The sequence below is a fragment of the Phyllobates terribilis genome, unplaced genomic scaffold (genome assembly GCF_046119375.1).
Source record: "Phyllobates terribilis strain yellow unplaced genomic scaffold, ASM4611937v1 Scaffold_9__5_contigs__length_417890890, whole genome shotgun sequence".
Taxonomy (NCBI): domain Eukaryota; kingdom Metazoa; phylum Chordata; class Amphibia; order Anura; family Dendrobatidae; genus Phyllobates; species Phyllobates terribilis.
The window spans coordinates 202,537,010-202,609,098 of NW_027362769.1; the positions used below are offsets into that span (position 1 = coordinate 202,537,010).

The following is a 72,089-nucleotide window of genomic DNA, read 5'->3' on the forward strand; positions in this document are numbered from 1 at the left end:
CTTTCTCTATTAGTCCATCTATACTGACCTCCATCAGGTTGCAAATTAAAAATAATTTTTATCTGCATCCAGCTCTGAAAAAATATTTGGCCTTCTAGCAGTGTGTGGGACTTTCTCTATTAGTCCATCTATACTGACCTCCATCAGGTTGCAAATTAAAAATAATTTTTTGTCTGCATCTAGCTCTGAAAAAATTTTTGGCCTTCTAGCAGTGTGTGGGACTTTCTCTATTAGTCCATCTATACTGACCTCCATCAGGTTGCAAACTGAATATATTTTTTTTCTGCATCTACCTCTGAAAAAATATTGGGCTTCTAGCTGTGTGTGGGACTTGTTCTATTAATCCATCTATACAGACCTCCATCAGGTTGCAAACTGAATATAATTTTTTTCTGCATCTACCTCTGAAAAAATATTTGGGCTTCTAGCTGTGTGTGGGACTTGTTCTATTAGTCCATCTATACTGACCTCCATCAGGTTGCAAACTGAAAATAATTTTTTGTCTGCATCTAGCTCTGAAAAAATATTTGGCCTTCTAGCAGTGTGTGGGACTTTCTCTATTAGTCCATCTATACTGACCTCCATCAGGTTGCAAATTAAAAATAATTTTTATCTGCATCTACCTCTGAAAAAATATTTGGGCTTCTAGCTGTGTGTGGGACTTGTTCTATTAGTCCATCTATACTGACCTCCATCAGGTTGCAAACTGAATATAATTTTTTTCTGCATCTACCTCTGAAAAAATATTTGGCCTTCTAGCAGTGTGTGGGACATTCTCTATTAGTCCATCTATACTGACCTCCATCAGGTTGCAAACTGAATATATTTTTTTTCTGCATCTACCTCTGAAAAAATATTTGGGCTTCTAGCTGTGTGTGGGACTTTCTCTATTAGTCCATCTATACTGACCTCCATCAGGTTGCAAATTGAATATAATTTTTTTCTGCATCTAACCCAGCCAATAGTTTTGGCCTAATACCACAGTTTGGCCACTCAGCTCTGCTCGGTTCCCATCCATTGTTTTTTTGTGCAAACAACTCCAGAGTTGTGAATTAGTTAACCACCAAAATGAGTGGAAAAAGGCCTGCTGCTGGTGGAAAGGGGAATAGGCGTGTTGGGAAGGGGAAAAAAGGTTGTGTCCGTGGGGTAGGTGTTAAAGCAACAGTAACATCTGCAGAAGAAAGACCATCTTCCAGCCAAACTAAAATGTCTACTTCTTTTAGCGGACAATGTGATAAGATCCCTTTCTTACGGCCACGCCAATCGCTACAAATTCCAGATGAGGCACAAAAACAGCAGGTGCTTCAACGGATATCAAGTGCTCCTTTAAGTGGGCTCTCCTCCACATCAACTTCAACATCACAAATACTCCAGTCCTCAAAGGTGTCACCCCAATCGCACTTGCTTCCTCACAGCTCCCAAATCTCCAGCTGCCCGTCTGAGTATGAGGTAGAACAGATGGTTGAGTCTGCAGAGCTGTTTACTCATACTATAGCCTGGGAATCAGAGGTCGACTCCAGCGCTTCTGTGAATCCAGACGAGGAAATGATCTGCACTGATGCCCAGAATCTTTATGAATCGGATCCAGGACCAGACGCAGAAGGTTCTGACCATAATGTAGACCCTCATTCCCAAACTGTAACTCCTGTTGGTGGAGACAATGAGGAAGACGATGATGAGACTCAAATACCTGATTGGAGCGACAACTTTAGTTTTTTGTCAGGGCAGGAACAGGTTGGCTCTGAGGACGACGGGTGTGATAACGCACAGGGTGATGATGATGAGGTCGGAGATCCCACTTACTGTCAACCCACAGTCAGCCAAGAGATGAGGTCAGCAGAGGAGGTGGAGGAAGATGCTAGTGACGACGAGGTCAGGTTGCGCCTTCCTGGACAGAGACGTAGTACTGGAAGCACGTCAACAACTGCATCCTCAAACACAACTCTGCCTCTCACCACAAGTCGTGGTGGCTCTTCAGGTCGCATGGGTGCTAAGCCTTGCATAGCCTGGGCATTTTTTCAGATCGATAAAGATGACCCAACTCGTGTTATCTTTAACATTTGTCAGCAAAAGCTAAGTAGAGGCCAAAAAATACATAGTTTGAGTACTTCATGCATGAACCGGCACATGGACATGAAGCATAAGTTGCAGTGGGAAGCTCAGTGTGCTACAATGCAGCCTAGCCGGCCGGGCCAACCACCGTCTGCCATATCTTGTGCATCAGCGGCCTCTTCATCCTCTGTGACTGGGGGGACAGCAGTCACACCTGTTTTGGGGCGCAGACCTGCCACCTCTTTACCCGCAACAGCCAGCGTGATTGGCAGGTCATCATTTTCTTTGGAGGTGGTAACACCAGATGGTGTTGAGCGCTGTCCGACATCGATAGCACCACCTTTGGGTCAAGGCAACCTAACATGTCCGCCTGCATCTTCCTCACAGACCGGCAGTTTGCCGGGGACACCCTTATCAACCCCGTCTAAGCACAATAGCCAGCCCTCGGTCCCTCAGATGTGGACAAGTAAAAGACCATTTCCTCCTAGCCATGAGAAAGCTAAGAGGTTGAATTTCACCATCTGCAAGCTCTTGGCTACAGAAATGCTGCCTTTCCGCCTGGTGGACACAGAGGATTTTCGAGACTTTATGTCCGTCGCAGTGCCCCAGTATCAGATGCCCAGTCGGCACTACTTCTCAAAGAAAGGTTTGCCTGCGCTCCACCAGCATGTCGCACACAACATCACCGCTTCTTTGAGAAACTCTGTGTGTGACAGGGTGCATTTCACCACAGACACTTGGACGAGTAGGCATGGACAGGGGCGTTACATGTCGCTGACTGGGCACAGGGTAACTATGGTGACAGCAGGACAAGGGGCTGCTGTCCAAGTCCTGCCGTCCCCACGAGTTGTGCGTCAATCCTCTTTATGTCAAAGTTCCTCCACTGCTTCTGCCTCCTCAACCTCCTCTCGGTCTTCCACCTGCACCCAAAGCCTGTCTGGTCATGCCACAAGCTTTCTAACTGTGCAGAAGGGATCCTGCACACCTCCTTACTATGCTGGCAGTAGGGCTCAATGTCATCAGGCGGTTTTTACTTTGAAATGTCTGGGAAATGTGAGTCACACAGCTGAGGAGTTGTGGTCAGCTCTGGAGAACCAATTTCATGAATGGTTGTCTCCACTGGACCTGAAACCAGGGAAGGCCGTGTGCGACAATGCTGCAAACCTGGGTGCGGCCCTTCGCCGGGGCAATGTCACACACGTGCCTTGTATGGCTCACGTGTTGAACCTGGTTGTCCAGCAATTTTTAGCCCACTATCCCAGACTAGATGGCCTTCTGCAGAGGGCACGGTCACTGTGTGCTCACTTCCGCCGTTCGCATCCCGCAGCTCAGCGACTTACATCTCTACAGAAGTCGTTGGGCCTGCCACTTCACCGGCTAAAATGCGATGTGCCTACCCGGTGGAATTCAACTCTGCACATGTTGCAGCGACTGTGGCAGCACCGACAAGCCCTGGTGCAATACGTTCTGACGTATAGCCTGGGCCAACGAGATCCGGAGGTGGGGCAAATCACGCTGGAGGAGTGGTCTCAGATCAGGGACCTATGCACCCTTCTGCACAGTTTTGAAATGGCGACGAAGATGTTTAGTGCTGACGATGCCATTATCAGCATGACTATTCCGGTGATTTACATGCTGGAGCACATGTTAAACAGAATTCGGAGTCAGGTGGTGGCACAAGAGGAGGTGGAGGAAGTAGAGGAGGAGGAGTTGTATGCGGAAGGGCTAACATCTGCAAGGTCCAGACGGTCGGCAGCACCAAGGCGGCAGGCATGTGAGGGTGGGGGAGATGGTTTTACCAGGGCGCATGGTAGCAGCCAAACTAGTGAGGAAGGTGCAGGAGCCCAGGAAGAAGTGGAGGACGAACTGATGGAAGACTCATCAGATGAGGGAGACCTTGATCACATTTCTGTTGTGCGAGGTTGGGGGGAGAGGACAGAGGAAGGAAGCATGATTGTTACCTCGCCACCAACACAACAGGGACTTGGTGCTCCTGGATGCGCAACACACATGAGTGCCTTCTTGCTGCACTACCTGCAACATGACCCTCGAATTGTGAGAATTAGAAATAATCCTGACTACTGGGTTGCCACACTGTTAGATCCCCGGTACAAAAGTAAATTTGCAGAAATTATTCCTGCCATAGAAAGGGATGCACGCATGCAGGAGTATCAGCAGAGACTGTTGCAGAATCTTACATGTGCTTTTCCACAAAACACCAGTGGTGCACGTAGTGAATCTCACAGTTCCAACTTGCCAACCGTGGGACCGTCAAGTGTTCAGCACTCAAACCGTAACAGAACCACAGTATCTGCTGGTAACATCAATTTTGCGGAATCATTTCACCACTTTTTTAGCCCATCCTTTGCAAGGCCACAGGAGACAAGAAGTCTGACACATAGTCAACGCCTAGAGACGATGGTACAGGAGTATCTCCAAGTAAACATTGAAGCCATGACTGTGTTACTGGACCCTTGCTCTTTTTGGGCTTCCAATCTGGATAAATGGCCGGAGCTAGCCACTTACGCCTTGGAGATCTTGTCATGCCCCGCAGCCAGCGTTCTGTCTGAACGTGTGTTCAGCGCTGCTGGTGGTGTGCTGACAGATAAGCGCACGCGGCTCTCCACTGATAATGTAGACAGACTCACGTTCATAAAGATGAACAAATCATGGATCCGAAACGACTTTTCTACCCCTGTGTCATCCTGGGGAGAGTAACAGCTTGATGATTGGTTAAAATCACCCTACCAACCTTTTTAAGCTTTCAAATTACTAATCATGTTTATCTGTATCTTGACTGGAAAATAATTTGGGCTTTGTAGCAGTGTGCAGCACTGACCTATTAGCCCATCTATACTAAGCTCCACCAGATTTAAAATTAATAATAATTTGTAGCTGCATCTAGCCCGGAAAATAATTTTGGGGCTCCGAGATGCGCAAGACACATAAGTGCCTTCTTGCTGCACTACCTGCAACATGACCCTCATATTGTCAGAATTCGAAGTAATCATGACTACTGGGTTGCCACACTCTTAGATCCCCCAAACTTTTCGATCAACCTTTTCATTTTAATAAAGACCAAAAAAATGGTCATTTTTGAAATTATAAGCATTAGCAGGTTATTAGAAACTGAAATCAAACAGTTTTCAACTCAAAACTTTATTCTAGGTGATGTTACATTTTCACATAGGATCCCTTGTTCGAAAGGAGCTTCTGAACTCTCTCGTCCATTGAATTTGTCAGGTTTTGGATGGTTTCTGCTTCAATTGTTTTGCATGAGGACAGAATACCCTCCCAGAGCTGTTGCTTAGATGTGAACTGCCTCCCGCCATCATAGACACTCCTTTTGATGATGCTCCAGAGGTTCTAAATGGGGTAGAGGTCAGGGGAGCATGGGGGTCACACCATAAGTTTGTCCCCTTTTATGCCCATATCAGCCAGAGATGCAGATGTTTTATGTGCAGCATGAGATGGTGCATTATCATGCAAAAAAATGATCTTGCTGTGAAATACATGGTTCTTCTTCTTGAACCATGGCAGGAAGTGCTGTTTGAGAAAATCCACATACATTATGGAGTTCATCTTTAGCGCCTTCAGGGATCCTAAAGGGGCCGACAATCTCTCTCCCCATGATTCCAGCCCAAAACATTACTCCACCTCCTCCTTGTTGGCGCTGTAGCCATGTTTGCGTGGGGTGTCCATCAACCAGCCATCCTCCACTCCATCCATCTGGACCATCGAGCGCTGCACGGCACTCATCCGTGAACAAAACAGTTTTGAAATCAGTCTTCATGTAATGTTTGGCCCACTGGAGCCGTTTCTGCTTGTGTGAAGTGGATAGAGGAGGTCGACAGGATGGCATATGCACAGCTGCAAACCTCTGAAGGACCCTTGTTGTTCGGGGGACGTTGGAGGCACCAGCAGCTTCAAAAACTTGTCTGCTGCTATGACAAGGCTTTTTTGCCGCTGCTCTTTTAACCTGACGTAATTGCCTGTAGGAAAGAGTCCTCAATTTGCCCTTATCAGCACGCACACGTGTGTACTGTGAATCAGCTACATACTTCTTGATTGCCAAGACACTTCATCCTGATCATCGCACAATGTTGATTGTAGTCATGCCTTGACCTAAACACTCCACAATTTGCTGCTTCTCAGCAGCCGACACATCCTTTTTCTTTCCCATTTTGGCAGAAAATGTAGGCTGCTTAATAATGTGAGACAGCCTTCTTAAGTAGTCTTGCCTTTCATTGGACACACCTGCCAAACTAATTAGCACAGGTGTCTGCAAATGCTTACAGTGATATAAAGAGCCCTGACACACATCACCATCAATGAGTTTAACTGACAAACAAACAAATTCTTCCCTTATCACTCCTAAACACTTTTTGCATAATAATTTGGAACACAGTGTACATGTGCTTTTCCATAAAACACCAGTGGTTCACGTAGTGAATCTTACAGTTCTAACTTGCCAACCGTGGTCTGTATGGAGTTGTTCAATAAAGGGCCCAAAATTAAGATAACATAGATGGGAGAGGTCTCTATGAATAGGAATTCCTAAGTATTTGATACCCTGTGAGGGCCAGGCAAAGGGAAAGTTGGACTGGATGGAATCCTATATGGATTTGGGGAGGGAGACATCGAGGGCCTCAGACTTCGCTGCATTGATTTTAAAATTTGACCATGTAACAAAGTGATCTATTTCAGCCATAACAGCATGGATGGATATATGTGATTGAGTGATATATACTAGTACATCATCAGCAAATAGAGAGCACTTGTACTCGGTGCCTCCCACCTCAATCCACCTAATATTGGGGTTATGGCGAATTGATGAGAGCAGGTGCTCCGTCACTAGGATGTATAAGAGAGGGGACAGAGGACATCCCTGCCTTGTCCCATTGGTGATTGTGAAAGGTGATGAAAATGTTCTGATGCACCCCCTGGGCCTTGGGACACCCGGAGCCGGACCCTTTTTGGTGGATGCTGGTGGTTGTAGTCTTCGTGGCGGCGACCCGGTTCCGTGGCTCAGGGTGGTCAAACCAGTGGCGGAACTATTTATGTGGTTTTGATGTTTAAATGTCCGACTACGCCACCCGTGGATTGCGGTCAGAGTGAACCGCCGCTGCAGGGCAGACCGCTGAGGCTGGTGTTGTGGGTGCAGCAGAGCGTAGCATAACTCCCCACGGGAGGAGTATAGCCTCAGGGCAGTGTATGCGGAGGATGGGGGTGATGGTGTAGGGCAGCACCAGTAATGACACGGAGTCAGTGATGCAGTCCAGGGCCTTTACTCACAGTTCTTATTATCCAGACCACGTCTGCAGGTAACGGCTGCCCACGTCGTACTGTGCTCACCAGGTGAGGGGCTCAGACAACTCCCAGATAACTTTAGAGCGCTTCACAGGACCCCCTTTGTTTGTCCTTTGTCTGGCCTTTCTTACCAACCCTTCTGTCCGGCTGCCTCGGGCCTCCTCTTGGTAAACTTGGCGCCAGTTTCCCTGACCCTATGTGCTGCCCTCCAAGCGGGTGTAGCGAGGGGCTGCGCCACATAAAATGTCACAGCCTCCGGTTTCTAGCTGAGTGTCGTTTCCTGCCTCCACTAGTTTTGGGGACCGGTCTCCCCCTTTGGCCTGACCCCTCCATGCAGGTGGATTCGGGCGTGCGGTGGCGACTCGCCCGTCCGCACCCCTGGGATCCCTTCGTTCCTCGTTCCTGGAGCCTTCTCCGCTCCTCTTCCTTCCTTCTCCCTCTTCCAGGCCTGGGCCTCTGTTACTAGGCCCGCCTCCGGAGCAGAGCTCATGCAGAGCCCCTGCTCCCTGCCACTTCTGCTCAGACTTCTCTGCACTGAACTAAGATGGTGCCCACCTTTTATACTCCCTTCTCAATGCACCCAGGAACTGCTTCCTCCCTGCTCCTGCACTACAGGGTTCCCCTTCCTCAGTGTTCCCTCCCCCCACTCCAGCCAGGGACAGGGACTGTCGTGCCCATCTCAGGGGCATATTGGTCGCCCTGCCCCACGGCAATGTGGTGTAATGCATGCAGGTGTCGGGTCCTGATCCACACTCCATCCTTACCTGAGAGTGAGATATCACACCTCTGGGTGAGGTGCAATACCTCTGTAGCAACCGAGCCCTCATGGTGCTACAGTTCCATTCATCTTCAGCCTAGGTGACGTATTGCGATACAGGGCCGTGATTTTGGCTATAAAAGGGTCCCCTAGACCCCTACCCCAAGCTTTTTAAGAGAATCATATATGACATGCCAGGAGACTCTATGGAATGCTTTCTCAGCATCCAACGAGAGTATCTAATTACAAATTTTTAACTGCATCTAGTCCAGGAAATACTTTGTGCCTAGTAGCAGTGTCTGCTAGTCAGCGGATTATCCCGGCTGTTAAGCAAGCTACACCACCTGTAGTTTGGACACTTAATTTTTGCAAAGGAAATGCTTCAGGACCACGGGATACTCAGTGAAGAGCATCAGGAGGCACCCCAAGGCATAGGGGCTGGGACTGGCAGTGGGATGCCTTGCGGTGGACAGCCGAGCTCGATCCTTATAAAAGCTTTTTAACTGCAGCAGCTTTTGTGGATGCTACTGGAGCTGGAATTACGCGGCTGCTGGCATGAGACTTGCCCTCCAATAGATCCTTGTAAATGGATTTAAAGTGTATTCATTCAAATTAGAGAGACAATTTAAATTAAAAAGCTTAGAGCTGCCTCCACCACAGGGGGGCTCGCTCGACCCACCAGCGGACAGGCACCAGTATTGGGAGAGGGGGGCTGGCCGTCAGGGTTCACCGCGGCTCTGGCACAAACCCGGCGACACGGAGGTGGCACGGGCAGGAGCGGGCTGAACGTGTCGGCTTCTCACTTTTTGGATTTTAGAAGGGCATGACATGCCTATATCTGTGTCTCCCCCTCCTTTTACTCCTCCACCTCTTTTCTTTTCTCATGACTATATGTACTTGTCACTTTTCCATGTGTTAGTTGTGACTTCTGAGCAGTTTGTCAGCTTTTGGACACCTTTGAAGGTGTTTTCTATGTGTTTCTATGTGTTTTTGTTTGCCTGCCATTGGTTTTAACGGTGTTCGAAGGTGTTCGACGAACAGTTCGACGAACAGTTCGGCGAACACACGGGTGTTCGACGAACCGAACCGAACTCGAACACTACGGGGGTGGCTCAACACTACTACAGACATCCGATATCATATACAGGATAATATACAGTACAGACCAAAAGTTTGGACACACCTTCTCATTTAAATATTTTTCTGTATTTTCCTGACTATGAAAATTGTACATTCACACTGAAGGCATCAAAACCATGAATTAACACATGTGGAATTATATACTTAACAAAAAAGTGTGAAACAACTGAAAATATGTCTTATATTCTAGGTTCTTCAAAGTAGCCACCTTTTGCTTTGATGACTGCTTTGCACACTTTTGGCATTCTCTTGATGAGCTTCAAGAGGTAGTCACCGGAAATGGTTTTCACTTCACAGGTGTGCCCTGTCAGGTTTAATAAGCGGGATTTCCTGCCTTATAAATGGGGTTGGGACCATCAGTTGTGTTGTGCAGAAGTCAGGTGAATACACAGCTGATAGTCCTACTGAACAGACTGTTAGAATTTGTATTATGGCAAGAAAAAATCAGCTAAGTAAAGAAAAATGAATGGCCATCATTACTTTAAGAAATGAAGGTCAGTCAGTCCGAAAAATTGGGCAAACTTTGAAAGTGTCCCCAAGTGCATTTGTGGCACCCCAGGGATCTGGTTTCCACAGTAACAGCAATGTTATGTCTGAGAGCAGGTGGGAGGTCTCTTGGTCAGGAATCCTATGCATGCCACACCTCCTGCCCAGTCCTGGGAGGGGAAGAACTTCCCCTATATAAACCTAGGGCTGAGGCAGGGTTAGTGAGTAGAGAAGAAGTAGAGACAGAGAAAAGAAGCAAATATAGGAACAGAACACCAGGAGCTCTGTGGGAGCAGTGTTACAAGGAGTCAGGGGCTGGCAGCTGCAGAGCTCGCCCTGACTGAGAAGATTTCTTACCGGACCCGGAGTCCGAGGCTGTGGGGACTAACTCCTACCCAGCAGCAGAAACCGACCGGCAGGGGATTGCAGGTCCCCTGGCCCAGAAACCCGAAGGCACGGTCACACGCGTGGGACCAGCACCGCCGTCGTGGAGCGGAAGCTACTAGAAGGCCCCGAGTCACCGGCCATACGGGTGAGCACCACACGGCACACTCAGGGACGTGGGCTACTTTTACCCGCCTCTAGCAAGGTAGCCAGAAGAGTACAGTTAGTTTGGGAGGCCTACAACTCCGCCTGGCCAGGGGAGATCCCATCTGCTCAAAGACTGACCAGGCCCCGATCGCTAGCCAGTACTCCGGGAGGGTCTATCTTTGTGACCAGTAAAGACCCTGAACTACACCGTACCGTCTCCGAGTGGTTTCTGCTACCCCCATCATCCACGTCGGCTGCCCTGAGGCCATACCCCTCCCGTTGGGGGTTATACTACCACGCTGCACAATCCTACCACCGGCCTCAGCGGTCTGCCCTGCAGCAGCAGCCCTAAAGCTGCATACAACGGGTGGCGTAGTCATCTAACATCACTGCTATTGCAGCGCCACTTAGACTCCCTGGGCACGGACCGGGTCACCGCCACGAGACTACAACCCTCAACAGATCCGGCTCCGGGTAAGCCCCCGCGTGCGCAACGCAGCGCGATACAGGCCCAGGGGCGCGTCACATTTGCAAAAACCATCAAGCACTACAAAGAAACTGGCTCACATGAGGACCGCCCCAGGAAAGGAAAACCAACAGTCACCTCTGCTTCTGAGGATGAGTTTATCTGAGTCACCAGCCTCAGAAATCGCAGGTTAACAGCAGCTCAGATTAGAGACCAGGTCAATGCCACACAGAGTTCTAGCAGCAGACACATCTCTTCAACAACTGTTAAGAGGAGACTTTGTGCAGCAGGCCTTCATGGTAAAATAGCTGCTAGGAAACCATTGCTAAGGACAGGCAACAAGCAGAAGAGACTTGTTTGGGCTAAAGAACACAAGGAATGGACATTAGACCAGTGGAAATCTGTGCTTTGGTCTGATGAGTCCAAATTTGAGATCTTTCGTTCCAACCACCGTGTCTTTGTGCGACGCAGAAAAGGTGAATAGATGGACTCTACATGCCTGGTTCCCATCGTGAAGCATGGAGGAGGAGGTGTGATGGTGTGGGGGTGCTTTGCTGGGGACACTGATGGGGATTTATTCAAAATTGAAGGCATACTGAACCAGGATGGCTACCACAGCATCTTGCAGCGGCATGCTATTCCATCTGGTTTGCATTTAGTTGGACCATCATTTATTTTTCAACAGGACAATGACCCCAAACACATCTCCAGGCTGTGTAAGGGCTATTTGACCAAGAAGGAGAGTGATGGGGTGCTACGCCAGATGACCTGGCCTCCACAGTCACCAGACCTGAACCCAAACGAGATGGTTTGGGGTGAGCTGGACTGCATAGTGAAGGCAAAAGGGCCAACAAGTGCTAAGCATCTCTGGGAACTCCTTCAAGATTGTTGGAAGACCATTTCCGGTGACTACCTCTTGAAGCTCATCAAGAGAATGCCAAGAGTGTGCAAAGCAGTCATCAAAGCAAAAGGTGGCTACTTTGAAGAACCTAGAATATAAGACATATTTTCAGTTGTTTCACACTTTTTTGTTAAGTATATAATTCCACATGTGTTAATTCATAGTTTTGATGCCTTCAGTGTGAATGTACGATTTTCATAGTCATGAAAATACAGAAAAATCTTTAAATGAGGAGGTGTGTCCAAACTTTTGGTCTGTACTGTATATTAATATATTAATTGTTAGTTGGGCATCACCATATGGTTGCGGTGAAGGGGGGTGAATCAGGACACTGGGGGTGCAAGTGGCTGTGTGTTACTAGCAGCCTCCTCAACAGAGGAAGAGCTGTAGCTAGCCTGGCCACACATAGCTGTGTGTGCAGACTGAGGGTGTGAAAGGGAGAGAAATGGGGCACAATGAGGAAGCTCTGTGATGCTCTGTAGGACGCAGCGTGCAGCAGCCTCAGGGGGTAACCGTTGTGGGGGGTGCGTGCTTTGACGTGGCTGGAAGGTGGAGAGTGGTAGTGAAACAGAAGGCTCTGCGCTGTTGGGCACACAGAATGCAGCAGCCGTGGATACAGTGTGAGGGTGGGTGGGCGGTGCTTTATTTAAACTTGGCGCCGTAAGAGAGGATGCCGCCTTTTTTTGCTTAAACTTGGTGCCAGAAGTGCCAGAAGTGAGGGTTCCGCCGCTCTGCGCTGCTGGACACGCAGTATGCAGCAGCCGCAGACGAGGCATAATGGTGGGTAGGCGGGGCTACATAAGAACTTTGCGCCAAAAGCACCGGGAGTGTCAGAGGCACCGCCATTAAGCTCTGGCGCGTGGGCATGTCCACCGCCGACAAACGAGCAGCTATTGTGCGCACCCGCCGGGATGAGACATCGCTGGGGCTGAGTCTTGCGGGCGGATTCGCCGTGCGGGCTGCCGGAGGGGGTCTGAGTCTGCTGAGGAGGAGGAGCGCTTGGCTCACCAAGTATGCAGGTAAGCCAGGTGTTCCCCTCCTGTCTAATCCTGTCCTGAATAGCCTGTGCAAGACTGTCACTGTCCGTCATCTTACCGGTCTCTCACCAGCAGACAACCAGTCTCCGGGACCCATGCTGTAAGGAGAGACGGAAGATAGCAAGATGACAGGCAGGAAGATTTATAGGGAAACCAGGAATGGGACTGGGACAGGAAACAAGGACAATTGGCCAGGACCCAGCAGGAGGAGGGATCATGGGAATAACAGTATTAACCCCTTCGAGCAGGGCACCTCAGTCAGAGACATCCAACTAAGGGTCGGAATGTCCTGCAAAGATTAGATACAGCAGCTCAGCAGTCAGAATCACACTTGATAGGATTAGATACACAGCTCAGCATACAGTATCATGGGTGCTTGCATACAGCGCTTCGGCCGATTGTATCACACATGCTTCGATTAGTAAGATTAGTTAAGAAGACAATATCACATGTGATTAGATACAGTGAAGGAGCAAACATCACACATGATAGGATTAGATACACAGCTCAGCAGAAAGTATCACCATAGGATTAGATACAGTAGATCAACAAACAGAATCACAAATGAAATCATAGGATACACAGCTGAGGAGACAGTATCACACATGGTATGATTAGATACACAGCTGAACAGACAGTATCACACATGATATGATTAGATACAGTGGCTCATCTAGCTTGGTTCTGCTGCCTTATCTGTACATATAACCTCCATAGACATCACTTCATATAACGATCCTGCTCCGTTATTGGTTCCAGACAGGGGCGTACATAGAAATCATGGGGCCACATAGCAGAACTTCTAATTGCCCCCCACCCCTCTGCCCCCCCCAAAAAATAAATATTTGTCGGGGTCACAGAAGAGCATATCTCACAACTTTGCAGCCTTTACAAAGTAATTTTACTCCTGCCGAAGTCCTAGATCCCTCTTTCATTGCCCCCATAAAGTATGATGCCAACAAAAGTGCCCCCCAAACACAGTATTATACCCCCCAGTGAATTTCTTAGTAGTACCCTCCACATGCACAGTATAATGACCCTGCTCTACCCCATCTCAACTCCCAAGGCAAAGTATTGTGACCCCAACACAGTATGATCCCCCTACTGTGACCCCCATACAACCCCCCATGCAGTATAATGCCCCCCACACCACTCCACACTGTATAATGGCCTGCATTTTCCCACCATACATTATCATAGCCCCCACACAGCCGTCTACCCACTATGATGGACCCCACAGAAACCTTTACACTGTATAATTGCTTTCATATAATATAATTGCCCCCACATAGCCCTTCAAATATTATAACTGCCCCCAGATATCCCTCCAAATATTATAATGGCCCCCATATAGTCTTCCATATAGTATAATGGCCCCACATATTCCTCCATATTATATAATGCACTCCCCATAGTACTCCATATAGTATAATGTACTTCCCATAGTCTTCCATTTAGTATAATGCATTACCCATAGCCGTTCATATAATATAATACACTCACTGTGGTCCTCCATACAATATAATGATCTCCCCATGGTCCTCCATAGAATAAAATGTACTTCCCATGGTCATCCATACTCTATTATGGCCACCAGTCACTGATTTGAAAAAAAACAAACACTCACCTCTCCTCATTCCACCCGATGCTCCGGGCTCCTGAGAGTGTGGTGTGAGGAAGAATTATGGGGGAGGAAGCCTCAGCTGACACTCCCTTCTCCATCATCATTGCTCACGATTACAGGTGGAGGGGGGCCGGTAAGGGTGCTGGTACTGTGACGCCCAGCTTACAGGCCCCATAGCAGTCGCGTGGTTAAAGTTGCCACCAGCCTATCGGAGGCTGGCAGCTGAAGTCAGCGCGCACGTCACGGGCAGCATATGATGTCACTGCTTTGCGACCGATGCACTGAAGTCACCTGCCGGAATCTGATAGGCCGGCGGTCATTTTAACTATTGCGGTGCAGGAAACCTGTGGCTTTCTAAACCCCAATATGTTTCAACTGAATATGCAACTTGAGGATGCACATTCAGTTGAAGCCAGTGCGGTTACTGGCAGGCCTCTTCTAAATCCTGCTCAGAGGCCCTCCGAGGATTTGGGGCCCACTGGAGAACCCTCTTGTTTCCTGCCTGGCCAGTCTGACCCTGAAAGTGATGGTGTCCTAATGATATTCCAGCAATTTTGATAGGAATAACCTTTTATTATGGATGACTGTCTATGAGCTTAAAAAAATGTTCATGGGAAATGGGAGCAAAATTCAGAATTGGCACACTTATAACCAGTCCTAGAGTGCCAGAAAGTGATCCAAAAATAGTAGCAAAGTGTCCTTATTAACAATAATAATAATAATATTTATATAGAGCCAGCATATTCCGCAGCACTTTAATGCCAACAATAGAATATTGACCCAATGCCTAACTAACAGAACCTATCAGAGACTAGTATCCCTACAATCAGTGCCAGCTGGAAAATGACCCATGAAAATCTCTCTGTGCTCCACAATTTCAGAAACCTCTTTACCAGCTGGCATTTTTGGCCTACCTTGTAAGATGTACAGATATAAAATATCGAAATATTTGTATAAACCATATTGTATTACGTTTTTGTAGCTAAAAGTTGGTCCTTTAGTCAATTTCTAAAAGGATCTTAGAATAGTAATCAGGATGCTCTTATCAATGTTTACAGTATCTTACAGTACAAAGGTTCCTGGGAGCACAAGAAATGTCCCATTGTATCACAAGCATTAGCAGGTGGTAACCAGCCAGCAAGTCTCTGTGTGAGTTGTACAGTGCTAATTATCCTTTGTAAGCATATTGTAGGCAAGGGACAGGAAGATTAGAATAGTTCTTAGATCACAAAGTGAGATACAATGTCTCCAGATTGGGGGAAGGAGTGGACAGCTGGAGTCTCAAAAAGGGTGTTACCCTAAAGGAAATACATGGAGAAGTCATCCCTAAAGAGGAGACCACAGCTAAGGAATCCCTGGGAAAGGATCGAAGGTACTTAGCTCCAGCCATGTAACTATATCAATGGTTCTCCAGGATTGGCAATAATCATTGGCTCCTGGAGTATTGTGATTATTTAGTGATTTGTTTTATCAACTTTATGCTGCACATTTGGTTTGGTTCAGATATGAAATCATTTCTTTTTATACATTTTTAGCAGTGTGCTTTCTTTACTGTCCGTCCCCCAGAATCTATGTAGGAATATTGTTGTACAATATTTTTATTGTTTCTTATTAGTGTTATCAATATTAATATTTCCTGATGTTGCTATTGTTCAGTATCATTGTCATTCGATATTGATATTGCTTGTGATAATGGCATTTCTTACACTGGACTAAAATATAAACTAAACACGTTTGGTTTTGCTCCAATTTTTCATAAGCTGACCTCAAAGAACTAAGACTTTTTCTATGGACACAAAAGGCTTTTTTCTCTCAAATATTGTTTGTAGATTTGTGTAAATCTGTGTTAGTGATAACTTCTCCCATGCAAGATAAACCATCCGCCTCACAGGTGTAGCATATAAGATGCTGATTAGAAACATGATTATTGCACAGGTGTTTCACAATAAAAGGCCACTGTAAAATGTACCATTTTACAGTATTGGGGAAGGGTACGGGGATTTCAGAAAACAAACCAGTCAGTATCTGGTGTGACCACCATTTGCCTCATGCAATACAACACATTTCCTTTGCATAGAGTTGATCGGGTTGTTGATTGTGGCCTGTAGGTCCATTTGATTGTGGCTGTGTAAGGTTGCTGGAATTTGGAAGGAACGCTGTCGTATACATCCAGAGGTTACACGTGGTTTTCGTTTGTGAGGCCGATTGGAAATACTGCGAAATTCTCTAAAACACCTTTGAAGATGGCTTATAGTAGAGAAATTATCAATCAATTCACGGGCAACAGCTCTGGTGGACATTCACAGTCAGCATGACAATTGGGCGCTCCCTCAAAACTTGTGACATCTGTGGCATTGTGCTTAGTGATAAAACTGCACATTCTAGAGTGGCCTTTTATTGTGTCCAGCCTAATGGCCCCGTCACACTGAGAGACGCTACAACGATCCCGACAACGATACGACCTAGTAGAGATCGTTGCTGCGTCGCTATGTGGTCGCTGGTGAGATGTCAAACAGTTCGATCTTACCAACGACGCTGCAACGATACGGCGACCTGTACAACGATGTCGTTGGTCGTTGTGACCCTGTCACATAGCAGCTACTCTGACGATTCACACCTCGATGAGGGATGTACTGTGTGACGTTGCAGTCATACAGGCGTGCATTTGCGTTGCCAATTCCGATTGGTGGTCGCTACTGCGTTCTGATTGGATGGCGGCCTTGTCTTATGAGGCGACATAGTAGCGCTTCCGTCCTTTGTTCCTGACCACGTGCTGGTTTACAGATCATAGTAGAGTTCTCCGGACTGCGACTCTTCTTCGATTTATCTATTCTTCAACGGTCCTTCTGACACCTATACTCTGTTCACTGTAGGTATCGTTTGGGGTCTCAAATGCGTTCCCATTGCCTTCTTAATTTATAGGACACCTACTAATTATCTGCTATCATTGCTCTGAAGGGAGGGAGGGTTTGGCTTTTATCTGTGTACATATGCTTTTGCATGGGCAGCCATTTTAGGTGGTCTCGTGTGCACACGGTAGTGTGGTTCAAACAGTATTTTTTTATTTTTTTCAAATGTTCCATGTATGTTCACTGTATGCTATTTTTTATTTCAGATGTCTTACAATAGCGAAGAATTTGTCCGTGAACTAATCGAGATGTATCGGTCCCTGCCCTGCCTTTGGCAGATTAAGTCTGCCGAGTACAGTAACCGAAATAAAAAAAGGGAGGCATATGGGAAACTAGTTGCTCTCTTTAAGAAGCATAATCCCTGCGAGAAGGTGGATGAGACTGTTGTTCGGAAAAAGATCCAGGGTCTTCGCACAGTCTTTAAAAAAGAGCTGAACAAGGTGGAGAAGTCAATGAAGTCTGGTGCCGGCACAGATGAAGTTTATGTGCCCTCGTTATGGTACTATGACTTGCTTGGCTTCACCCGTGACCAGGAGCTGCCACGCACAATAGGATCTTCGATGTGGCAGACCCTGGATCAAGACCCTGTGATCCCGACTGACACCCCTGTTGGAGATGTAAGTACCTTCTTTGCTTGCTTCCCTGTAAATAGCATTTAAACTTGGTATGTACATGCCATAGTTGAATAGAAAAAAATAACTAATGTTTTACCTGCTTAATTCTGCAGTTTACAAAAGTTATCCCTTCCAGTTCAGATAAGTACACTCCTTTACTATTTTCGCCCCACTCAGTTCTCATACCGTTGAATGACATTTCATATCCTGTACTGCTAGTGCTTCCGTTCACATTTGTTTCCAGTGCACGTTTACCCATGCTGGTCATGATATATCCAATGCCAACACATTTCTGTGGTGTGTTGCTGGATGTTGTAAAATAATTTTTGGGTTTAGCTTTAACATTAATTTTCTGTTCCCGCAGCAACATCAGCAAGATCTGTCAACCACAACAAGTGAAGACATCCTGGGTGATGAATCTAGCCTGGCGGAGGCTACTGAGGGGTCGAGTGAAGACCCTGCACCCTCAACCCACAACTCAGCTACTGTACCTCGGCGAATAATCAATTCACGTAAGAGAAAGGTCACCTTGTCGCCATCAACAGAGCTAGTCTCTTTGGCAAAGCAAATTTTAAGCCAGCAGACCAACACTGGCATGGACAGCTTTGCCAACTTCGCCGCTGATCGACTTCAGAAGCTGGATGACACACAGAGGATCCATGCCGAAAGGGTCATTTTCGAGACTTTAAGTAAAGCGGCAGCCGGTCAACTGGATGAAACGTCAACTGTACATAGTAGGATCGACCGTGATCCTTGTGCAAACCCTACATTAGACGACCTCCTGGCGTCACAGCGGACACTAACAGAAGCAGTCCAACAGCACGGAGTGATGCTGGCAAGGTTTGTGGTGGCCCAACAGCGGCGCGGCAGCCACTAACTTTTTTAGTTTTTTGTTGTTACTATATTTTTGTTTTTTGTTGTTATATTTATTTCGTTGTTATAAAAAAACATTAAAGTTTATATCCGCTGTTGTGTACTCTTTGTTACAAACAAATAACATGTTTCATCACTCACACCCATTATATGTATGCATCTGTATAGATGCACCCAGTCCATTACCCCGCCTAGTAGACCTGCTAATAACTATATGCTGAATTCAGTAAAGCAGGCTGCAAGTTTTAATCCAAAAAACATTTTTATTATGAACAAATATTTTAATAAATAAACAATTAAATTAACTATTAAATAAACAATAACTTAACAATTTAAACATTAAACTTAAACCCTAAAAGTAAAATGTCACTAAAGATCTTGATATTGGTTTTCTGCATTCAAAAATCCTTGCCTGGGCGGAGAAGATAGTTCTGCAAGGAAAGAATGAGAAAACCTGGGATATTGTGTGTGTGTGGGGGGGGGGGCAAGCGGCAGGTTTTGCTGAGGTACAATCCGTCGCACTGGTGTGCTACGCAGTGGCTCCGGCATTTGGGTCCATGACTGCCTTGCACAAGGATCACTGTCGATCCTACTATGTACAGTTGACGTTTCGTCCAGTTGACCGGCTGCCGCTTTACTTAGTCTGGAAAATGACCCTTTCGGCATGGATCCTGTGTGTGTCATCCAGCTTCTGAAGTCGATCAGTGGCGAAGTTGGCAAAGCTGTCCATGCCGGTGTTGGTCTGCTGGCTTAAAATTTGCTTTGCCAAAGAGACTAGCTCTGTTGATGGCGACAAGGTGGCCTTTCACTTACGTGAATTGATTATTCGCCGAGGTACAGTAGCTGAGTTGAGGGTTGAGGGTGCTGGGTTTTCACTCGACCCCTCAGTAGCCTCCGCCAGGCTAGATTCACCACCCAGGATGTCTTCACTTGTTGTGGTTGACAGATCTTGCTGATGTTGCTGTGGGAACAGAAAATTAATGTTAAAGCTAAACCCAAAAATTATTTTACAACATCCAGCACCACACCACAGAAATGTGTTGGCATTGGATATATCATGACCAGCATGGGTAAACGTGCACTGGAAACAAATGTGAGGGGAAGCACTAGCAGTACAGGATATGAAATGTCATTCAACGGTATGAGAACTGAGTGGGGCGAAAATAGTAATGGAGTGTACTTATCTGAACTGGAAGGGATAACTTTTGTAAATTGCAGAATTAAGCAGGTAAAACATTAGTTAATTTTTTCTATTCAACTATGGAATGTACATACCAAGTTTAAATGCTATTTACAGGGAAGCAAGCAAAGAAGGTACTTACATCTCCAACAGGGGTGTCAGTCGGGATCACAGGGTCTTGATCCAGGGTCTGCCGCATTGAAGATACTATTGTGTGCGGCAGCTCCTGGTCACGGGTGAAGCCAAGCAAGTCATAGTACCATAACGAGGGCACATAAACCTCATCTGTGCCGGCACCAGACTTCATTGACTTCTCCACTTTGTTCAGCTCTTTTTTATAGACTGTGCGAAGACCCTTTTTCCGAACAACAGTCTCATCCACCTTCTCGCAGGGATTATGCTTCTTAAAGAGAGCAACTAGTTTCCCATATGCCTCCCTTTTTTTATTTCGTTTACTGTACTCGGCTGACTTAATCTGCCAAGGGCAGGGCAGGGACCGATACATCTCGATTAGTTCACGGACAAATTCGTCGCTATTGTAAGACATCTGAAATAAAAAATAGCATACAGTGAGCATACATGGAACATCTGAAAAAAAATAAAAAAAAATACTGTTTGAACCACACTACCGTGTGCACACGAGACCCCCTAAAATGGCTGCCCATGCAAAAGCATATGTACACAGATAGAAGCCAAGCCCTCCCTCCCTCCAGAGCAATGATAGCAGATAATTAGTAGGTGTCCTATAAATTAAGAAGGCAATGGGAACGCATTTGAGACCCCAAACGATACCTACCGTGCACATAGATAGGTGTCAGAAGAACCGTTGAAGAATCGATGTGGAGCGAAGCCCAGAGAACTCTACTACAATCTGCAATCCACCACGCAGTCAGGAACAAAGGACGGAAGCGCTACTATGTTGCCTTCTGTTTAAGGCAAGGCCGCCCAATCAGAGCGCAGTAGCGACCACCAATCGGAGCTGAGGGGTGCGGAAAAGGCAACGCAAATGCACGCCTATGTGTCTCAATTCTGAGTCGCTTACTAGGTCATTGGTAAGGTGTCAAACGCACCGATGCATGCTACCCAGCGGGATTTCAACGATCAAAAAAAGGTCCAGACCTTTCCGACACGACCAGCGATTTCACAGCAGGGGCCTGGTCGCTGCTACGTGTCACACTAAGCGAGATCGCTACTAAGGTCGCTGTTGCGTCACAGAACTTTTGACTCAGCAGCGATCTCGCTTAGTGTGACGAGGGCTTAATACACACCTGTGCAATAATCATGTGTCTAATCAGCATTTTATATGCCACATCTGTAAGGTGGGTGGATTATCTCAACAAAGGAGAAGTGCTCACTAATACAGATTTACACAAATGAGATGGAAGACATTGTAAAGTTATCTTTGTTTTCACCACTGCTTTGGCTCAGGTAAGCGACATTCTATACTCTGGGAATCATTTTCAATACCTCTCATTAAAAAATGTGATCATCAGGCCCAGAGATTTTTCTACTTCCAATGGAACTCCAAAACAAGAAAAAATGAGAGTCAAAGATTCCAAGTTAAAGGGGTTGTCCACTACTTTTTATTACCCCCCCCCCCCATGTATTCCCCGGGGCCCCTAAGGGGTTTTATACTTACCTTGTGGTGCAGTTAATGCTGGGTGTGACGCGGGGGGGGTAACCCCGCCCACAATCCAGCATCCACCGCGGGGACCACGTCACTGATGTCACGCCTCACTTGACGTGACATCAGTGGCGGGTCACGTGACGCCTGTGAGCGGTCCGCGACAGCACTGTTGACGGGCAGTATCTGTAACATGAGGTAATTACAAAAACCCTTAGGGGCCCAGGGAGAATACATTGGGGGGATAATAAAAAGTAGTGAACAACTTCTTTAATACCACATGTGAAACGATGAGCTGAACCCACACAAAAGAAAATGTTCTGAAAGCCTTAGAATAAGCACATGAAGGGGAGCAGCCTGTAGGGAGTCAACATAATGAGTGATGTACTGGCAGGAGGCGGAATGCTGATTCAACATCTGATTTGCCAATAAAGCCCCTGACCCACCTGCTGGACCAGTTTTACTGCCTCATCAAGTGATGTGTAGGAAACAGTTAACAAGGATTCATCAATATCATCATGTACCGATAGCCATTTATAATATGACAAATAGTGAATCAAATAAAAATTTTCAACCTCCTTTTTGGGGACCACACCTAGCAGTGAGACCCTCAAATTATGTATTGGTAATGAGGAAAAGGGGCCCAACATTCTACCCAGGCTAACCTCTTTAATAAGTTTTTCCTAAACTAATTCCATATTATCATTTACTGAAAATGATTCGTAGGCCTCTATCACATCGCGTTCTTGCCCAGTTTCAGGAATCCCATCAGGGCTTCCAACCGAACCCCCTAAAATGGGATTCGGACGTAGGCGCCAATGGAGCCATACACTATAATGGTGTCAACAGAGTCAAAGCGTGCTCTGATGTGCATTATTTTCAGGCATATAAGCCTATTGGAGGCGGACACTCGGACGTAATCTACTACATATGAATGAACTCACAAAAAAGGATGTGTAAATGGTGATGGAACATCTAATGCCCCAGATGACTCCATGAAAATATTGTCTGATACATTCCCTAGTAACTGACATGGGCATGAGATGTCAGTGGCTGGGTGCAGTAGTCCTACACTGAATGGTTGAACAGTAACAGTTAAACCTTTCACACCTTCTTCCAGTAAGTGCCAAGAAGACTCTGGTTCTAGGCCTCCTGCAGCACAAAGCCATAGACTCACCAGGGTGTCCAGCACAGACCTGACAATGGTAATCTTGATATGTTAATTGGATGAACACAAAAGAGTTTTGTGTAACAGTCCTGATTGTAAGTGGAAAATACACTACTGGACCTCAGCTCTTTCATTTGACATTGATTTGTGAACATTTAACCCTTTTGCCACCTTGGGTTTTTCCATTTTCATTTTTTGTTCCTTGTCTTCTCAAAGCCATAACTTTTTTATTTTTTTGGCAATATGGGCGTATGAGGGCTTGTTTTTTGCAGGACGAGTTGTAATTTTGAACGACACCATTGGTTTTACAATATCATGTACTGGAAAACAGGAAAATAATGGAGAGTGCGGTGAAATTGCAAAAAAAGTGCAATTCCACAATTATTTTTGGGGGTTTTTGTTTACCATGTTCACTGAATGCTAAAACTGACCCATCATTATTATTCCTCAGTTAATTATGAGTTCGCAGACACCAAACATGGTTTATTTAGGTTATTTAATAGGTTATTTAGCCATATAAATATACTATATTGAAAACATATTATTCGCAAAAAATACTCAAATATAAATAATGGGAGTGAGATTTGGGGGAGGAACAGCTAAAAGAAGAAAGGGCAGGGTATGGTTGGTAAACCTTGCAAAGAGACTTGCATCCCCTATATGTCACTCAATGAGTAATGAGTGTCAGCATAATCTGCCAGCGAAATAATATGGAAAACCACTTTATTTAAGTAGTTAAAAAAAATCTAAAGTTTGCAAAAAAAAACGTCACTGAGACTCGTAACGTCTCCATTTTTCGGGATCTGGGGCCGGGTAAGGGCTTACTGTTTTGCGCGCAAGCTGACATTTTTAATGATACCTTTTTGGGGTAGATACAATATTTTCATTGCCTGTTGTTGCATTTTATTGCAATGTTGCAGCAACCAAAAAACTGTAATTCTGGAGTTTTTTTTTTATTTTAGGAAACAGGGTGATGGGAACTTTTATTTATTTTTTATTTTTTTCAAAAATGTTTTTAATTTTCATTGTATTTGTTAGCCCCCAAAGAGGACTGGATGGCAGAGGCCTGCACTGAAAAGTCAGACGCAGAGGGAAGATGATGGCTGACTCTCCCTCCTCCATCATTACTTTCATTGCATCCAGGATGCCAAGACAATTGTAGGAGTGATGCTGGGTGGAGAGGGCGGTGCTGACTTTGCGACACAAATATAATCACCCTGCCGGCCAAATCTGGCCTGTGAGACAGAGTTTGACATATATGGTTTAGACCATATTCAGATATTCAAAAAGGGGTGGTGACTTATCTAACATGACATTTATATCAGAAGTGAATAAAAAAACTGAAGAAAAAAATGGTAAATTGGTTCCAACCTCACAAAAAATAGCATGTACCCGAAAAATACATTTCCAGGCAAAACATTCCTTAAATGATGGCAAAATAAAAATGCTAGTGTATCCGAAGTGTAAAGACAAAATAATGAAGGAAGTTAATTTGCCATAATGCAGTATACTTACAGTGACGCCTGCTTCTATCACTACACGCCGCCATACTGACTGAGGGCAGCCCCAGTGATATAGGAGGCGGAGATGTCAGCATCATTTGGCGGCTCAGGTGCCACATGAGCTTGTAGGAAAAGCCTCCATCTAGTATATTCCACGTGAGTTTTCCTTCTGTATGTGACTTTTACATTATTTCTTTCACAGTTTTAACATTCAGACAAATACCTGAAGAATATGAATTCTGGAGCCATAATGAAGAAAGGAGAAAGCAATGTGTGGGATGATGAGGGGTGCAAAGAGGACGTTCCTACAGGTAACTGCCCCAGTGAGGAGTCACCACTAAATAAAGCAGAGAACAGTCACATTCTCCTCATTCACCGAACTGAACAATTTTAGGCTTGAAGTTTTATGTTGTGTTTTCTCAGCTTTTTTTGGCCATAGATTCCCCCATTCAGCTAAAATACAGATTATATATGGCTGACAATGTAATAGGGCAATATGAAATTACAACAGTTGTGTATCTATAATATGGATTTAAGAATAGACTGGGATGATAGATCATCGATTCAACACAAATACGTAACAAACCCCATGGGCAAAGTATGTAGTTTAGTGCTGTATATCATATCCATCAAGGCTCTGGTTCCGGGGTTAATATATAACCTAAGTAACCTATTTGATTTACTGAACTAGCTGGAGCTTAAAAAAAACGTTTTAAGGCTGTGCCCAGCGTTCTTGTAGCGTTTTTATGGCCGCGAAAACACCTGTAAAACCATCTGCCATGCAAAGCAATGTGAATTCGGATGTGCTGTGCACATGATGCGCTAATTAGCACGCCGAATTCGCATTCCGTTACAAAACGCAGCATGACCAATTCTACCGTGATTATGCCGCAAATTCGCGGCCATTGAGTTACATTGAAACGCAGCAAACCCACTGGTACAGTACAGACCAAAAGTTTGGACACACCTTCTCATTTAAAGATTTTTCTGTATTTTCATGACTATGAAAATTATACATTCACACTGAAGGCATCAAAACTATGAATTAACACATGTGGAATTATATACTTAACAAAAAAGTGTGAAAGAACTGAAAATATGTCTTATATTCTAGGTTCTTCAAAGTAGCTACCTTTTGCTTTGATGACCGCTTTGCACACTCTTGGCATTCTCTTGATGAGCTTCAAGAGGTAGTCACCGGAAATGGTCTTCCAACAATCTTGAAGGAGTTCCCACAGATGCTTAGCACTTGTTGGCCCTTTTGCCTTCACTCTGCGGCCCAGCTCACCCCAAACCATCTCGATTGGATTCAGGTCTGGTGACTGTGGAGGCCAGGTCATCTGGCGTAGCACCCCATCACTCACCTTCTTGGTTAAATAGCCCTTACACAGCCTGGAGGTGTGTTTAGGATCATTGTCCTGTTGAAAAATAAATGATGGTCCAACTAAGCGCAAACTGGATGGAATAGCATGCCGCTGCAAGATGCTGTGGTAGCCATGCTGGTTCAGTATGCCTTCAATTTTGAATAAATCCCCAACAGTGTCACCAGCAAAGCACCCCCCACACCATCACACCTCCTCCTCCATGCTTCACGGTGGGAATCAGGCATGTAGAGTCCATCCGTTCACCTTTTCTGCGTCGCACAAAGACACGGTGGTTGGAACCAAAGATCTCAAATTTGAACTCATCAGACCAAAGCATAGATTTCCACTGGTCTAATGTCCATTCCTTGTGTTCTTTAGCCCAAACAAGTCTCTTCTGCTTGTTGCCTGTCCTTAGCAGTGGTTACCTAGCAGCTATTTTACCATGAAGGTCTTCTGCACAAAGTCTCCTCTTAACAATTGTTGTAGAGATGTGACTACTGCTAGAACTCTGTGTGGTATTGACCTGGTCTCTAATCTGAGCTGCTGTTAACCTGCGATTTCTGAGGCTGGTGACTCAGATAAACTTATCCTCAGAAGCAGAGGTGACTCTTGGTCTTCCTTTCCTGGGGCGGTCCTCATGTGAGCCAGTTTCTTTGTAGCGCTTGATGGTTTTTGCAGCTGCACTTGGGGACACTTTCAAAGTTTGCCCAATTTTTCGGACTGACTGACCTTCATTACTTAAAGTAATGATGGCCACTCGTTTTTCTTTACTTGGCTTCTTTTTTCTTGCCATAATACAAATTCTAACAGTCTATTCAGTAGGACTATCAGCTGTGTATCCACCTGACTTCTGCACAACACAACTGATGGTCCCAACCCCATTTATAAGGCAAGAAATCCCACTTATTAAACCTGACAGGGCACACCTGTGAAGTGAAAACCATTTCCGGTGACTACCTCTTGAAGCTCATCAAGAGAATGCCAAGAGTGTGCAAAGCAGTCATCAAAGCAAAAGGTGGCTACTTTGAAGAACCTAGAATATAAGACATATTTTCAGTTGTTTCACACTTTTTTGTTAAGTATATAATTCCACATGTGTTAATTCATAGTTTTGATGCCTTCAGTGTGAATGTACAATTTTCATAGTCATGAAAATACCGAAAAATATTTAAATGAGAAGGTGTGTCCAAACTTTTGATCTGTACTGTATATGTGAATTTGCTGCGTTTAAATTAAATTCAATGGCCTCGAATTTGCGGCGTAATCGCGGTGTGTGTGGTACCCAGGATGAAGAGGAGACTACAACTCCTCTTCATCCCGGCTACCACGCGGTGAAAAAAAGAAATAAAAAGTTAAATGACGTCACCGCAGGTCCTGCCAGTACACCGCGCTATGCCGAGGAGAGAGGATCACCGCCGCCGGGAGGAGACCGGAAAGGTGAGTATACAGGTTTTTTTTATTTTTAACTTTTTAATTCTTTTTTTTTTACTATAGATGCAGCATTTAAAGCATCTAAGTTGGTCACACAATATAAATCCATGCCAGTTACGTGGATTTATATTGTGTGACCAACTTGTCAAGCTCTTTCCAAGTCATGTTTAAAATCTCTTGGAAAAGCGCTTGAAAAAAATACATGCGAAAACGCATGTAAAAACGCTGAAAAAACACTTCTCCCTGGCAGAAAAAAAAACGCATGTAAATCTGCATTAGTGTTGAGCCACCCCCGTAGTGTTCGGGTTCAGTTCGTCAAACACCGGCATGTTCGTCGAACGGTTCGTCGAACACCGTTAAAACCAATGGCAGGGATTGTCTGCCACTCACTGTAATGCCACAGCCATGGAGGTTGTGGCATTACAGTGGTTGCCCAAATCGATGGGAACAGTGCTCACAGTGAAACATGAAAAGCTGGCAATTCAGCAGCGGCATACACCGGTACCCGACAATTTAGATCAGAAAGAATAGAGCATCACACATAGATTAGATAGATAGAAACATGTCAGTCACATATATAATAAGTACAGTGATAGTGTTGATTACTGTGCTTGTCATTTAGTGTTAAAATAAAGGATTTATTAAAAAAAAAATTTGGCATGGGGCTCCCCGTAATTTTAGTCTCTAGCAAAGGCTGGGGCGGATGACGGCTGCTGTTTCTAGCCTGGGAGGGGGCCAATATTCATGGCACCCTTCCTGGGCTATTAATATCAGCCCCCAGCTGTCTGCTTAGCCTTTGCTAGCTATTAAAATAGGGGGACCCCACGTCATTTTTTTCTGCGTCCCCCATTTTAATAGCTAGTAAAGGCTAGGTATTCAGCTGGGGGCTGATATTAGTAGCCTGGGTAGCTCCGTGGGTATTACCCCCTTCCCAGGCTTCAAACATCTGCCCCAGCCATCTGCTTAACCTCCGCTAGAGACTAAAATTATGGGGGATCCCACGCCAATTTTTTTTTAATAAATCCTTTATTTTAACACTAAATGACACTTGAGGGGTTAATAAAGATGCAGTCCCTAAATTATTATTTATTTTTTAATTAATTTTTCCCAAAAATTTTGAAGTGGGCTTCGCCATATTTTTGTATGCCAGCCAGGTACAGCATCCAGGAACGGGCTGCCAACAACCCCCAGCTGCCTATTTGTACCTGTCCGGACACAACAATATAGGGAAGCCCTTTTTTTCATTATTTCATGAATTTCATGAAATAATTTAAAAAAAAAATACGTGGGGCTTCGCCCTATTTTTGTGTCCAGCCAGGTACAACTAAGCAGCTGGGGGCTGGAATCCGCAGCGCAGGGTGGCCCAAGCTTTCTGGGCCCCCCCTGCTGCGAATTGCAGTCCGCAGCCACCCCAGAAAATGTCGCGTTCATAGAAGCGCCATCTTCTGGCGCTGTATCCAGCTCATCCAGGGCCCTGGTGCGGTGGCTCACTGGATAATAAAGGGGTTAGGGCCAGCTTTGTATTATCCGCTGGCCCTAAGCCCGAAATTCATGGGGTCACGCCAATATTAGACATGACCGCCATGAATTTCTAGTAAAGTATTTAAAAAAACCACAACACATAGAAAAAAATATTTTATTAGAAATAAAACAAAAAAACACTTAGAGACTCCATCTTTATTAAAAAAAATTATCTTCAGTCCCAGGTAGTCCAATGTAGTCTTCTTCTTTAGCTCAGCTACATTTCTGGTAGAGATTCTCTACCAGAGATGTGGCTGACCTGTGCGGAGGTGGGAAAGTTCATGTGAGTTCATGCAGTCAAGCATGAACTCACGTGAACCCTCTGAGGGCACCGCGGCTACTTCAAATGAACAGCTGATCAGCATCAGCTGATGCCTCAGCTGTTCATTTGAAATAATCGGCGGGAAAGCCGGCAGTGAAAAGACGTCACCGCCGGCTTTCCAGTTCGGTGCTGCGCTGCCCGCTCCCTGATGTGCACTCCCCGCTCCCCCCGCCGCCTCCCATCCCGATCCTAAGTTAGGACTGGGCGGGGAGCGAAACACCAGGGAGCGGGGAGCGTACATCAGGGAGCGGGGAGCGCAGCACAGAATGGGAAAGCCGGCGGTGAAGTCTTTTCACTGCTGGCTTCCCCGCCCGGGTCCTTCGCTCCCCGCTCCCTGGTGCTGCGCTCCCCGCCCGGTCCTAACTTAGGATCGGGATGGGAGGCTGTGGGGAAGCAGTATGGGGCTGTGTGATTGTTTAAAAGCCTGCGACTTTTTACTGCCCGCCGGCTTTTAAACAATCATGCGGCTTACTCGCATTTCCCATTGACTTACATTATACTCGTTACTCAGCGAGTAATCACAAGGAAACTCGCGGAGTAACGAGTAGCCCGAGTACCGTACTATTCGGCGAGTACCGAATAGTAACGAGTATACTTGCTCATCCCTAATCTCAATGCCATCCCAGCGTGAGAGAATTCTGCTCAAGCGCTGAGCGCAGGAGAATTTTCCCACGCTGTCAGTGACGTGCATGAGGTGAGCTGAGTTCATTGAACTCGGCTCATCTGGATGCCGTCACAGCGAGACACTGAGGAGCTGCTCAGTGTCTGCGGCATGACAAGCTGGATGGCAGCGTTCTGCTGTGATCCAGCCTGTCATGTCAATGTAGCAGAGCTGAAGCCGTCCTGGGAACCATGGAAAGGTAAGGATGAAGTTGGTTTATTATTTTACTTTTATTGCAGGAGATCGTTGGCTTCAGCTGGAATGGGCGATACGGTAAGTAGGGTTTAATTTAGAACATTAAAGGAATGTGTCTTTATTTCAATTAAAGGACTTTATTTTGGGTGTTGGTGTTTTTCTTTCACATTCACTTTCACTATGGGGTTAGTAATGGGGGTGTCGTATAGACGCCTCTCCATTACTAACCTGGGCTTGATGTCAGCTAGCATTATAAGCTGACATCAACCCCAGCCGTATTACCCCACTGCCACCGATACATGGCAGTGGGAAGAGCGAGGCTAAGTGCCAAAATTGGCGCATCCTATGGATGCGTCATTTCTGGGGCAGCTGACGGCTGGTGTTTCTAGCCTGGGAGGGGGCCAATATTCATGGCACCCTTCCTGGGCTATTAATACCAGCCCCCAGCTGTCTGCCTAGCCTTTGCTAGAGACTAAAATTACGGGGAACCCCACGCCAATTTTTTTTTTAATAAATCCTTTATTTTAACACTAAATGACAAGTACAGTAATCAACACTATCACTGTACTTATTATATATGTGACTGACATGTTTCTATCTATCTAATCTATGTGTGATGCTCTATTCTTTCTGTTATAAATTGTCGGGTACCGATGCTGAATTGCTGGTCGACTTTTTTAAAGAGACGGTGCATGAAAACACTATTATTTTTTTTGATAAATTCTTTAACACTAAATGACAAGTACAGTAACCAACACTGTCACTATATTTATTATATATGTGACTGACATGTTTCTATCTATCTACACTGTGTTCCAAATTATTATGCAAATAATATTTTCTCAGATTTTCCCAAATTACCTATATGAATTGCAGTCATTGTAATTTTCCAGTCAAATAACTATTAGAGTACAATTGAAAGGTTTTTGTACAAACTGCCTATGATAACAGTATATTTTTTAAAAAATAAAAAGCTCAAACTGCACTCAAAATGCATGTTCCAAATTATTATGCACAGCAGAGTTTTCAACCTTTTCATTTTAATAAAGAACAAAAAAATGGTCATTTTTGAAATTATAAGCATTAGCAGGTTATTACAAACTGAAATCAAACAGTTTTCAACTCAAAACTTTATTCTAGGTGATGTTACATTTGCACATAGGACCCCTTGTTCGAAATTGAACTTGAATTTGAATTTGTCAGGTTTTGGATGGTTTCTGCTTTAATTGTTTTGCATGAGGACAGAATACCCTCCCAGAGCTGTTGCTTAGATGTGAACTGCCTCCCGCAATCATAGACTCTCCTTTTGATGATGCTCCAGAGGTTCTCAATGGGGTTGAGGTCAGGGGAGCATGGGTGCCACACCATAAGATTGTCCCCTTTTATGCCCATAGCAGCCAGAGATGCAGATGTGTTATGTGCAGCATGAGACGGGGCATTATCATGCATGAAATGATATCAATGGTCCAGATGGATGGAGTGGAGGATAGCTGGTTGATGGACACCCCATGCAAACACGGCTACGGCGCTAACAAGGAGGAGGTGGAGTAATGTTTTGGGCTGGAATCATGGGGAGAGAGATTGTCGGCCCTTTTAGGATCCCTGAAGGGGTAAAGATGAACTCCATAATGTATGTTGAGTTTCTCAAACAGCACTTCCTTCCATGGTTCAAGAAGAAGAACCGTGCATTCCGCAGCAAGATCATTTTCATGCATGATAATGCCCCGTCTCATGCTGCACATAACACATCTGCATCTCTGGCTGCTTTGGGCATAAAAGGGGACAAACTTATGGTGTGGCACCCATGCTCCCCTGACCTCAACCCCATTGAGAACCTCTGGAGCATCATCAAAAGGAGTGTCTATGATGGCGGGAGGCAGTTCACATCTAAGCAACAGCTCTGGGAGGGTATTCTGTCCTCATGCAAAACAATTGGAAGCAGAAACCATCCAAAACCTGACAAATTCAATGGACGAGAGAGTTCAGAAGCTCCTTTCAAACAAGGGGTCCTATGTGCAAATGTAACATCACCTAGAATAAAGTTTTGAGTTGAAAACTGTTTGATTTCAGTTTGTAATAACCTGCTAATGCTTATAATTTCAAAAATGACCATTTTTTTGTTCTTTATTAAAATGAAAAGGTTGAAAACTCTGCTGTGCATAATAATTTGGAACATGCATTTTGAGTGCAGTTTGAGTTTTTTATTTTTTTTTAAATATACTGTTATTATAGGCAGTTTGTACAAAAACCTTTCAATTGTACTCTAATAGTTATTTGACTGGAAAATTACAATGACTGCAATTCATATAGGTAATTTGGGAAAATCTGAGAAAATATTATTTGCATAATAATTTGGAACACAGTGTAATCTATGTGTGATGCTCTAATCTTTCTGTTCTAAATTGTCGGGTACTGGTGTATGCCGCTGCTGAATTGCCGGCTTTTCATGTTTCACTGTGAGCACTGTTCCCATCGATTTGGGCAACCACTGTAATGCCACAACCATCATGGCTGTGACATTACAGTGAGTGGCAGACAATCCCTTTATGATTGGTGCTCTAAATATTTCCAGACATGCAGGATGGGGATCCGAGCTCTCTGCCAGTTTACCTTTTGGTGTACGAACAGTTATCGAACATAACCTCGAACAGTCACATTTTTTGCAAATCGTTCGAGTTCGTCGAACACCGCCCAAAACAGCTCGAATTTGAGATTGGCGAACAGTTCTAGTCAAACACCGCTCATCTCTAATCTGCATGCATTTTTTCTGCCAGGGAGAGGCAAAAACGCTCTGCTTCAAATCTGCATCGTGGGCACATACCCTAAGGCAATTGTCTCATAGTCACAGCCAGAAGTAGATTATAATAGAAAGCAGAGAATTCCCTGGGTTTATCCAACTTTATATTTACTCCATGGCCATGACTTCCTAACACACGACCATCCTCTGTTCTGCATGTAACGGTCAGCGATTGTGTGAGACGGACACCACCTAGTAGTACTGACGCCTGAGCATTTCTCTAAACATGAATGACACGATATGAGCAAGTCCTGCACTCTATCAAATGGAAAATGGGGTGCCAGTGGTCGATTTAAAGTGTCCGCCGAATAATAGATATAATTTCCACAGCACACACCAGAGGATGCAATATGGAGTCCAATTATTCCTTATTATTCAACAACAGTCCAGACCACAGACATAGACATGTAATTATACATGTTAGTATATACATTACTTGTACCTGAGTCTGCTGACCGCTGTCTCTCTGAAACCCTCCACAGACATGAAGGTTCAGTCAAGCATTCACTGTTTTCCATGGGGAGAGAGAAGAAAGCTGCTCCCCATATCATGAATCAGTGCTTGTTACTATCTATCTTAATATCTGCCTGTGTAAATGAAATCTTAAAGATAACCTGTCAGCAACAAAAACGCTATTTAACTGCAGATATATAATGGTAATTTGCAGGTAAATAGTATTTAAAGCATGTTAGGCTGTGTTTACTGGGAGAGTGACTACTGGGAGAAATTAAAGTTATATTTTCCCTGCAGCCGCTCGCTTCCAGTCATTGAGGTGGTGCATGGAGCTCTAACAGAGAGGTGACTGCTACAGCCCTCTACTTCCCCTGAAGAATGAAATCGAGTGGCTGCAAGGAGAATATCGTTTCATCAATGAGCCCTGATTGATGATATAATGAGTTGATTGGGGCTTATTAGCTTTCATTTTGATGTAGCAATAATAATTTGTTTCCTCATCTCATGGCTTTTTTATTAATGCTGAACATCCTCAATTTACACAAAAGGGGAGTATGAACTGTCGACAACGATCATTTTTATTCTCATATAAAATATGCGACCAATTAAATTATTTTTACATTATTATAGTTTTATTATTTGATGTTTGCACTGGCCAATGATTGGGAATGAACATTAGTACAATTTATTCTTTGTGGAGTCATCACATTATGCAAATTACACTTTAGTAAGTTAATAATATAAATTTGTTACACACATTGCAATTTGTCTGTAATTTTTTTATTTTTACTTTTCTTAATATTTTTATATTTAGATAAATATAAATATTAAGGTTTATTTTGCTCAAAAATAAAATGTGTTTTATTCTTGGCAGATGGCTGTACCAGGCACTCCGAAAGACATCTCATATCTTTAGATTTTAAAACTGATGATTGTAGTATTGCACAAGACCCATATGAAGAGCATGCCAACATCTCAGACATGGATCCTTTTAAAGTACAGTGTCCTTATTCATTACAGACTCTTAAGCAAAATAAAAATCAAAAAATAAGTGTGGAAAATAAAAGAGCTCCCAGAAGGAAGAAGACATTTAATTGTTCAGAATGTGAAAAATGTTTTAAACATAAATCAACTCTTGTTATACATGAGAGAATTCACACGGGAGAGAAGCCATTTTCATGTTCAGAATGTGGGAAATGTTTTACAGAAAAATCATCTCTTGTTACACATGAGAGAATTCACACAGGAGAGAAGCCATTTTCATGTTCAGAATGTGCAAAATGTTTTACAGAGAAATCTTATCTTGTTAGTCATGAGAGAATTCACACTGGAGAGAAGCCATTTTCATGTTCAGAATGTGGAAAATGTTTTACAGAGAAATCTCATCTTCTTAAACATGAGAGAATTCACACAGGAGAGAAGCCATTTTCATGTTCAGAATGTGGAACATGTTTTACAGAGAAATCTCATCTTGTTAGTCATGAAAGAATTCACACAGGAGAGAAGCCATTTTCATGTTCAGAATGTGGGAAATGTTTTACAGAGAAATCACATCTTGTTATACATGAGAGAATTCACACAGGAGAGAAGCGATTTTAATGTTCCAGATGTGGACAATGTTTTACAGAGAAATCATCTCTTGTTATACATGAGAAAATTCACACAGGAGAGAAGCGATTTTAATGTTCCAGATGTGGACAATGTTTTACAGAGAAATCATCTCTTGTTATACATGAGAGAATTCACACAGGAGAGAAGCCATTTTCATGTTCAGAATGTGGGAAATCTTTTCCTATTAAATCTCATCTTGTTACACATGAGAAAATTCACGCAGGAGAGAAGCCATTTTCATGTTCAGAATGTATTTTTTAATCTAAATCTCCATTTTTTAGACATCAGAGGACTCGTATTGGGAAGAAGGCATTATAACCCTTCAGTGGCCAAGCCCAATTTTTCAAATCTGACATGTCAGTTTATGTGGTAATTAAGATGGAATGTCACATCCTAGTTATTCTGAGAATATTTTTCTCCTGACATGCTGTACTTTATTTTAGTAATAAATTTAATGAATTAACATTTGCAATATTCAAACTTTGTATGTTTATTAGTGATGAGCGAGCACTAAAATGCTTGGGTACTCGTTGTTCTAGTCAAGCAAATTGGAATACTCGAGTGCCCGGACCAAGTAACGAGCCCAATGTAAGTCTATGGGAAACTCGAGCATTTTTCCGGCGGCTCCCCCGGCGGTCTGCAGAGGGCCTAAAAATTGCCCAAATCGATGGGAACAGTGCTCAAATGACATGGGAACAGCATGGGGAAGACCCCTGGAAGCATTTCTGACTCCCAGCTCACCGCTGTCAACAATGTTGTCAGAGTATTACGCCACGTTTACGGACTCACAATAAAACATGCAAAAACGAAACAAAAATGAATTTTCCTGGGAAATACAGTCATATGAAAAAGTTTGGGCACCCCTATTAATCTTAACCTTAATGTTTTATAAAAATTGGTGTTTTTGCAACAGCTATTTCAGTTTGATATATGTAATAACTGTTGGGCACAGTAATGTTTGTGCCTTGAAATGAGGTTTATTGTACTAACAGAAAATGTGCAATCTGCATTCAAGCAAAATTTGACAGGTGCATAAGTATGGGCACCTCACCAGAAAAGTGACATTAATATTTAGTAGATCCTCCTTTTGCAAAAATAACAGCCTCTAGTCGCTTCCTGTAGCTTTTAATGATTTCCTGGATCCTGGATGAAGGTATTTTTGACCATTCCTCTTTACAAAACAATTCCAGTTCAGTTAAGTTTGATGGTCGTCGAGCATGGACAGCCCTCTTCAAATGATCCCACAGATGTTCAATGATATTCAGGTCTGGGGACTGGGATGGCCATTCCAGAATATTGTAATTGTTCCTCTGCATGAATGCCTGAGTAGATTTGGAGCGGTGTTTTGGATCATTGTCTTACTGAAAGATCCATCCCCTGCGTAACTTCAACTTTGTCACTGTTTCTTCAACATTATTGTCAAGAATCTGCTGATACTGAGTGGAATCCATACGTCCCTCAACTTTAACAAGATTTCTGGTGCCGGCATTGGCCACACAGCCCCAAAGCATGATGGAACCTCCACCAAATTTTACTGTGGGTAGCAAGAGTTTTTCATGGAATGCTGTGTTTTTTTGCCGCCATGCATAATGCCTTTTTTTATGACCATACAACTCAATCTTGGTTTCATCAGTCCACAGGACCTTCTTCCAAAAAGAAATTGGCTTCTCCAAATGTGCTTTTGCATACCTGAAACGACTCTGTTTGTGGCGTGCTTGCAGAAACGGCTTCTTTCGCATCACTCTCCCATACAGCTTCTCCTTGTGCAAAGTGCATTGTATAGTTGACCGATGCACAGTGACACCATCTGCAGCAAGTTGATGCTGCAGCTCTCTGGAGGTGGTCTGAGGATTGTCCTTGACTGATCTCACCATTCTTCTTCTCTGCCTTTCTGATGTTTTTCTTGGCCTGCCACTTCTGGCCTTAACAAGAACTGTCCCTGTGTTCTTCCATTTCCTTACTATGTTCCTCACAGTGGAAACTGACAGGTTAAATCTCTGAGACAGCTTTTTGTATCCTTCCCCTGAACAACTATGTTGAATAATCTTTGTTTTCAGATCATTTGACAGTTGTATTGAGGAGCCCATGATGCCACTCTTCAGAGGAGATTCAAACAGGAGAACAACTTGCAAGTGGCCACTTTAAGTAGCTTTTCTCATGATTGCATACACCTGGCTATGAAGTTCAAAGCTCAATGAGGTTACAAAACCAAAAAAAGTGCTTTAGTAAGTCAGTAAAAAGTAGGTAGGAGTATTTAAAACAAGAAAATGATAAGGGTGCCCATACTTATGCACCTGTCAAATTTTGTTTGAATGCAGATTGCACATTTTCTGTTAGTACAATAACCCTCATTTCAAGGCAGAAACATTACTGTGTCCAACAGTTATTACATATATCAAACTGAAATAGCTGTTGCAAAAACACCAATTTTTATAAAACATTAAGCTTAAGATTAATAGGGGTGCCCAAACTTTTTCATATAACTGTATGTTAAAGAACATACTTTCCAGGGTAATGACTTGTATATAAGGCAATATAAATAACCAAAAACAAAAATGCTCCTCCACACCTTGGGCTATGTTCGCATGTAGTGTTTTTGATGCATTTTTGCACTTTTGCATTGCTTTTAACCAAGACAAATGCATTCACTCGGAAATGTAATTTTAACATATTACAATCTTATCTGGCCATGTGGTGTGTGACACATCATTAGACACATGCATGCAGTGCTGAAAAGACATGGGAACAGCATGGGGAAGACCCCTGGAAGCATCTCTGACTCCAAGGTCACTGGCTAAAATTGTGCCCATCATAAGTGATCCTTGGCGCATGCGACGATGCCTCCTGCCATGCACCTGTTGTTGCACACTTGCAACAATCAACGTCCACGTCCTTGCCCCAGCGCAGCGCTAAGTTGACCCTACCTTGTTCCTTGGAATGCAAGCTCAAGTATGCAGCCAGCCACCCACCCACAGGCCGCAATAGTAAACTGCCACATTTCGGGGCAGCTGCTTGCACTTGAAATGTGGCATTTTAGGCTCGTGGAGGCGGAAGCTGTCCACAACCTCATGGCGACGGCGACCGGGTGTCCATACTCGGTCCCCAGCCACCATTATTTCTCCCGGTGTTGTCTCCGCTTTCCACAAGCACGGGTCCCACAACATTACCCGTGCCCTGCCCAGTGCACTTACTGGGAAGGACCGCCTAACCACAAACACGTGGACAGGTGAATGTGGCCAGGGACTGTACAGAGCCAGTCCACATTAAAAATGCAGCCATAGAGTGTTTTCTTAGCCAGGGTTGCTTCTAGGCAGGGTTGAACGGGCCCACCAGAGAATCCTCGGGTGGGCCTTGGCTTCTCCATCAGGAGAGTTCATGATAGCAAAAACTTTACAGCTGCTATGGGGCTCTTGAGCGGGGTATAAAAGTAAGCCCTCGGAATCAAATCCTCTGGTGGGCCCAATGTTTTTCAGTCTGAAACTGCTTCTCAGTGGGAGTTGTATTTCACCACAGTCATATTCTTTAGCTCGATGAAAGGACTAGCATAGAGGGAAACCGTATCTACTCCGGCTGTTTTTTCTCCACTACCAGGTTCCGCCCATTGTCACACACGACCATGCCAGGCTGTATGTTCATCGGTGAGAGCCACAGATCAGGCTTCTGTGTTACAGCTTTCAACAGCTCTGCAGCAGTGGGCGGTTTGTCACCAAAGCATTAAGCATGTTATCTTCAGCACAGCCTGTTGCCGCTTGGCCAAGGCAGTGCTTCAGTGCTTTCAGCATGTGACTGATGTGGTCATTTCGGAGATGGAGGCCAAACTGGAGGAGGAGGTGCAGGAGCTGAACAATGTGATTACATTGAGGTTACATTGGCGAGTCTGGTTTTTATACTAAAGAAAGATCCTACTGTGTTTTTATTTTTTTTATTTTTTACACTATTTGTTAAGACAAATGTATTCACCGGAAAATGTCATTTACAACCTTATCTGGCCATGTGGTGTGTGACACATCATCAGACACATCCTGTTTCATTTATGATGGAAGGACTCCGAAAGTCACAAAGCCTATTTTATAGGGCCATCAGGCGGCCCTTACTATTCTTAAAGGGCCAGTATTCGGCCCTCGTTATTGTAACAGAGCCATCAGCTGTCTATGCTTTGTTGTTCCCATTATTAACTAGATGGTCTCCTATACTGTTATTGCGTATGCAGTGACTGCAAGGGCTGCCAAAAATTTGGAGGAACTCCAATGCCCCTTGCAAGAGACGTAAAGGTCAGAGAGCCTCCTAAAAACAATGTTCCCATTATAAGGAAGTGGGTCTCCCATAGTGTTTGCCTATGCAGTGAATGCAAAAGCTGGCAAAAATTTGGAGGCACTCCAATGCCCCTTGGAAGAGACGTAGAGGGCCTCTTGAAAAAATGTTCCCATTATTAGGAACCGGGTCTCCCATAGTGTTTTCCTATGCAGTGAATGTTAAAGCTGCCAAAAATTTGTACGCCACCCAATACCCATTTGAAGAGACATAGAGGAGGGTCTCAGTAAAAAAAATGTTCCCATTATAAAGGAGCGGGTCTCCTATAGTGGTAATGCCCATGTTGTGACTGCAAGAGCTGCCAAAATTTGGGAGAAACACCACTAACAATTGTAAGGCGGCGGTGTTCACACCATGCAGTAACTGAGGCAGTGACCCAAGCAAGTCCAACATAAACAGCTTTTATTCAGCAACTCACGGGTAAACAGAAAGTCCCCCGGTTCGCAGCCGGGTTAACATGAGTCCATAAACAACGGTTGCCGGGGACAACGGCCACACCGGGCCACTCAGAGCCTGACAGGTGCAGAGCCTTCCTAGGCGGTGGTTCAGCCACGCTCAATCCTGCTGAGCTTTCCTGCTGTGCTCCTAGCAGGTTGCAACATAGAACACCACTAATCCTTAGTGCAGGGATTTTAAAGGACCTGTGGCAAGAGCCACTGGAAAACCCAGGTTGGAGGGAGGAGGCCGCCCCACTGCCTCCTGTGACCTCTTCCAAGAAATGAAGGCCCTGCCAGGTTTTACTTAATCTGCCTTAGCCAGGTAGTCTGACCAGGTCATTGCTCACCTTCATTCCTGCATTGCAGCCGCAGCTGTGTCTGTGACTGCAATGCACTCCAATGGATTTAATAGGTCTTTGTACACATTCTGGGGGATATATAACTTCCCTCATATATGATTCCGGTCACTGCCTCACACAATTTAAAGGCACATAGAGCTGGGCCACAGTAACGACATATTTCCATTAGAAAGGAGAGGGTCTTCTATACAGTTATAGGGTATGCAGTGAGGCCAACGGCTGACAAAATTTAGAAAAAATTCCACTAACAATTTAAAGACACATAGAGGTGGGCCTCAGTAACAACATATTCCCATTAGAAAGGAGAGGATCTCCCATACTGTTTGCCTATGAAGTGAATGCAACGGCTGCCAAAAATATGGAGGAACTCCAATGCCCCTTGCAAGAGAAGTAGTGGTAGGAGGGCCTCGTGAAAAGAATGTTCCCATTATTAGGAAGTGGGTCTCCCATACTGTTCACTTATGCAGTGAAGCAACGGCTGCCAAAAATTTGGAGTAACTCCAATGCCCCTTGCAAGAGACGTAGAGGTTGGAGGGCCTCCTGAAAAAAATGATCCCATTATTAGGAAGTGGGTCTCCCATACTGTTTGCCTATGCAGTGAAGCAACGGCTGCCAAAAATTTGGAGGAACTCCAATGCCCCTTGCAAGAGACGTTGATATGTTGATATGGTGCATATGTTGGTGATATGATGGTGGAGGATGAGGGTGCGGAGAAGGAGGAGGACAAGAGCAAATAGACAAAATCAGGAAGCGTATACCCATGTCTGGGTGTGAGACAGAGGTGCATGGGAATAGAGTTAGACCTCCCCCAAAAAAAACACTGTATTTGAATTTATGTTACCCTGCTATCATTCGGTGGTGTTGAGAAGTCAGGCCCAATTCAGCCCTTGTTCATTTTTATAACAGTCAGTCTGTCAGCATTTTCAGTTGACAGGCAGATGCACCTATCGGTTATAATTCCACCGGTGGCACTAAAAACCCGCTCTGACAAACCGCTAGTGGCAGGGCAGGCTAGGACCTCCAAGGCGTAGAGCTCCAGTTCATGCCACGTGTCCAGCTTGCATACCCAATAATTATAAGGCACAGAGGAATCAGGGAGGACGTTGGTATGGTCAGCAAGGTACTCCCTCACCGTCTTCCAAAACTTTTTCCTCTTTGGGAGAGTACCCTGTGCCTCAGGGCCTGTGCGATGGGAGGGTCTGAGAAAACTGTCCCAGAACTTTGACAGTTTTCCCCTGCCTCTGCTCGATTGCATTTGTGTCTCTCTTGCCTGTACTCCTTGGTTGTCCAACGAACTGTGACCTCTGCCGCCAGCGGTATCAGATGGGAATTTTTTAAATAATTCCGCAACAAGGGCCTTCTTGTATTGCCCCATTTTATTAGGCCTGTCCTGCATGTGAAAAAGAGACAGAAAGTTCTCCTTGTAGCATGGTTCTAGAAATGTCACCAACCAGTAATGACTGTCACCCAAAATTTGGACAACGCGAGGGTCACAGGAAAGGCACCGTAACATAAACTCAGTGTTAGAATCTATGTTGTTTTACTATCGGCCATCTTGTTGTGGTTTGCTGGCTTCTAGTCTTTTCCTCTGGTGCTGTGTTTCTTGGTCACGTGATCGCTGCACCCTTTATTACTCAGCACCTGGCTCTCATTCCCCGCTGGACATCAGTGTTGTAACGCTCGTGCTCTGGCTGAGTAGCCTTGTTTAGTTCTTATTGCTATCCTGGAACTTCTTGTTCCACCAGTTTTGTTTCCTTTAATATTCGTTTCTGCAACTAACTTTTCTGTTAAGAGGTCTCCTGCTTTTGCTCCCAGTCCTTAGATCTTTTAGGGACCCCTTTCCCCTTCCTACAGGTCTTCGTTTCAGTTCAGTGCAGGAGTTTCGGTGGGGCTATTCATAAGGAATAGGGCACCCACCCCAGGGTAGGGTAAAGCTGAGTCTCAGTGCAGGGACAGCTTTTCCCTCCTGTTCCTTAATTCTAAGTTGCAGAACATAACAGTATGTCCAGCTGCGTTTAAAAAAAAAAAGGGTTTTCTTTTGCTTTTTTTTTTGCTTCTCCTCTCCTATTCCTGGATTTTCTTAAAACCAAGCAATGTGAACTGAGGTCTAAGATGGTACACATGCAAGAAATAGGAGCATGTTCACACTAGCAAAAAGAAGCAAAACCTACAAAAGACAAAAAATATATCTCATACCCTACCATCATTATATATAAATGTAAAGCAAAGTTGCATATTAAATATAGGGTACTTAGTGAACTATTTTTGATAAAAAAAAATAAAAGTATACAAGCCATCCTACCAGCGGCAAGGTGACCCTAAATTGGGACGGTACCTACACTGTCTATATTAAAAACCTTACTGTATATCAAAGTTGAAGTAATGCATATAAAAGGGTAGACAAATAGGACCGGGTCCCAACTTCAGACCACCTAGGCCCGTGGTAAGCTACATATATACTAATCAGCTCAACAAAGGGGATGCCACACCCTTAGTTTGCACAGAATGCAAACAAGACAAAAAAACAAGCAATGTGAACTGAGGTCTAAGATGGTACACATGCAAGAAATAGGAGCATGTTCACACTAGCAAAAAGAAGCAAAACCTACAAAAGACAAAAAATATATCTCATACCCTACCATCATTATATATAAATGTAAAGCAAAGTTGCATATTAAATATAGGGTACTTAGTGAACTATTTTTGATCAAAAAAAGTATACAAGCCGTCCCACCAGCGGCAAGGTGACCCTAAATTGGGACGGTACCTACACTGTCTATATTAAAAACCTTACTGTATATCAAAGTTGAAGTAATGCATATAAAAGGGTAGACAAATAGGACCGGGTCCCAACTTCAGACCACCTAGGCCCGTGGTAAGCAACATATATACTAATCAGCTCAACAAAGGGGATGCCACACCCTTAATTTGCACAGAATGCAAACAAGACAAAAAAACCAAGCAATGTGAACTGAGGTCTAAGATGGTACACATGCAAGAAATAGGAGCATGTTCCCACTAGCAAAAAGAAGCAAAACCTACAAAAGACAAAAAATATATCTCATACCCTACCATCATTGTATATAAATGTAAAGCAAAGTTGTATATTAAATATAGGGTACTTAGTGAACTATTTTTGATCAAAAAAAGTATACAAGCCGTCCCACCAGCGGCAAGGTGACCCTAAATTGGGACGGTACCTACACTGTCTATATTAAAAACCTTACTGTATATAAAAGTTGAAGTAATGCATATAAAAGGGTAGACAAATAGGACCGGGTCCCAACTTCAGGCCACCTAGGCCCGTGGTAAGCTAGTAACATAGTTTGTAAAGCCGAATAAAGACTTGCGTCCATCAAGTTCGACCTGTTAGTTCTGTAATTGCTAAAGTTGATCCAGAGGAGGGCAAAAACCCCAAATGATTTAGCCAATCTTCACCTGAGGAAAAATTCCCTCCCAACTCTGAAACCAGCAGTCAGAATAAATCCCTGTATCAACCTACTATTTTATTTTATTTTTAAGTATATGCTGAAATCTGCCTGGTATCTAGAAATGCATCCAGTCCCCGCTTGAACTGGTGTAGTGAATCTGACATTACCATCTTCTCACTCAGTGAATTCCATATTCTCACTGCTCTTACCGTAAAGAACCCCTTCCTATGCTGGTGCTGAAACCTTTTCTCTTCCAGTCTTAGTGAATGCCCTCTTGTTACCGTAATATCCCTCCTTTTGAACAAATCCCGGGCAAGATCTCTATACTGTCCCCTAACATATTTGTACACATTTATTATGTCCCCCCTCAACCTTCTCTTTTCCAGGCTGAATAGTCCTAGTTTTGCCAACCTCTCTGGGTATTGCAGTCCCTCCATTCCCTTTATTAATTTTGTTGCCCTCCTTTGTACCTTTTCAAGCTCATTTATATCCTTTCTATATATTGGGGCCCATAACTGAGCACAGTATTCCAAGTGTGGTCTGACCAGTGCTTTGTACAGTGGAAGAACAATGTTCTCATCCTTTGTAGCTATACCTCTTCTGATACATCCCATTACCCTGTTTGCCCTTACAGCAGCGGCCTGACTTTGGGCACTCCAATTTAGTTTGCTATCAATCAAGATGCCCAAGTCCTTCTCCATCTCTGAATTCCCCAATGATTTCCCATTCAGTGAGTACTGGTGACTTCCATTTTTCCTTCCCATATGTATGACCTTACATTTCTCCTCGTTAAACCTCATTTGCCATTTAATGCTCCACATACCCAGCTTATCCAAATCCCTCTGTAGGTCTGCACTGTCCTCTTTTGTATTAATTGTTTTACATAACTTTGTGTCATCTGCAAATATTGATATTTTACTATTTATCCCGTTGACTATGTCGTTAATAAAGATATTAAATAACATTGGGCCTAGTACAGACCCCTGTGGTACCCCACTAGTGACGGTTACCCAATCTGAGTATATTCCATTTATAACCACCCTCTGCCTTCTATCCTTTAGCCAGTTAGCTACCCACTTGCAGACATTTTCCCCCAGCCCCATCATTCTCATTTTGTATACCAACCTATTATGTGGCACGCTATCGAACGCTTTTGAGAAGTCGAGATACACGACATCCACTGGTTCCCATTGATCTAATCGAGAGCTAACCTCCTCGTAGAAGTCAATCAGGTTTGTTTGGCAGGAGCGATTCCTCATGAATCCATGTTGGTTCGGGATTAAAAGATTATTAGCATCAAGATGCTCCGTAATTGCCTCTTTAATGAAGCTTTCAAAAATTTTGCCCACAACGGACGTCAGACTCACCGGCCGATAGTTTCCGGCGTCACTTTTCGCTCCCTTTTTGAATATTGGCACTACATTCGCCTGTCGCCACTCAAGTGGCACAGACCCAGTCTCAACAGAGTCCTTAAATATAAGATATAACGGTCTGTCTATCACATTACTTAGTTCCCTTAGTACCCGTGGGTGTATGCCATCAGGTCCTGGTGATTTGTTTATTTTAATGTTACTGAGGCGTTTCTGTACCCCAGCTTGGGTTAGATTTGTCATACTTAGTGGAGGATTAAGCTTGTCACTTCTCATTTCTCCTGTTAGTTCTATTTCCTTTGTGAAAGTTGTCGAAAAAAAATTATTTAATAGATTAGCTTTATCCTCATCTTTCTCTATGATTTTGCCTTCCTCACTTTTTATCGGTCCAATATTATCCGATTTAATCCGTTTACTATTTATATACGTAAAGAACAGTTTGGGATTTGATCTACTTTCCCTAGCAATACGTTTCTCTGTTTCCTCCTTCGCAATTTTTATTTGTTTTTTACAGGTTCTCGTTTTTTCCTTGTAACACATTAGTGCCTCCTCACTGTTTTCCTGTTTTAATCTCTTGAATGCCTCTTTTTTGCTATTTAACGCCCCTTTTACGTTCTTGTTCAACCATATTGGTTTCCTCTTATTTCTGGCCCTTTTATTCCCATACGGTATATACCTCTCGCACTGAGTATTCAGAATTCTTTTGAAGGTTTCCCATTTACTATTCGTATTCCATTAAGTACTTTGTCCCAGTCAATAAGTTGAAGGTTTTCTATCAGCTGATCAAACTTCGCCCTCCTAAAGTTTAATGTTTTTGTTGTTCCCTTATTGATAACCCTACTGAAGGGCATTTTGAAGTCGATAATATTATGATCGCTATTACCTAGGTGCCCCCCTATCTGTACCTCAGTTATTCTATCAGGCCTATTAGTCAATATTAAGTCCAACACGGCCTTCCCTCTCGTTGGTTCCTGCACTAGTTGGGAGAGATAATTATCCTTAATATTTGTCAAGAATCTTTTTCCTTTCTGAGATCTGCAGGTTTCTGTTTCCCAGTCAATATCCGGGTAGTTGAAATCCCCCATTACAATCACTTCATTATGACTCACCCCCTGGGCCATGTTGTAGTGCGGCGCACGTGTGCGCGGGGGAATACCCGGAGCCGGATCCGATGGGGGTTGTAGTCTCCGAGTGGCGGGGACCCGGTCCGTGCCCAGGGTGGTCAAACCAAGTGGCAGTTATTGGTATGATGGTATTAGTGTCCGACTACGCCACCCGTTGAATGCGGTTATGAAACCGCCGCTGCAGGGCAGACCGCTGAGGCCGGTGGTATGGTTGTGCAGCGTGGATGGTATAACCCCCAACGGGAGGGGTATAGCCTCAGGGCAGCTGGTGAAGCAGGAAATGATGATAGTGGTAGTGGTGGTGTGACAAGGAATCGCAGAGACTTGTGGTGCAGGTTTAAAGCTTTACTCACAGTTGGTGTTCAGATCACTTCGGCCAAGAGTGACCACCCGAGCCGTGCTGCGTCCACCAGGTGCGGGACTCGGCCAACTCCCAGGCAGTTCCAGAGCGTGGTCCTGAGCTCCCCTCTCCTCCTTCCTACTGGCCGTCCCCACCAGGGATCCACCTCTGTCCGGCTCCCTCGGGCCTTCTGGTGGTGAAACCTTTCCCGGCTTCCCTGACCCTATACGTGGTATGCCTTCCTGATGGATGTGGCGAGGGGTCGCGCCAAAACTTGACCACGACCTCCGGTTCCTGGCTAAGGATAATTGGCCTCCACCAGTTTGGGATCCGGTACCCTGTTCTGCCAACCCTTCACCCGTTAACTCGTGGGATCTCAGGGTTCCCTCCCTTCTTGCGTCTCTGGGCCTTTCTTGGTGTTCCTGTTTCTCCTTCTTCTTCTTTCTCTCTCTCTGCCTCAGGCCCCCTCTCCAGGCCTGGCTCTGGAGCTGGGCCCAGGCTGAGCCACAGCTCCCTATCAGCCCTCTCTGGCTGAACTCCTCTCTGAACTCACCACTGATCCAAGATGGTGCCCCCCTTATATACTCCCCTCTGACACCCGAGCCCAGGTGACTAGCACCCAATGGGCTCCTACCTATGCCCAGAGTCCCTCCCCTCTCTGCTCCTACACCACTGGGATGTTCCTCCCCCCTCCCCACTCCAGCCAGGGACAGAAGCTGTCGTACCTGCACATCTATCTGGTGGGAGTACCGTTGGTCTGTCCCCCGGAAATGGGGTGAGTGTAGTGCATGCAGCTAACTGAGCCCAGTTCCACGCCCCATCCTTACCCGGGAGTGGAATACCACACCTCTGGTTCGAGGTGCAATACCCCTGTAGCAGCCAAGTCCTCGGGGTGCTACATTCCCCCCTGGTAAATCACAGCACGTCCTCGGGCTGGAAAAGAGCCAAAGCAAATTAAAACATACAAAAATTTTTAAAGTGTACACTCGCATGTAAGACATATTAACTTTCAATCATCCCTTTATGGGAGGTACTCTGTTCTTCTTAACGTTACAGGTATAAAACATTACGGAAACATTATCAGACTTTCTGCACACACTTATAAAATACCATTAACTCTTTTAGCATCATATAAAACTTTTTCATATAAAACATTCTTGACCAACACGTTCTTGATCTCTGGCCACTGTGCAACTTGCGACCAGGCAAAGTGCAACAGTCACTAATTCCGTGATAGAAAAACAGTTCCTTATAAAACCAGTAGGGGGCACTTTAAGAAGTGCAACTATTTACAGGGGGTTGACCGCTCTCAGTCCTCGGCCAGTGGGAATAGGGAATGGCTGCTCACAGTCCTCAGCCTGATTAGGGATAGGGGCACACAGGAAACAGTTCTTTAACAGTTCCACACTAGTCCCAACGGGGACCACACTCTAATTAGCAGCATGACAGGTACCCTGACGGGTAACTATATACAGTTTCAGTTACCGTTCATTAGTAACGACGTCCTCCTGCTCCTTCCTGAGGGTAGTCTTCAGACCCATCCGGGTCCTCTTGGTCTTCCTCATACTGCAACTCCTCCTCAGTCAGCCGGTGTACGTGAAGGGCGTACGGTCCTTTAGCACATTGTTGCCGGGTGAAAGTGACCACATCACCCGGGTAGAGGTCACGTCCGCGGTGTCCCTCCGGCAGGTGGCTCTCGACATCCCTGCGCGTGACAAAGACGTCGCCGGGGGTTCGGTGATCCCGGATAAAGCCCCAGCCGTTCTCCAGTTGAAACTTTATTACTGTCCCGGTGGCGCGGGGACCGTGGGCCGTACGGGGGTTTCGTCGGGCCCGGCGTTTCTGCTCCACGCTTTGGGCCTGCAGCTGTTCCTCGCGGATTCGCCTCTCTCGCCGTTCTCTCCCAAAGACCTCCAGCTGTTGACGGCAGCACTCCTCACGCCAGGCTGCGGCCGCCCGGGTCTCCTTAGTGAACCCCATGAGGTCCTCACCAGTCGGATCCCATGCGAATTGGGCGTCTTCCAACGGGAGCGGGACAATTTTGGCGGGCGCCGGTGCCGGGATCAGAGGCTCACACAGGGGCCGTTCCCTCCGGAGTCGGGGGTTAATGTACTCCGGTGGCCACACGAAGGGCAGCCCGTCCGGGCTAGTATGCTGCGCGAAGAGATCTTCGCCCAGGGGCAGCACTGTGGAGGTCGAGGGCGCTGTGGGGGCAGCGGTGCCCGGAGGTACCCTGCCTTGCGTCCAGGCCGGAGGCATCCTCTTTGGGTCCAGGTATGGCACCTTTGGGGAGGAGGGCGCTGTGGGGGCAGCGGCGCCCGGATGCACCAGGCCTTGCGACCAGGCCGGCAGCACAGTGGAGGTAGAGGGCGCTGTGGAGACCGCGGCGCCTGGGGGTACTCGGCCTTGCGACCAGGCCAGTGGCACTTCCTGTTTTGCCGCGCTCAGGGTCAAGGGGCGTGGCGTAACAGAGGGCGTGACCGCGGCTCCTGCCGCTTGAGGCCTAGTTGGGAGCGTCGGCGGTGCGGCAACGGGCACGGGGAGTATGACTTCGGGCTCTGCGACGGGGAGCTGGGGCAGGCTTACGACTACTGGGCACGGGGTGATGACGTCCCCATTACCTGCTTCCTTCCTTGCAGCCCCCTCCGCGGCGTCGTCTCCGGCCTTCGTCCCTCCTGCACCATCCTCAGGGGCAGACATGCCCCACGTTGCGGGTGGCGTCCTCTGCTGGCGGGTTCCAGCCTGCTGGGCCATCTCTCTTCTCCATTCGGCCAGTGCTTCTTGCTGTACTCGGGCCATCTTCCGGGCCAAGGCCTCCAGCGCGGTCTGTGCACGCTCCCGATCTCTGGAGAGTTGTGCCAGGATCTCCACCAGGCCTTCTGGGGTGGCGGCCTGCAACAGGCCCCGGACCACAGGGTCGGTACCGCTTGTCTCTTCCTCCATCCCCGGGTGCGATCTGTCCAGACTCCTCCAGGCCGCACCCATCTTCTCAGCTTTATTCCCTATCCGCCCCCATTGGGAGTGGTCCCGGGGCATCTTAGTGACAGTCAGTTTCAGGGGCAGACCCCCCACTCTGATGGACATCTCCATTATTGTAGTCTCGGCTGGTGGGGGCGGTCTCTTCCTTTGGCGCCACTCTGGGGCCATGCCCACGATGGGAGGTGGTCTCTTGCCACCCTCTGGCACGCCCATAATGGCGTCCGCTCTGCCAGGGCGGGAAACCGTCTCAGATGGCGGGAATCGTCTCCTGATGGCGGGAAACTCCGCGGATGGCGGGTAAAGGCTGCAAATGGCGGGCAAACGGCGGGAAACGTCTCCGGACGGCGTCCGATGGCGGGAACCCTCCGGAATTGGCGGGAGACTTCTTTTTGAGGTACATGTTAACTTTCCTTCAGGCACGCAGTACCCGGTGGTTGCGGGCACGTAATCCTGCCGACTACGCCAAAATTGACTCACCCCCTGGGCCATGTTGTAGTGCGGCGCACGTGTGCGCGGGGGAATACCCGGAGCCGGATCCGATGGGGGTTGTAGTCTCCGAGTGGCGGGGACCCGGTCCGTGCCCAGGGTGGTCAAACCAAGTGGCAGTTATTGGTATGATGGTATTAGTGTCCGACTACGCCACCCGTTGAATGCGGTTATGAAACCGCCGCTGCAGGGCAGACCGCTGAGGCCGGTGGTATGGTTGTGCAGCGTGGATGGTATAACCCCCAACGGGAGGGGTATAGCCTCAGGGCAGCTGGTGAAGCAGGAAATGATGATAGTGGTAGTGGTGGTGTGACAAGGAATCGCAGAGACTTGTGGTGCAGGTTTAAAGCTTTACTCACAGTTGGTGTTCAGATCACTTCGGCCAAGAGTGACCACCCGAGCCGTGCTGCGTCCACCAGGTGCGGGACTCGGCCAACTCCCAGGCAGTTCCAGAGCGTGGTCCTGAGCTCCCCTCTCCTCCTTCCTACTGGCCGTCCCCACCAGGGATCCACCTCTGTCCGGCTCCCTCGGGCCTTCTGGTGGTGAAACCTTTCCCGGCTTCCCTGACCCTATACGTGGTATGCCTTCCTGGTGGATGTGGCGAGGGGTCGCGCCAAAACTTGACCACGACCTCCGGTTCCTGGCTAAGGATAATTGGTCTCCACCAGTTTGGGATCCGGTACCCTGTTCTGCCAACCCTTCACCCGTTAACTCGTGGGATCTCAGGGTTCCCTCCCTTCTTGCGTCTCTGGGCCTTTCTTGGTGTTCCTGTTTCTCCTTCTTCTTCTTTCTCTCTCTCTGCCTCAGGCCCCCTCTCCAGGCCTGGCTCTGGAGCTGGGCCCAGGCTGAGCCACAGCTCCCTGTCAGCCCTCTCTGGCTGAACTCCTCTCTGAACTCACCACTGATCCAAGATGGTGCCCCCCTTATATACTCCCCTCTGACACCCGAGACCAGGTGACTAGCACCCAATGGGCTCCTACCTATGCCCAGAGTCCCTCCCCTCTCTGCTCCTACACCACTGGGATGTTCCTCCCCCCTCCCCACTCCAGCCAGGGACAGAAGCTGTCGTACCTGCACATCTATCTGGTGGGAGTACCGTTGGTCTGTCCCCCGGAAATGGGGTGAGTGTAGTGCATGCAGCTAACTGAGCCCAGTTCCACGCCCCATCCTTACCCGGGAGTGGAATACCACACCTCTGGTTCGAGGTGCAATACCCCTGTAGCAGCCAAGTCCTCGGGGTGCTACAATTATGTTTTGCTACTTTGTCTATTTGTCCTAATAGCAGATTCTCATTCTCCTCTGTTATATTTAGTGGCTTATAGCAGACCCCCAGTAATATTTTATTATTATTTTTTGCCCCCTCTATCTCTACCCACATGGACTCGACCCCCTCTTCTCCCTCTCCTATATCTTCCCTTAGTCTGGGTTTTAGACATGACTTTACATATAAGTAGACTCCTCCGCCTTTCCCCTGTTTCCGGTCCCTTCTAAATAAACTATAATCTAATAAATTTACCACCCAGTCGTAGCTATCGTCTAGCCAAGTCTCTGTTATACCTACGATGTCATACCTCTCCTCCGATATAAGCGCCCGCAGCTCATCCGCCTTATTGGTCAGGCTTCTTGCGTTGGTCAGCATGCAAGATAAAACTTTGGGGTTATTTAGCATCCTATTCTTCTCTAACGATCTAACTGTACTATCCACACCCCCCTCTCCACCCTCATTATATTCACTTCTCCCCTTCCCCCTTGCTTGCCTCACATCCCACCTATTTCCTTGGTCCCCCCCCCGTCTCTAGTTTAAAAACTCCTCCAACCTATTAGCCATCTTCTTCCCCAGCACCGCTGCACCCTCCCCATTGAGGTGCAGCCCGTCCCTACGGTAGAGCCTGTAGCCGACCGCGAAGTCGGCCCAGTTCTCCATGAACCCAAACCCTTCTGCTGTTAGAACCTTGCTGTTAGGTTTTTTTTCCTTTGCTGGTCACATGACCTTGTTGGCCTATTTAATCCTGCTCCGCCCTTCTGGCTTTGCTGGACTTCATTGTATATCTACTTTCTAGCTAGCCTGTGCTCTGTATCTAGCTCTGTTAGTTTGCTTGGTCTACGGACCTCTATGTTCTATCTATTTTGTTTGTTCGTCTGTCTGCTACTATTTCTGTTAGGAGGTGTCCCATATTCCTCCCAGTCCTTAGTACTTGTAGGGATTCCCTCCCCACATCTATAGGTCTCCGTACAGACTAGATTAGGACTTTAGCAGGTCTGATCGCAGGATCAGGTTCCCTGTTACATCGTAGGGATTCAGCTGAGTCCTATAGTAGGGACAGATCTCCTCTCTTTCCTTAGCTTTGGTAGCAGAACATAACAGTAAGTCCAGCCAGCAAATTCTCTAAGGAAAGATTTTTTTTTTTTTTTTTTTTTGTTCCATCATGGTGTCGGTTCAGGATTTGGTTCATCGCCTGCAGGGACTCTCTCTGGAAGTGGCCGAGCTCCGTCAGCACGTGAGTAACTGTCCTGGAGCATATTTCTTGGAGCCTAAGGTATGTTTGCCGGATTTATTTTTTGGTGAACATCGAGAATTTTTTTCATTTAAAAATGCTTGCTTATTGTATTTTCGTTTGAGACCCAAGTCCTCTGGGGATGAATCCCAGCGCGTAGGGTTCATAATGTCACTTTTGCGCAAAGAGCCTCAGGAGTGGGCCTTTTCTTTGCAACCTAGTGATACATGCTTCAGATCAGTGGATAGTTTTTTTTCTGCTTTAGGATTATTATATGATGATCCTGACCGTGTGGCATCAGCTGAGACTGAGTTGAGACGTCTAAAACAAGGATCAGGTAATGTGGAAAAATATTGTACTCATTTTCGTCGTTGGTCCACTCAAACAGGGTGGAACGATTCTGCTCTGAAAAGTCTATTTCTTGCTGGGCTCAGTGAAAGGGTTAAAGACCTGCTAATTGCTTATCCTACACCTGAGGCTTTGCAACAGGCTATGCAATTAGCTATACGGGTGGATAGAAGACTGCGTGCTAGGGTTAATGAGAGCAAATCCTCTGCTATGTCAGTTTCTGGTTATGATAATGTGTGTACTAACAGTGGTGAACCGATGGAGATTGGATCGGTGGCACCTCGCTCTCAAGAAAAAGACCGTAGTTTTTCGAAAGGCTTGTGTTTCTATTGCGGAAAATCTGGTCATTTGATTAAAGGCTGTGAGCTTCGTATGAAGAAAGAAAAAAAAATGGTCAGTCACGCCCGTATTGCCTGTTTAAATTCCAAGGGTATATTTTTAGCTGCTTCCACGATTGCTCAGGAAAAATTAATGGAATTTCGGGTGTTTGTTGATTGCGGGTCTACACTGAATGTAATTGATGGGGGATTCGTGGAAAAACTCAATTTAAAACCTGAACCTTTATCATCCCCCATTGCTGTGGTTTCTGTGGATGGCTCCCCTTTGAAGAATATTACTCTCAAGGTCAGTGAATTTCCTCTCACTATTAATGGTGTTCACCATGAGAAATTGGATTTGGTAGTGTTGAATAACTTGCCTTCTCCAGTAATATTGGGTTTGCCCTGGTTAAAATTTCACAATCCTGTACTGGATTGGTCTACCAGTGAAATTAAAGCCTGGAGCCATAAATGTTATGACAAGTGTTGTAACGGGCGTATTGCAGCTTTGGATAGGGGAGAATTGCCTGTTCCTATTCAGGATTTTTGGAGAGTTTTTTCTGATAAGGAATCGCAGGTTTTGCCTCCCCATAGAGACTATGATTGTTCTATTGAATTTGTCCCTGGAGCGACTCTTCCTAAAAGTCGTTTATTTAACCTTACTATTCCTGAGAGGAAGGCTTTGGAGGAATACATACAGACAAGTTTGGCCGCCGGTCACATTAGGCCCTCTAAGTCTCCTGTGGCGGTTGGATTTTTTTTTGTAAAAAAAAAAGGACGGCGGTTTACGTCCTTGTCTGGATTTTCGTGAGATTAACAAAATTACGGTACGCAATCCTTACCCACTGCCATTGATTCCTGATCTGTTTAACCAGTTATTGGGGGCCAAGTGGTTCTCTAAAATTGACCTTAAGGGGGCATACAATCTGTTGCGCATGAAGGAGGGTGATGAATGGAAGACTGCTTTTAACACTCCTGTGGGTCATTTTGAGAATCTGGTTATGCCTTTTGGTCTTACTAATGCTCCTGCATTTTTTCAGAATCTGATTAATGACATCCTTAGACCTTTGATCGGTAAAAATGTGGTTGTGTATTTGGATGACATTTTGATTTATTCGCCAGATCTGGAGTCTCATTGGCGGAGCGTGCGTGAGGTATTACAGTTATTAATGGACAATTCGCTTTTTGCTAAGCTGGAGAAATGTGAGTTCGCTGTACAGAGAATTAGTTTTTTGGGCTACATTATCTCCAGCAAAGGTTTTGAGATGGATCCGGTTAAGGTTCAGGCTGTGCAGGAATGGCCTAGGCCTATTGGTTTGAAATCGATACAGAGGTTTTTGGGTTTCGCCAATTACTATAGAAAATTCATAAAAAATTTTTCTAGTATTGTCAAACCTCTGACTGATCTCACCAGGAAAGGTGCTGATGCGGTTCAGTGGTCTTCTGAGGCCATTGAAGCTTTTGTGTATCTCAAGGAGAGGTTCACCTCTGCTCCCATCCTTATGCAGCCTGATGTTACTAGGCCGTTTTTGGTTGAGGTTGATGCTTCCTCTGTGGGGGTTGGCGCAGTATTGTCTCAGGATAACGGGGATGGATTACATCCCTGTGCCTTTTTTTCAAAAAAATTTTCGGAGACTGAATTGAATTACGATATTGGTAATCGGGAATTATTGGCTATTAAACTCGCATTTGAACACTGGCGCCACTTCTTGGAAGGTGCGGAATTTCCCGTTCAGGTTCTTACGGATCATAAAAATCTGATATATCTTGATGCTGCCAAGCGCCTGAATGCCCGTCAGGCTAGGTGGGCACTGTTTTTCTCGCGGTTTAATTTCTCCGTTACTTACATCCCTGGTACTAAGAATGTTAAGGCGGATGCCTTGTCTCGCAGTTTTTCTCCCATAGTCGGTGCTGAGAAAGAGGAAAACATTTTACAAGAAGGTGTTGTGATAGCTGCTTTAGACTCCGTTTTGGAAGATGAGATTCTTAAAGCTCAGGAGAATGCCCCATCTAACACTCCTCATGGGAGGTTGTTTGTGCCTGGGACCTTTAGGAGAGATTTGTTTGTTGAGTGTCACGAATCTCGGTTGGCAGGTCATCCCAGAATCTCTGAGACCAAGAGACTGGTGGGTCACAGTTTTTGGTGGCCTGGATGGCAGAAGGAAGTCATTAAGTGGGTGCGCCAATGTACTATATGTGCTAGATCTAAGTCCTCACATATTCCTGCTGCGGGGTTACTTTGTCCTTTGGAGGTCCCCAGTGCTCCTTGGACACATTTGGCTATGGACTTTATAACTGACCTTCCCCCCTCTGAGGGTTTTACTGTCATCTGGGTGGTCGTGGACCGTTTTAGCAAGATGTGTCACTTGGTTCCCTTCATCAAACTGCCCTGCGCTAAAACTCTCGCTAAGGCCTTTGTCAAGGAAATTGTCAGACTTCATGGCGTTCCTACTGACATTGTTTCTGATAGGGGTCCTCAGTTCGTGGCTCGTTTTTGGCGTGCCTTTTGTGACAGGTTGGGAATTCATTTGTCATTTTCGTCCGGATATCATCCTGAATCTAATGGCCAGACAGAAAGGAAAAACCAGGATGTTGAGCAGTTCTTGCGTTGTTTTGTGGCAGACAATCAAGAGGGGTGGTCTGAGTTTCTGCCACTTGCCGAATTTGCTCTGAACAATCATACATCTTCTTCTGCTGGTTGTTCGCCTTTTTTTGTTGTTCTGGGAGACATCCGTCGTTTGGGTCGTTCTCCAAGTTGGGATCTGCCGTGCCTGAGGAGGAGAATTTTTCCGGTGATTTGGAAAGAGTTTGGACGGATGTGCGTGGTAATCTTCAGGAGGCCAACAGAAAATCTAAAGACTACTTTGATAGGAAACGACAGGAGGTTTTGTTCGCTGTTGGTGACATGGTTTGGTTGTCCTCTAGGAATCTGCGGTTGAGGATTCCTTCTAAGAAATTGGGTCCCAAGTTTGTAGGGCCCTTTAAGGTGCTTCAGGTTGTCAACCAATCTGCTGTTAGGTTGGAGGTTCCTACCTCCTGGAGAATTAATCCGGTCTTTCATGTCTCTCTGTTAAAAAAAGCTGTTGTGTCGGATGGTGACGCCTCTGCCTCTGTTCCTCCGGTGGTGGAGGACGGGGAATATGAAATTTCTCGCATCCTTGACTCTAGACGGTATAGAGGTAGTTTGCAGTATCTTGTGGCCTGGAAAGGTTTCGGACCCGAGGATAACTCTTGGGTGATGTCAGATGATGTTTCCGCGTCCAGACTTATCAGAGCGTTTCACAGGAGATTTCCTGATAAGCCTGGTCCTAGGGGATCCGGAGGATCCTCTTAGAAGGGGGGGTACTGTTAGAACCTTGCTGTTAGGTTTTTTTTCCTTTGCTGGTCACATGACCTTGTTGGCCTATTTAATCCTGCTCCGCCCTTCTGGCTTTGCTGGACTTCATTGTATATCTACTTTCTAGCTAGCCTGTGCTCTGTATCTAGCTCTGTTAGTTTGCTTGGTCTACGGACCTCTATGTTCTATCTATTTTGTTTGTTCGTCTGTCTGCTACTATTTCTGTTAGGAGGTGTCCCATATTCCTCCCAGTCCTTAGTACTTGTAGGGATTCCCTCCCCACATCTATAGGTCTCCGTACAGACTAGATTAGGACTTTAGCAGGTCTGATCGCAGGATCAGGTTCCCTGTTACATCGTAGGGATTCAGCTGAGTCCTATAGTAGGGACAGATCTCCTCTCTTTCCTTAGCTTTGGTAGCAGAACATAACATCTGCCTTGCACCAACTCTTTAGCCACTTATTCACCTCCCTAACTTCCCGTTGGCGCTCCTGTGTGGCTCGCGGGATTGGTAGTATTTCTGAGAAAACTACCTTGGAGGTCCTTGCCCTAAGCTTCCTACCTAGGTCCCTGAAATCATTTTTAAGGACCCTCCATCTACCACTCACTTTGTCATTGGTGCCGATGTGGACCATGACCGCTGGGTCTTTGCCAGCCCCACCCAGCAACCTGTCAACCCGATCCGCGATGTGCCGGACTCGAGCGCCAGGGAGGCAGCACACTGTTCGGCGATCCCGGTCTTTGTGACAGATTGCCCTGTCTGTCCCCCTAATAATAGAGTCACCCACTACCAGAACCTGTCTTGCCTGCCCTACACTTCCCCCCTCCCCCTCATTACTGGAGCATACACTCCCCCGGCGGTCAGAGGATCTGTCGTGCTCCAATAATGCCGATTCTGAACCAGCCTTCCTATACTTCTTCCCTCTATCCCTCCTAACTGTTATCCAGCTCCCTGCCTGTTCAGCCTGCACTTCCCCTCCATGCTCCACCCCCAGTATTGACCCATTGAGTGTCTGCTCGGTGAGCAGCAAACTCCGTTCCATGTTGTCGATGCTCCTCAGTATCGCTATCTGAGCACTTAGATCCAGAATTTGGGCTTCCAAGTGCACAATATGCTCACATCTCTCGCAGCAGTATGGATCCTCGAGCGGTTGCTCACGGAATGCATACATTGCGCAAGATGTACACTGCACGGCTTCGGCCGACATGGACGTTATTCTAAATATGGGGATACAGTCAGTATATATATACAAGTACAAAACACAATTATTTATATATAGGTGTATGGACGGGGATCAATTAGGGATGTGCAAGTGTATCAATTAGATATCGGCGGGGGATCAGTTAAGTATGGACGGGGGATCAATTAAGCATCAAGTATGGACGGGGGAATCAGCTAAGTAGGTCAGGTGGATTAATTAAGTAAAAAGTAAAGTAAAGAAAGAATGAAATACAGTCAGCAATTCAGTCCTAAGTCCTCCCTTCCAAACTCCCTGAATCCAAAGTCACTGAAAAACAAGTCACACACTTACTTTCGTTCGCACTTATGCTCCGGACACACGCAGCTCGTTCACACTCGCAAACTAAGAGATTTAAAGAGTTTTTTTTTTTCCTTTTCCAGCAATGTACCCTTCACCTCAATGCACTTCCAAATGCACATATATACTAATCAGCTCAACAAAGGGGATGCCACACCCTTAATTTGCACAGAATGCAAACAAGACAAAAAACAAGCAATGTGAACTGAGGTCTAAGATGGTACACATGCAAGAAATAGGAGCATGTTCACACTAGCAAAAAGAAGCAAAACCTACAAAAGACAAAAAATATATCTCATACCCTACCATCATTATATATAAATGTAAAGCAAAGTTGCATATTAAATATAGGGTACTTAGTGAACTATTTTTGATCAAAAAAAGTATACAAGCCGTCCCACCAGCGGCAAGGATTTTCTTCAGTATGGTTACTATACAGGAGATTGCTCAACGCTTGCAAGGGTTGACTCTGGAGGTTGTCGATCTTCAGCAGTACGTGAGTAAATACCCTGCAGAATGCTATGAGAACCTAAGGTAGGATTACCTGAGTGTTTCTCGGGGAAACGACAGGATTTCGTTTCATTTAAAAATGCTTGTTTGTTGTATTTTCGTCTCTGACCTAGATCTTCTGGTAGTGAACTACAGCGTGTAGGAATTATTATGTCTCTATTGCGTAAGGAACCTCAAATCTGGGCGTTTTCCTTGTCTCCTGATGATCATTGTCTGAGGTTTGTGGAGCCATTTTTTGATGCCATGGGTTTGCTATATGATGATCGTGATCGGGTTACATCAGCTGAGGCAGAGCTCAGACTTCTCAAACAGGGTTCTCTTGATGCTGAGAGTTATTGCACCCTGTTCAGACGATGGTCTGCAGAGGTCAGGTGGAACGACCCTGCACTCAAGGTTCAGTTTCTGTCAAGCTTGAGTGAAAGGGTTAAAGATTTGCTCATTGCATTCCCTGCACCTGATACTCTGCAAGTTGCCATGCAGTTAGCTATCTGTGTGGATAGAAGGTTGAGGGCTAGACAGAATGAGGAGAAGTTTCCTGTATTGCTGGATTCTGTTTCTCACGATATTCCTGCCGACACTGGGGAACCTAGGCAGGTCGAGGCAATGTCATCCTGTTCCAAGGAGAGGGACAGGAGGTTCTCTGAGGGACTTTGCTTGCATTGCGGTAAGGCTGATCATTTTTTAAAGCAATGTGAGGTTCGCTTAAGGAAAGAAAAAAAAAATGGTCAGTAGAAATAACACTCCCATTCGCATTGCGTTTTTACGTTCTGCTGGGGTGTTTTTTCCTGGTAATACCACCTGTCGGGGTCATTTGATTGAGTTTCAGTTTATGGTGGATTGTGGTTCTGCACTTAATTTGATAGATCAACGATTTCTTGAAAAGTATAAGTTTGATTCTGAACCTTTGTTGTCTCCTTTTCCTGTGGTGGCGATTGATAATACTCCCCTGGAGCATAGGAGCATTCTTCGAAAGGTCACTGGGCTTCTGCTTACTATGAATATGGAACATCAGGAGCAGATTGACTTATTTGTATTTGCTAAGTTGCCTTCCCCGGTCGTTCTGGGGTTGCCCTGGTTAAAAGTGCATAATCCTTTGCTGGACTGGTCGTCTGGTTCCATAAGATTCTGGGGTCAGGGGTGTTATGGTAAGTGTTGTAATGTTCACATTGGGGCTGTTGTGAAGGGGGAGTTACCTGAACCCATTCAGGATTTTTGGAGGTTTTTTTCAGAGGTGGAGTCCAAAGCTTTACCACTTCGTAGAGATTACGATTGCTCTATTGACTTCGTCCCTGATGCTAAGCTCCCAAAGAGTCGGTTGTTTAATCTGACAATTCCCGAGAGGGAGGCTTTGAAGGAGTAGTTTAGCTGCAGGTCACATAAGACCATCTAAGTCTCCTGTGGTGATTGGGTTCTTTTTTGTCAAAACGAAGGATGCGGGTCTTAGGCCATGTCTGGATTTTCGGGAGATTAATAAGATCACTGTGCGCAATCCTTACCCGTTACCACTTATTCCGGATTTGTTTAACCAATTGACCGGAGCTAAATGGTTTTCTAAGATTGACCTTCGTGGGGCATATAATTTGCTGCGAGTGAAGGATGGAGATGAATGGAAGATAGCTTTTAACACCACGGAAGGTCATTTTGAGTGTTTGGTGATGCCTTTTGGGCTTACTAACGCTCCTGCATTTTTTCAAAATTTCATCAATGACATTCTGAGACCCTTGATCGGTAGGAGTGTTATTGTTTATCTGGATGACATTTTGATTTATTCATCGGATCTTGAGTCTCATTGGCAGAGAGTCCGCAAAGTTCTTTAGATTCTGAGAGATAACACACTCTTTGCTAAATTAGAGAAGTGTCAGTTTGCTGTCCAGAAAATTAGTTTTTTTGGGTTACTTTGTCTCTTGTGATGGTTTTGAGATGGACCCGATGAAAGTTCAGGCTGTGCTGGAGTGGCCGAGGCCTGAGGGTTTGAAGTCCGTACAGAGGTTTTTGGGGTTTGCCAATTACAGGAAATTCATAAAGAATTTCTCTGTCATCACTAAACCCATTACTGATCTCACCAAGAAGAGTGCTAATACAGTCCAATGGTCCACTGAGGCTATTTAAGCTTTTGAGTATTTCAAGGAGGGGTTCAGCTCTGCTCCTGTCCTTATCCAGACGGATGAAACCAAGCCATTTTTTGTTGAGGTGGATGCCTCATCCAAAGGCGTAGGGGCAGTTCTGTTGCAGGAGGGTGAGGATGGGGTGCATCCCTGTGCTTTGTTTTTAAAAAAAATTTCTAAGACAGAGCTCAACTATGATGTTGGGAATCGTGAGTTGTTGGCTATTAAACTCTCGTTCGAGCATTGGCGACATTTTTTGGAGGGGGCTCGACATCCTATACAGGTTTTCACTGATCATAAGAATTTGATTCATCTGGACGCAGCTAAACGTTTGAATGCCCGTCAGGCTAGGTGGGCACTGTTTTTTGCCCGGTTCAATTTTTCCGTAACCTTTGTCCCGTAGTTTCTCTCCAGCGGTGAATGCTGAGAGGGAGGAGTGTATTTTGTAGAGAGGGGTGGTGGTGGCCGCATTGGATTCTGAGTTGGAGAATAGCATCCTAGGAGCTCAGAGTGCAGCACCAACTAACACTCCGTGTAGTAAATTGTTTGCGCCTAGAGCCTTGAGGAGAGCGTTGTTTGTTGAATGTCATGAGTCTCGGTTGGCGGGTCACCCAGGGATTTCGGAAACTAGGAAGTCTATCGGTCGGAGTTTCTGGTGGCCAGGGTGTCAAAGGGAAGTCATCAAGTGGGTGCGTCAGTGTTCTGTGTTCGCTAGGTCAAAGGCCTCTCACGCTCCAGCTGCAGGGTTGCTATGCCCCTTGGAAGTTCCTAGTTCGCCATGGATGCACCTTGCCATGGATTTTATCACCAATCTGCCTTTATCGGAGGGTGTTTCTGCCATCTGTGTTGTTGCAGACCCGTTTAGTAAAATTTGTCATCTGGTTCCGTTCAACAAGTTACCTTGCGCCAAGACTCTTGCTAAGGCTTTTGTGAAGGAGATTGTTAGGGTTCATGGTGTTCCCACGGACATTGTTTCCGATAGAGGACAACAGTTTGTGGCTCGCTTTTGGCGTGCTTTTTGTGACAGATTGAAAATTCATTTGTCATTTTCGTAGGGGTTTCATCCAGAGTCCAATGGACAGACTGAAAGGAAGAACCAGGATGTCGAGCAGTTTTTGAGATGTTTTGTGGCAGACAATCAGGAAAAGTGGTCAGAATTTCTACTACTTGCAGAGTTTGCCCTTAATAATCATACTTCTTTCTCGGCTGGTTGTTCTCCTGTTTTTTCTTGTACTGGCAGGTATCCTTCTTTTGGTCCATTTTCAAAAGTTGGGGCTGCTGTACCGGAGGAGGACAATTTTTCTGGTGATTTGGAGAGGGTTTGGACCAGTGTACGTCTGAACCTTAAAGAGGCTAGCAGGAGATCAAAAAGGTATTTTGACAAAAAAAGAAAGGAGTCCTTGTTTGCTGTTGTGGATATGGTTTGGTTGTCCTCTTGGAATCTTCGTTTGAAAATTCCTTCTAAAAAACTGGGTCCTAAATTTGTGGGTCCTTTCAAAGTGGTTCAGATTGTCAACTCGGCAGCGGTGAGGTTGGGCATTCCCTCGTCCTGGAGGATTAATTCTGTGTTTCATGTGTCGTTACTTAAGAATGCGGACACGCCTGATAAGCAGGTGAAGCCTACTGTTTCTTCTGTTGATGAGGACGGTGAATTTGAGATTTCTTGCATTTTGGATTCCAGGTGGCATAGAGGAAGATTACAGTATCTTGTGTCCTGGAGAGGTTTCGGCCCTGAGGATAATTCCTGGGTGAAGGCCGAAGACGTCTCGGCCTCAAGGCTAATTAAGGCTGTTCACAGGAGATTTCCTGGTGAGGCTCGGCCTAGAGGATCCGGAGGATCCTCGTAAAAGGGGAGGTACTGTTAGAATCTATGTTGTTTTACTATCGGCCATCTTGTTGTGGTTTGTTGACTTCTAGTCTTTTCCTCTGGTGCTGGGTTTCTTGGTTACATGATCTCTGCACCCTTTATTACGCAGAACCTGGTTCTCATTCCCCGCTGGACATCAGTGTTGTAACGCTTGTGCTCGGGCTAAATAGCCTTGTTTAGTTCTTCTTGCTTTGGACTATTGCTATCCTGGGACTTCTTGTTCCACTGGTTTTGTTTCCTTTAATTTTAGTTTCTGCAACTAACTATTTTGTTAGGAGGTCTCCTGCTTTTTCTCCCAGTCCTTAGATCTTTTAGGGGACCCCTTTCCCCTTCCTACAGGTCTTCGTTTCAATTCAGTGCAGGAGTTTCGGTGGGGCTATTCAAAAGGAATAGGGCACCCACCCCAGGGTAGGGTAAAGCTGAGTCTCAGTGCAGGGACAGCTTTTCCCTCCTATTCCTTAGTTCTAAGTTGCAGAACATAACACTCAGCCATGTGTGCCAGACTGCAAAGAGGCAAGAGTTCCGTGTCCTCAACAAGAGGATGACTGACCATGCTCTCCTCCTCATCCTCCTCCTCTTCCTCTTCCTTATTGTCCTCTGGCCATCCACGATGAACAGACTGTATGACAGTTGTACAGGTAGTACCATCTATAGTGCAGGAAACTAGCTCCTGTTCTTCCTCCTCCTCATTGTCATCCAATCCACTTTGAGATGAGATGAGGCTGGGCTGTGTGTAATCACCCTGTATGGTTCCTTGCTCCATCTCATCGTGCTCTGCCTGCAATGCATCCTCTTTAATTGTGAGCAGAGAGCATTTCAGAAGACAGAGAAGCGGCATGGTGACGGTAATTATGACGTCATCGCCGCTCACCATCTTGATGGAGTACTCAAAGTTTTGGAGGATGGTACAGATGTCTGACATCCATTTCCACTCCTGAGGTTTTATGTGTGGAGTCTGACCTGAATTCCAAAGCGTGGGGACATCGCAGATCAGATGGTGAGCTGGAAGCTGCAAACGCTGCTAAAGCACGGCAAGGGCGGCAAAAGCTGTAGCTGACTTTCTAAAATGGGCACACAGGCAGTGTATTTTGACAAGCAGATCTAGCAGATCAGGGTAGGTTTTGAGAAATCGCTGAACCACGAGGTTAAGCACATGGGCCAGGCATGGTACATGTGTGAGCTCGCCTCAGAGCCGCCACCAGGTTCCGGCCATTGTCACACACGACCATGCCTGCCTGTAGGTTTAGCGGTGTGAGCCCCAAATCTGCCTGCTCTTTCAGAGCTGTCCACAACTCTTCAGCATTGTGTGGTTTGTCACCTAAGCATATTAGCTTCAACACAGCCTGTTGCCGCTTGGTCGAGGAAGTGCTGCAGTGCTTCCAGCTTGTGACTGATGTAACAAAGTAACATAGTTTTTAAGGTTGAAGGAAGATTAAGTCCATCTAGTTCAACCCATAGCCTAACATGTTGATCCAGAGGAAGGCAAAAAAAAACATGTGGCAAACACTAAGCTCCACATTGGGGAAAAAAATTCCTTCTCGACTCCATACGACAATCAGACTAGTTCCCTGGATCAGCGCCCTATCAAGGAATCTAGTATATATAACCTGTAATATTATACTTTTCAAGAAAGGCATCCATGCCCTTCTTAAATTTTAATAGTGAATCACTCATTACAACATCATGCGGCAGAGAGTTCCATAGTCTCACTGCTATTATAGTAAAGAATCCACGTCTGTGATTATGATTAAAGCTTCTTTCCTCCAGACGTAGAAGATGCCCCTTGTCCCCGTCTCAGGCCTCAGAGTAAAAAGATCAGTAGAAAGGTCTTTGTACTGTCCCCTCATATACTTGTACATAGTAATAAGATCACCCCTCAGCCTTAGTTTTTCTACAGTAAATAACCCCAAGTGTAATAACCTGTCTTGGTATTGCAGACCCCCCAGTCCTCTAATAACCTTGGTTGCTCTTCTGTGCACCCTCTCTAGTTCAGCTATGTCTTTCTTATACACCGGAGACCAGAACTGTATACAGTATTCTAAGTATAGTCGCACTAGTAACTTGTATAGAGGTAAAATTATGTTCTCCTCATGAGCATCTATGCCTCTTTTAATGCATCCCATTATTTTATTTGCCTTTGCAGCAGCTGCCTGACACTGGCCACTAAACGTGAGTGTAGCATCGGCGTCTGTGCCCCCTGCCAGGCAGAGACGCCGTCCCTGTCACCTCCTCGCTCCCCGCGTTCCCCGTTCAGCCTCCTCTAGCACTCCTCTTCCTGCTGCGGCCGGCGCGCGCAGCTTCCCGGGCACTGTGCTTAGGGCGCGCGCACGCTCCCTCTCACTTAAAGGGGGCGCGCGCGCTGTCCTAAGGAGTCCCCGGCCAATAGCCGAGGGTCCCCCCATATACAGTTATATGAAAAAGTTTGGGCACCCCTATTAATCTTGAGCTTAATGTTTTATAAAAATTGGTGTTTTTGCAACAGCTAATTCAGTTTGATATATGTAATAACTGTTGGACACAGTAATGTTTCTGCCTTGAAATGAGGTTTATTGTACTAACAGAAAATGTGCAATCTGCATTCAAACAAAATTTGACAGGTGCATAAGTATGGGCACCTCACCAGAAAAGTGACATTAATATTTAGTAGATCCTCCTTTTGCAAAAATAACAGCCTCTAGTCGCTTCCTGTAGCTTTTAATGATTTCCTGGATCCTGGATGAAGGTATTTTTGACCATTCCTCTTTACAAAACAATTCCAGTTCAGTTAAGTTTGATGGTCGCCGAGCATGGACAGCCCTCTTCAAATGATCCCACAGATGTTCAATGATATTCAGGTCTGGGGACTGGGATGGCCATTCCAGAACATTGTAATTGTTCCTCTGCATGAATGCCTGAGTAGATTTGGAGCAGTGTTTTGGATCATTGTCTTGCTGAAAGATCCATCCCCTGCGTAAATTCAACTTTGTCACTGATTCTTGAACATTATTGTCAAGAATCTGCTGATACTGAGTGGAATCCATGCGTCCCTCAACTTTAACAAGATTCCCGGTGCCGGCATTGGCCATACAGCCCCAAAGCATGATGGAACCTCCACCAAATTTTACTGTGGGTAGCAAGTGTTTTTCTTGGAATGCTGTGTTTTTTTGCCCCCATGCATAACGCATTTTTGTATGACCAAACAACTCAATCTTGGTTTCATCAGTCCACAGGACCTTCTTCCAAAAAGAAATTGGCTTCTCCAAATGTGCTTTTGCATACCTCAGCCGACTCTGTTTGTGGCGTGCTTGCAGAAACGGCTTCTTTCGCATCAGTCTCCCATACAGCTTCTCCTTGTTCAAAGTGCGTTGTATAGTTGACCGATGCACAGTGACACCATCTGCAGCAAGTTGATGCTGCAGCTCTCTGGAGGTGGTCTGAGGATTGTCCTTGACTGATCTCACCATTCTTCTTCTCTGCCTTTCAGATGTTTTTATTGGCCTGCCACTTCTGGCCTTAACAAGAACTGTCCCTGTGTTCTTCCATTTCCTTACTATGTTCCTCACAGTGGAAACTGACAGGTTAAATCGCTGAGACAGCTTTTTGTATCCTTCCCCTGAACAACTATGTTGAATAATCTTTGTTTTCAGATCATTTGACAGTTGTTTTGAGGAGCCCATGATGCCACTCTTCAGAGGAGATTCAAACAGGAGAACAACTTGCAAGTGGCCACTTTAAGTAGCTTTTCTCATGTTGCATACACCTGGCTATGAAGTTCAAAGCTCAATTAGGTTACAAAACCAAAAAAAGTGCTTTAGTAAGTCAGTAAAAAGTAGGTAGGAGTATTTAAAATAGGAAAATGATAAGGGTGCCCATACTTATGCACCTGTCAAATTTTGTTTGAATGCAGATTGCACATTTTCTGTTAGTACAATAAACCTCATTTCAAGGCAGAAACATTACTGTGTCCAACAGTTATTACATATATCAAACTGAAATAGCTGTTGCAAAAACACAAATTTTTATAAAACATTAAGCTTAAGATTAATAGGGGTGCCCAAACTTTTTCATATAACTGTATAAGGTACCTCCTCCAAAATGGAGGTGCCCGAGCAATGTTGTTGCACAGTGTTTCTGACCTCTGCTTCAGCCCTCAGGTCCCGCTGCTAGACTGACTTCCAGTCTTGCCCGCCAGCCTGTTACCTGCCTCATACCTGCCTGTTACCTGCCTGTTACCTGCCGTGCCTGTCAGTCCGCTCACCTGGGAGCACTTGCCTGTTGCCAGCCTGTTACCTGCCGTGCCTGCCAGCCCGCTCACCTGGGAGCACTTGCCTGTTGCCTGCCTGTTACCTGCCGTGCCTGCCAGCCCGCTCACCTGGGAGCACTTGCCTGTGACCTGCCTGTTACCTGTCGTCACTTGCCGTGACCACCTGCAGCCCACCTAGAGACTCCTGCCGTCACTTGCCGTGACCACCTAGAGACTCCTGCCATCACTTGCCGTGTCTACCTGATAGCCTACCTGGAGGCTTCCGCTCGTCAGCCTGCCTGCTGTGCCTACCTGCTATACCGGTCAGTCCCTGCCATCTGTACCGTGGGAGTCACCTGCTCCCTTACAAGGTCATCCCCAGAGTAGCACCTGGTCCCTCGGCTCGGTCCCTCCCTGGTCACGGAGTCGTTAGCCGCCGTACGACCAGGGTCGGTGCGGGTTGATATTTAGTTACGCCCCTCTGGGTCCCTCCTTGCACTGTAGCACAGAGGTTCCACCCCCCGGACCCATAAAAGTTTGCTCGGGCCATGGAACCTGGTGTCCCCCAGGCTCCTTCACTCGCTGACCTGTGCCAGGAGGTTTCTCGTCAGAGATCCCAACAGGAAACCATCCTGACCTACCTGCGGTCTGTCAACACTCGCCTGGACACGCTGTCCGTACCACCTGTGTCCGCCCCTAGTCGAGCAACACATGCCCCGGGAGCGCCGCTGCACACCAATACCGCTCTAGTTCGGGGTTTCATAAACCAGTGCACCCTGCACTTTGAACTCTTGACACATCAGTTCATCTCCGACCGGGCTAAGGTGGCATTCATCATGTCCCATCTCACTGGGGAAGCACTGGCATGGCTAAATCCCCTGTGGGATAGAGGGGACCCCCTGGTGTCCGACCTATCGTCTTTCCTCTCTGCTTTCCGGAAAGTCTTCGATGAGCCAGGACGAAAATCCTCTTCAGCCTCCTCTCTGCTACGTCTCCGCCAAGAGAGTCTCACCGTGGGCCAATATGCCATATGGTTCCGTACCCTCGCCTCTGAGCTTGCATGGGATAATGAGGCCCTGGTGTTCGTCTTCTGGGAGGGTCTTTCCGGTCAGATTAAGGACGAGTTAGCCGGTCGGGACATTCTTACCACCCTGGATGACCTGGTGTCACTGGCTACCCGGATTGACATCCGGTTCCTTGAACGTACCAAAGAGACTACCCGGGAGAGAAAGTTTCCTCGCCTTGCTCCTACTTTCCAGAGACCTGCCTCTCAACCAGTCATTCCCCAGGCGCACTCGCCCAAACCTATGCAGATCGATCTGACAAAGATGGTCAAATCTCGCCAAGAGTCGCGCCGAGCCGAGGGGGGCTGTTTCTATTGTGGCAGTAAGGAGCACTTCATCCGTTCCTGCTTGGAGAAACCGGGAAACTCTAGTGTCTAGGACCGCTCTGAAAGATCGTCCTAGGCAAAAATAAGCCCTCTCCGTCCCTGACTTTGTCTGTCTCCGACTCGCCCAGGGGAATGGGGATGACTTGGTACCCGGGCCTTTAGCCTGGCCTTGTAGGGATGTCGCGGTGGTCGGCTCCCGGGCCCGTACCCTGGGGGTTGCTCCTTAAAAGCATTTATGGTTGTTTATTTTATTAAAGAGTTTGTGACGCCACCCGTGGCTTCTGGTGAGGATCACCAGCGCTGCGCAGTCCACTGAGGCCGATGATAAGGCAGCTCGATAGTATAGCTCCCCACAGGTGGAGCTAGGCCTCAGGTTAGTGTATGACGGAGAAATGCAGGACAGGCGAGACCCAGCCGGGTCAGAGCAAGAACAGCGACAGACAAGATAGTCACTTCAGTACCTTTTACTGATGGAAATTCAGGCACGACCCCGAGCACTGTAGGGTGAAGGGTGCATGTCAGGATCCTCCCCAATGAGCGGGTTTTGGACCTCCTGTTTCTTGCTTCTGCGTAGTAAGTTTCTGACCTGCCTGGAGCTAGGCCTAACTTTGTCTCTGTCCTGCGCTGGCAGACCTTGTGGTAGGGCCTTTCCTTGGAGTACACGCTCCTCAACTTGCGGGGCCTATGTGTCTCCTGGCTCTGTTACGTATCAGCACTTTAGCGATCCTGGGACTTGTAGTTCCCCAGGGATTCCGGTTATATCTTACTGGGTCATAGAGATCCCGGTAAACTTCGGACCCGGTGTTCGGTAACTTCTTCGGGGTGAGCAAGTTAAGCTCCTCCGCCCCCTATGTACTAACTCTCCACTCGCCTTCGGCCTACTCGGGCCCTCACTAGGCTATACACACTAACGGCAGCTTGCCACGCTTCACCGATCTTATGGCGCCGGCACACCCAAAGCTCACCTCTCTGAGCTGCCCGGAGTCTTGATCTGGATAAGCTCCACTGCAGGATAGCAATTTCAGGAGCTGGAACAGGCTTTTGTCCTCTGAGGTTACTCTTCTCAGACTGCACTGGACTCACTGCTAAACCAGAATAGACTAGACTCTGACTCCAACTAACTGCTGCCTGGCTCCACCTTCCTATTTATCTATCCCTAACGGGCTCCCTCTGGTGGTCTGAGGTGGAAGGTGGAGATGTGTGAATGGTTATGGGGGCCTCTTGTGGAGGAATCCATCAATACCCCCTTCTAGGATCTCTGATACCAAGCGCAGCTGGGCGTCACATCTCTATCTCCAGGGGAGAGAACCGTCACTTTGAAATTGCTCACCTGGATTCTGGAGCTGCTGGAAACCTCATTTTCCAGTCCCTTGTAGAGAGACACCGGATTCCCACCAAACCTCTGGCTGAACCATTGTCAGTTGACTCCTTCCGGTGACCATCCTGCTCGTCACTGAACCCATAACCCTGCAGGTGGGAATGCTGCACGCTGAGAAGATCTCCTTTCATGTGCAGACCGGACTCCCTATTGCTAGGTCTACCCTGGCTCCAGACACATGAACCCGTGCTGAACTGGCAATCCGGTGAAGTACTCTGGTGGGGGCAGGACTGGCATATGACCTGCCTGGTTCCGGTACACCCGGCTCGTCCTCCACCTACCTCGGCTAATTTACCCGGTCTACCGGCACCTTACTGGTCCTATGCAGATGTCTTCGGTAAAAAGGAAGCAGAGACTCTGCCACCTCATAGGCCATATGATTGCCCAATCGACCTGGTACCCGGCGCCACTCCACCCCGTGGGCATATTTACCCGTTGTCGTCGGCCAAAACCTGGGCCATGTTGGAGTACATCGAGGAGAATCTGGCCAGGGGATTCATCCGGAAATCTACCTCCCTGGCTGGAGCCGGATTCTTCTTCGTCAAGAAGAAAGATGGTTCTTTACGCCCCTGTATTGACTATAGAGGACTCAAACAAATCACAGTACAGAACAAATACCCCCTGCTGCTCATTTCTGAGTTGTTTGACCGTCTTAAGGGAGCTAGGATCTTTACCAAGCAAGACCTACGTGGGGCGTATAACCTGGTCCGCATCCGTCAAGGAGACGAGTGGAAGACGGCATTCAATACCCGGGACGGTCACTATGAATACCATGTGATGCCCTTCGGTCTCTGCAATGCTCCTGCCATCTTCCAAGAATTGGTCAACGACATCTTGCGTTATCTTCTTTACTCTTGCGTGGTGGTGTACCTGGACGATATCTTGGTCTTCTCTCCGGATCTTCCCACACACCGGAGGGATGTTCATCAGATCCTGCTTAGGCTCAGGCAGAATCACCTCTATGCTAAATTCGAGAAGTGCCTCTTCGAACAGACCTCTCTCCCTTTCCTGGGCTATGTTATCTCCCAGACAGGCCTACGAATGGATCCTGAGAAGCTCTCGGCTGTCCTAAAATGGCCCCGTCCGGAGGGGTTGAAGGCGATTCAGCGATTCCTGGGCTTCGCCAACTACTATCGTCTCTTCATCCCGCACTTCTCTTCTCGGACTGCTCCCATATCTGCGCTCACCCGTAAGGGAGCAAATCCCAAGGAATGGTCGCCTGAAGCTGAGGAGGCCTTCCTTTCCTTAAAGCAAGCCTTCTCCTCTGCCCCAGTGCTGCACTGTCCTGATAGCAACAAACAGTTCTACCTGGAGGTTGATGCTTCCTCCTCCGGAGCCGGAGTGGTGCTCACCCAAAAGTCTTCTTCCGGGAGAATGGTAACCTGCGGCTTCTTCTCCAAACTCTTCTCCTCGTCTGAGCGCAACTACTCTATAGGAGACCGAGAACTGTTAGACGTTAAATTGGCGCTGGAGGAGTGGCGTTACTTGCTTGAAGGGGCTCTATACCCGGTGATCATCTATACAGATCACAAAAACCTGGCATATCTCCAGAATGCCCAAAGACTCAACCCACGCCAGGCCCGGTGGTCTTTGTTCTTCGCCCGCTTCGACTTCGTCCTACACTTCCGCCCGGCGCACAAGAATGTCAAAGCCGACGCCTTGTCCCGATCCTTCCTGTCCTCCGATCAAGAGGAGGAGCCTATGCACATCATCGACCCCTCCAAAGTGATGAATGTGGCCCCCTTGGATCTGACTCGTCTTCCACCCGGTAAGACGTTTGTAGCGGTACCAGATCGTGAGAAGGTTCTTCACTGGGGTCATTCATCTAAACTAGCCGGCCATACTGGACAAAAGAAAACCTTCCTACTCATTACCCGGCATTACTGGTGGCCCACCCTGCGCAAGGATGTAGTTGACTTCGTCTCGGCCTGTTCGTCTTGTGCCCGCAACAAAGTTCCCAGACATCTTCCAGCCGGTCGCCTCCTGCCTCTTCCCGTACCTGCTGCCCCGTGGCAGCAAATTGCCATGGACTTTACTACTGATCTCCCTGTTTCTGCCGGTTGTACAGTCATTTGGGTGGTCGCCGACCGCTTCTCTAAAATGGCCCACTTCATTCCTCTGCCTGGTCTCCCGTCTGCATCGGAGCTGGCCAAGGATTTCTTCCGTCATATCTTCCGTCTCCATGGCCTACCCCTCCACATTGTGTCGGATCGAGGGGTTCAGTTCACCTCATGTTTCTGGAGAGCTACCTGTAAGCTACTGGATGTCACCCTGGATTTTTCCTCCGCCTACCATCCACAGTCCAATGGCCAAGTGCAGCGTATCAATCAAATCCTTACCAGCTACCTCCAGCAATTTGTTAACGCCCACCTTACCGATTGGGTGGAGCTCCTACCATGGGCCGAATTCTCTTACAACAACCATGAGAGCGAATCTACTTCTAAAGCCCCTTTCTTCGTGGTCTATGGTAAACTTCCCCGAATTCCGTTTCCCATCTCCGCTTCTGTGGACAACCCTGCCGCGGAGGCTCTTGTCAGCGAATTCTCCACCATTTGGGAGAATACTAGGTCCGCACTTCTTCAGTCCTCCGAGCGGATGAAGAGACATGCCGAAAAGTGACGTCTGGATCCACCTCAATTCCGCCTGGGAGATAAAGTCTGGCTCTCTTCCAAACATGTCCGACTCAAAATCGGTCCATTTGAAGTTCTCAAACAAATCAACCTAGTGGCCTACAAGTTGAAACTCCCGGCCTCCTTACGGAATCCCAACTCCTTCCATGTGTCTCTCCTCAAACCAGTTGTGTTTAATTCTTTTTTCAACAATCCAGGTACTCCCCCTGCTCCGGTTTCCGCTGAGGATGTTTTTGAGGTAGAGAACATTCTGGCCACTAAGAGGGTAAGAGGAAAGACCTTTTTTCTGGTAGATTGGAAGGGGTTTGGCCCAGAGGAGAGAACGTGGGAACCCAGGGAGAACATTCATGCCCCGCTTCTCCTTGAAAAATTTCTTTCTGGCCTAAAAAAGAGGGGGCGCAAAGGGGGGGGGTACTGTAGCATCGGCGTCTCTGTCCCCTGCCAGGCAGAGACGCCGTCCCTCTCACCTCCTCGCTCCCCGCGCTCCCCGTTCAGCCTCCTCCAGCGCTCCTCTTCCTGCTGCTGCTGGCGCGCGCAGCTTCCCGGGCACTGTGCTTAGGGCACGCGCGCTCCCTCTCTCTTAAAGG

At 46.3% G+C, this 72,089-nt stretch overlaps 1 protein-coding gene across 1 annotated transcript; it reads left to right on the forward strand.

Annotated features, from left to right (window-relative positions):
• Positions 1 to 12,334: 12,334 nt before the first annotated feature.
• On the forward strand, positions 12,335 to 34,860 carry LOC141161983 (uncharacterized). The gene is made up of 3 exons (XM_073647577.1): positions 12,335 to 12,662; positions 24,377 to 24,485; positions 33,793 to 34,860. The coding sequence occupies exons 2-3, from the start codon at positions 24,407 to 24,409 to the stop codon at positions 34,515 to 34,517; spliced, it is 804 nt and encodes a 267-aa protein (XP_073503678.1). The 5' UTR covers positions 12,335 to 12,662; positions 24,377 to 24,406; the 3' UTR covers positions 34,518 to 34,860.
• The last annotated feature ends 37,229 nt before the right edge of the window (positions 34,861 to 72,089 follow it).

Coding starts and splice junctions, on each gene's coding strand:
- LOC141161983 (XM_073647577.1), top strand. CDS start 24,407: ATGAATTCTGGAGCCATAATGAAGAAAGGAGAAAGCAATGTGTGGGAT. Junction 24,486..33,792: donor CAAAGAGGACGTTCCTACAG/GTAACTGCCCCA, acceptor TATTCTTGGCAG/ATGGCTGTACCAGGCACTCC.